Raw genomic sequence first — 72,089 nt, 5'->3', positions numbered from 1 at the left:
TGCTGAACCACCCGGCCCTTACCATTTCGGCCCGAAAAGTTGTGATAATTCAAATTTTTACAATATTTGCCCCTACGCCCCTTTCAAAGGGATATAGGGTTCAGGATCCATCTAATCGCATGTATGTACATTCATTATGGGGAAACTAGCCTATTCAAAAAATAAATTTTCCTCCAAAATGCTGAACCACCCCGGCCCTTACAACTTCGGCCCGAAAGTTGTGATAATTCAAATTTTTACAATATTTGCCCCTACGCCCCTTTCAAAGGGATATAGGGTTCAGGATCCATCTAATCGCATGTATGTACATTCATTTTGGGGAAACTAGCCAATTAAAAAAAAATAATATTTTCCTCCAAAATGCTGAACCACCCCGGCCCTTACCATTTCGGCCCGAAAGTTGTGATAATTCAAATTTTTACAATATTTGCCACTACGCCCCTTTCAAAGGGATATGGGGTCAGGATCCATCTAATGGCATGTATGTACATTCATTATGGGGAAACTAGCCTATTCAAAAAATAAAATATTTTCCTCCAAAATGCTGAACCACCCCGGCCCTTACAACTTCGGCCCGAAAAGTTGTGATAATTCAAATTTTTACAATATTTGCCCCTACGCCCCTTTCAAAGGGATATAGGGTTCAGGATCCATCTAATCGCATGTATGTACATTCATTATGGGGAAACTAGCCAATTAAAAAAATATAAATTTTTCCTCCAAAATGCTGAACCACCCCGGCCCTTACCATTTCGGTCCGAAAGTTGTGATAATTCAAATTTTTCAATATTTGCCACTACGCCCCTTTCAAAGGGATATGGGGGTCAGGATCCATCTAATTGCATGTATGTACATTCATTGTGGGGAAACTAGCTTATTCAAAAAATATAATTTTTCCTCCAAAATGCTGAACCACCCCGGCCCTTACAACTTCGGCCCGAAAGTTGTGATAATTCAAATTTTTACAATATTTGCCCCTACGCCCCTTTCAAAGGGATATAGGGTTCAGGATCCATCTAATCGCATGTATGTTCATTCATTATGGGGAAACTAGCCAATTAAAAAAATATAAATTTTTCCTCCAAAATGCTGAACCACCCCGGCCCTTACAATTTCGGTCCGAAAGTTGTGATAATTCAAATTTTTCAATATTTGCCACTACGCCCCTTTCAAAGGGATATAGGGTTCAGGATCCATCTAATCGCATGTATGTACATTCATTTTGGGGAAACTAGCCAATTAAAAAAAAAATAATATTTTCCTCCAAAATGCTGAACCACCCCGGCCCTTACCATTTCGGCCCGAAAGGTGTGATAATTCAAATTTTTACAATATTTGCCACTACGCCCCATTCAAAGGGATATGGGGGTCAGGATCCATCTAATGGCATGTATGTACATTCATTATGGGGAAACTAGCCTATTCAAAAAATATATTTTCCTCCAAAATGCTGAACCACCCCGGCCCTTACAACTTCGGCCCGAAAAGTTGTGATAATTCAAATTTTTACAATATTTGCCCCTACGCCCCTTTCAAAGGGATATAGGGTTCAGGATCCATCTAATCGCATGTATGTACATTCATTATGGGGAAACTAGCCAATTAAAAAAATATAAATTTTTCCTCCAAAATGCTGAACCACCCCGGCCCTTACAATTTCGGTCCGAAAGTTGTGATAATTCAAATTTTTCAATATTTGCCACTACGCCCCTTTCAAAGGGATATGGGGGTCAGGATCCATCTAATTGCATGTATATACATTCATTGTGGGGAAACTAGCCTATTCAAAAAATATAATTTTTTCCTCCAAAATGCTGAACCACCCCGGCCCTTACAACTTCGGCCCGAAAAGTTGTGATAATTCAAATTTTTACAATATTTGCCCCTACCCCCCTTTCAAAGGGATATAGGGTTCAGGATCCATCTAATCGCATGTATGTACATTCATTATGGGGAAACTAGCCTATTCAAAAAATAAAATATTTTCCTCCAAAATGCTGAACCACCCCGGCCCTACAACTTCGGCCCGAAAAGTTGTGATAATTCAAATTTTTACAATATTTGCCCCTACGCCCCTTTCAAAGGGATATAGGGTTCAGGATCCATCTAATCGCATGTATGTTATTCATTATGGGGAAACTAGCCAATAAAAAAATATAAATTTTTCCTCCAAAATGCTGAACCACCCCGGCCCTTACAATTTCGGTCCGAAAGTTGTGATAATTCAAATTTTTCAATATTTGCCACTACGCCCCTTTCAAAGGGAAATGGGGGTCAGGATCCATCTAATTGCATGTATGTACATTCATTGTGGGGAAACTAGCCAATTAAAAAAATATAATTTTTCCTCCAAAATGCTGAACCACCCCGGCCCTTACAATTTCGGCCCGAAAGTTGTGATAATTCAAATTTTTACAATATTTGCCCCTACGCCCCTTTCAAAGGGATATAGGGTTCAGGATCCATCTAATCGCATGTATGTACATTCATTATGGGGAAACTAGCCTATTCAAAAAATATATTTTCCTCCAAAATGCTGAACCACCCCGGCCCTTACAACTTCGGCCCGAAAAGTTGTGATAATTCAAATTTTTACAATATTTGCCCCTACGCCCCTTTCAAAGGGATATAGGGTTCAGGATCCATCTAATCGCATGTATGTACATTCATTATGGGGAAACTAGCCAATTAAAAAAATATAAATTTTTCCTCCAAAATGCTGAACCACCCCGGCCCTTACAATTTCGGTCCGAAAGTTGTGATAATTCAAATTTTTCAATATTTGCCACTACGCCCCTAACAAAGGGAAATGGGGGTCAGGATCCATCTAATTGCATGTATATACATTCATTGTGGGGAAACTAGCCTATTCAAAAAATATAATTTTTTCCTCCAAAATGCTGAACCACCCCGGCCCTTACAACTTCGGCCCGAAAAGTTGTGATAATTCAAATTTTTACAATATTTGCCCCTACCCCCCTTTCAAAGGGATATAGGGTTCAGGATCCATCTAATCGCATGTATGTACATTCATTATGGGGAAACTAGCCTATTCAAAAAATAAAATATTTTCCTCCAAAATGCTGAACCACCCCGGCCCTTACAACTTCGGCCCGAAAAGTTGTGATAATTCAAATTTTTACAATATTTGCCCCTACGCCCCTTTCAAAGGGATATAGGGTTCAGGATCCATCTAATCGCATGTATGTACATTCATTATGGGGAAACTAGCCAATTAAAAAAATATAAATTTTTCCTCCAAAATGCTGAACCACCCCGGCCCTTACAATTTCGGTCCGAAAGTTGTGATAATTCAAATTTTTCAATATTTGCCACTACGCCCCTTTCAAAGGGATATGGGGGTCAGGATCCATCTAATTGCATGTATGTACATTCATTGTGGGGAAACTAGCCTATTCAAAAAATATAATTTTTCCTCCAAAATGCTGAACCACCCCGGCCCTTACAACTTCGGCCCGAAAAGTTGTGATAATTCAAATTTTTACAATATTTGCCCCTACGCCCCTTTCAAAGGGATATAGGGTTCAGGATCCATCTAATGGCATGTATGTACATTCATTGTGGGGAAACTAGCCTATTCAAAAAATATAATATTTTCCTCCAAAATGCTGAACCACCCGGCCCTTACCATTTCGGCCCGAAAGTTGTGATAATTCAAATTTTTACAATATTTGCCACTACGCCCCTTTAAAGGGATATGGGGGTCAGGATCCATCTAATTGCATGTATGTACATTCATTGTGGGGAAACTAGCCTATTCAAAAAATATAATTTTTTCCTCCAAAATGCTGAACCACCCCGGCCCTTACAACTTCGGCCCGAAAGTTGTGATAATTCAAATTTTTACAATATTTGACCCTACCCCCTTTCAAAGGGATATAGGGTTCAGGATCCATCTAATCGCATGTATGTACATTCATTATGGGGAAACTAGCCTATTCAAAAATATAATATTTTCCTCCAAAATGCTGAACCACCCCGGCCCTTACAACTTCGGCCCGAAAAGTTGTGATAATTCAAATTTTTACAATATTTGCCCCTACGCCCCTTTCAAAGGGATATAGGGTTCAGGATCCATCTAATCGCATGTATGTTCATTCATTATGGGGAAACTAGCCAATTAAAAAAATATAAATTTTTCCTCCAAAATGCTGAACCACCCCGGCCCTTACAATTTCGGTCCGAAAGTTGTGATAATTCAAATTTTTCAATATTTGCCACTACGCCCCTTTCAAAGGGATATAGGGTTCAGGATCCATCTAATCGCATGTATGTACATTCATTTTGGGGAAACTAGCCAATTAAAAAAAAATAATATTTTCCTCCAAAATGCTGAACCACCCCGGCCCTTACCATTTCGGCCCGAAAGGTGTGATAATTCAAATTTTTACAATATTTGCCACTACGCCCCATTCAAAGGGATATGGGGGTCAGGATCCATCTAATGGCATGTATGTACATTCATTATGGGGAAACTAGCCTATTCAAAAAATATATTTTCCTCCAAAATGCTGAACCACCCCGGCCCTTACAACTTCGGCCCGAAAAGTTGTGATAATTCAAATTTTTACAATATTTGCCCCTACGCCCCTTTCAAAGGGATATAGGGTTCAGGATCCATCTAATCGCATGTATGTTCATTCATTATGGGGAAACTAGCCAATTAAAAAAATATAAATTTTTCCTCCAAAATGCTGAACCACCCCGGCCCTTACAATTTCGGTCCGAAAGTTGTGATAATTCAAATTTTTCAATATTTGCCACTACGCCCCTTTCAAAGGGATATGGGGGTCAGGATCCATCTAATTGCATGTATATACATTCATTGTGGGGAAACTAGCCTATTCAAAAAATATAATTTTTTCCTCCAAAATGCTGAACCACCCCGGCCCTTACAACTTCCGCCCGAAAAGTTGTGATAATTCAAATTTTTACAATATTTGCCCCTACCCCCTTTCAAAGGGATATAGGGTTCAGGATCCATCTAATCGCATGTATGTACATTCATTATGGGGAAACTAGCCTATTCAAAAAATAAAATATTTTCCTCCAAAATGCTGAACCACCCCGGCCCTTACAACTTCGGCCCGAAAAGTTGTGATAATTCAAATTTTTACAATATTTGCCCCTACGCCCCTTTCAAAGGATATAGGGTTCAGGATCCATCTAATCGCATGTATGTACATTCATTATGGGGAAACTAGCCAATTAAAAAAATATAAATTTTTCCTCCAAAATGCTGAACCACCCCGGCCCTTACAATTTCGGTCCGAAAGTTGTGATAATTCAAATTTTTCAATATTTGCCACTACGCCCCTTTCAAAGGGAAATGGGGGTCAGGATCCATCTAATTGCATGTATGTACATTCATTGTGGGGAAACTAGCCAATTAAAAAAATATAATTTTTTCCTCCAAAATGCTGAACCACCCCGGCCCTTACAATTTCGGCCCGAAAGTTGTGATAATTCAAATTTTTACAATATTTGCCCCTACGCCCCTTTCAAAGGGATATAGGGTTCAGGATCCATCTAATCGCATGTATGTACATTCATTATGGGGAAACTAGCCTATTCAAAAAATATATTTTCCTCCAAAATGCTGAACCACCCCGGCCCTAACAACTTCGGCCCGAAAGTTGTGATAATTCAAATTTTTACAATATTTGCCCCTACGCCCCTTTCAAAGGGATATAGGGTTCAGGATCCATCTAATCGCATGTATGTTCATTCATTATGGGGAAACTAGCCAATTAAAAAAATATAAATTTTTCCTCCAAAATGCTGAACCACCCCGGCCCTTACAATTTCGGTCCGAAAGTTGTGATAATTCAAATTTTTCAATATTTGCCACTACGCCCCTTTCAAAGGGATATGGGGTCAGGATCCATCTAATTGCATGTATGTACATTCATTGTGGGGAAACTAGCCTATTCAAAAAATATAATTTTTTCCTCCAAAATGCTGAACCACCCCGGCCCTTACAACTTCGGCCCGAAAAGTTGTGATAATTCAAATTTTTACAATATTTGCCCCTACCCCCTTTCAAAGGGATATAGGGTTCAGGATCCATCTAATCGCATGTATGTACATTCATTATGGGGAAACTAGCCTATTCAAAAAATAAAATATTTTCCTCCAAAATGCTGAACCACCCCGGCCCTTACAACTTCGGCCCGAAAAGTTGTGATAATTCAAATTTTTACAATATTTGCCCCTACGCCCCTTTCAAAGGGATATAGGGTTCAGGATCCATCTAATCGCATGTATGTACATTCATTATGGGGAAACTAGCCAATTAAAAAAATATAAATTTTTCCTCCAAAATGCTGAACCACCCCGGCCCTTACAATTTCGGTCCGAAAGTTGTGATAATTCAAATTTTTCAATATTTGCCACTACGCCCCTAACAAAGGGATATGGGGGTCAGGATCCATCTAATTGCATGTATATACATTCATTGTGGGGAAACTAGCCTATTCAAAAAATATAATTTTTTCCTCCAAAATGCTGAACCACCCCGGCCCTTACAACTTCGGCCCGAAAGTTGTGATAATTCAAATTTTTACAATATTTGCCCCTACGCCCCTTTCAAAGGGATATAGGGTTCAGGATCCATCTAATCGCATGTATACATTCATTATGGGGAAACTAGCCTATTCAAAAAATAAAATATTTTCCTCCAAAATGCTGAACCACCCCGGCCCTTACAACTTCGGCCCGAAAAGTTGTGATAATTCAAATTTTTACAATATTTGCCCCTACGCCCCTTTCAAAGGGATATAGGGTTCAGGATCCATCTAATCGCATGTATGTACATTCATTATGGGGAAACTAGCCAATTAAAAAAATATAAATTTTTCCTCCAAAATGCTGAACCACCCCGGCCCTTACCATTTCGGTCCGAAAGTTGTGATAATTCAAATTTTTCAATATTTGCCACTACGCCCCTAACAAAGGGATATGGGGGTCAGGATCCATCTAATTGCATGTATGTACATTCATTGTGGGGAAACTAGCCTATTCAAAAAATATAATTTTTTCCTCCAAAATGCTGAACCACCCCGGCCCTTACAACTTCGGCCCGAAAAGTTGTGATAATTCAAAATTTTACAATATTTGCCCCTACGCCCCTTTCAAAGGGATATAGGGTTCAGGATCCATCTAATCGCATGTATGTACATTCATTATGGGGAAACTAGCCAATTAAAAAAAAAAATATTTTCCTCCAAAATGCTGAACCACCCCGGCCCTTACAATTTCGGCCCAAAAGTTGTGATAATTCAAATTTTTACAATATTTGCCCCTACGCCCCTTTCAAAGGGATATGTGGGTCAGGATCCATCTAATCGCATGTATGTACATTCATTGTGGGGAAACTAGCTTAATAAAAAAAAAAATTTTCCTCCAAAATGCTGAACCACCCCGGCCCTTACAATTTCGGCCCGAAAGTTGTGATAATTCAAATTTTTACAATATTTGCCCCTACGCCCCTTTCAAAGGGATATAGGGTTCAGGATCCATCTAATCGCATGTATGTACATTCATTATGGGGAAACTAGCCTATTCAAAAAATATATTTTCCTCCAAAATGCTGAACCACCCCGGCCCTTACAACTTCGGCCCGAAAGTTGTGATAATTCAAATTTTTACAATATTTGCCCCTACGCCCCTTTCAAAGGGATATAGGGTTCAGGATCCATCTAATCGCATGTATTTACATTCATTTTGGGGAAACTAGCCTATTAAAAAAAAAAATATTTTTCTCCAAAATGCTGAACCACCCCGGCCCTTACAATTTCGGTCCGAAAGTTGTGTGATAATTCAAATTTTTACAATATTTGCCCCTACGCCCCTTTCAAAGGGATATGTGGGTCAGGATCCATCTAATCGCATGTATGTACATTCATTGTGGGGAAACTAGCCTAATAAAAAAAATATAATATTTTTCTCCAAAATGCTGAACCACCCCGGCCCTTACAATTTCGGCCCGAAAGTTGTGATAATTCAAATTTTTACAATATTTGCCCCTACGCCCCTTTCAAAGGGATATAGGGTTCAGGATCCATCTAATCGCATGTATGTACATTCATTATGGGGAAACTAGCCTAATCAAAAAATATAATATTTTCCTCCAAAATGCTGAACCACCCCGGCCCTTACAACTTCGGCCCGAAAAGTTGTGATAATTCAAATTTTTACAATATTTGCCCCTACGCCCCTTTCAAAAGGATATAGGGTTCAGGATCCATCTAATCGCATGTATGTACATTCATTTTGGGGAAACTAGCCAATTAAAAAAAAATAATATTTTCCTCCAAAATGCTGAACCACCCCGGCCCTTACCATTTCGGCCCGAAAGTGTGATAATTCAAATTTTTACAATATTTACCACTACGCCCCATTCAAAGGGATATGGGGGTCAGGATCCATCTAATGGCATGTATGTACATTCATTATGGGGAAACTAGCCTATTCAAAAAATAAAATATTTTCCTCCAAAATGCTGAACCACCCCGGCCCTTACAACTTCGGCCCGAAAAGTTGTGATAATTCAAATTTTTACAATATTTGCCCCTACGCCCCTTTCAAAGGGATATAGGGTTCAGGATCCATCTAATCGCATGTATGTACATTCATTATGGGGAAACTAGCCAATTAAAAAAATATAAATTTTTCCTCCAAAATGCTGAACCACCCCGGCCCTTACAATTTCGGTCCGAAAGTTGTGATAATTCAAATTTTTCAATATTTGCCACTACGCCCCTTTCAAAGGGATATGGGGGTCAGGATCCATCTAATTGCATGTATGTACATTCATTGTGGGGAAACTAGCCAATTAAAAAAATATAATTTTTTCCTCCAAAATGCTGAACCACCCCGGCCCTTACAATTTCGGCCCGAAAGTTGTGATAATTCAAATTTTTACAATATTTGCCCCTACGCCCCTTTCAAAGGGATATAGGGTTCAGGATCCATCTAATCGCATGTATGTACATTCATTATGGGGAAACTAGCCTATTCAAAAAATATATTTTCCTCCAAAATGCTGAACCACCCCGGCCCTTACAACTTCGGCCCGAAAAGTTGTGATAATTCAAATTTTTACAATATTTGCCCCTACGCCCCTTTCAAAGGGATATAGGGTTCAGGATCCATCTAATCGCATGTATGTACATTCATTGTGGGGAAACTAGCCAATTAAAAAAATATAAATTTTTCCTCCAAAATGCTGAACCACCCCGGCCCTTACAATTTCGGCCCGAAAGTTGTGATAATTCAAATTTTTCAATATTTGCCACTACGCCCCTTTCAAAGGGATATGGGGGTCAGGATCCATCTAATTGCATGTATATACATTCATTGTGGGGAAACTAGCCTATTCAAAAAATATAATTTTTTCCTCCAAAATGCTGAACCACCCCGGCCCTTACAACTTCCGCCCGAAAAGTTGTGATAATTCAAATTTTTACAATATTTGCCCCTACCCCCCTTTCAAAGGGATATAGGGTTCAGGATCCATCTAATCGCATGTATGTACATTCATTATGGGGAAACTAGCCTATTCAAAAAATAAAATATTTTCCTCCAAAATGCTGAACCACCCCGGCCTTACAACTTCGGCCCGAAAAGTTGTGATAATTCAAATTTTTACAATATTTGCCCCTACGCCCCTTTCAAAGGGATATAGGGTTCAGGATCCATCTAATCGCATGTATGTTATTCATTATGGGGAAACTAGCCAATTAAAAAAATATAAATTTTTCCTCCAAAATGCTGAACCACCCCGGCCCTTACAATTTCGGTCCGAAAGTTGTGATAATTCAAATTTTTCAATATTTGCCACTACGCCCCTAACAAAGGGAAATGGGGGTCAGGATCCATCTAATTGCATGTATATACATTCATTGTGGGGAAACTAGCTTATTCAAAAAATATAATTTTTTCCTCCAAAATGCTGAACCACCCCGGCCCTTACAACTTCGGCCCGAAAAGTTGTGATAATTCAAATTTTTACAATATTTGCCCCTACGCCCCTTTCAAAGGGATATAGGGTTCAGGATCCATCTAATCGCATGTATACATTCATTATGGGGAAACTAGCCTATTCAAAAAATAAAATATTTTCCTCCAAAATGCTGAACCACCCCGGCCCTTACAACTTCGGCCCGAAAGTTGTGATAATTCAAATTTTTACAATATTTGCCCCTACGCCCCTTTCAAAGGGATATAGGGTTCAGGATCCATCTAATCGCATGTATGTACATTCATTATGGGGAAACTAGCCAATTAAAAAAATATAAATTTTTCCTCCAAAATGCTGAACCACCCCGGCCCTTACCATTTCGGTCCGAAAGTTGTGATAATTCAAATTTTTCAATATTTGCCACTACGCCCCTTTCAAAGGGATATGGGGGTCAGGATCCATCTAATTGCATGTATATACATTCATTGTGGGGAAACTAGCCTATTCAAAAAATATAATTTTTTCCTCCAAAATGCTGAACCACCCCGGCCCTTACAACTTCGGCCCGAAAAGTTGTGATAATTCAAATTTTTACAATATTTGCCCCTACGCCCCTTTCAAAGGGATATAGGGTTCAGGATCCATCTAATCGCATGTATGTACATTCATTATGGGGAAACTAGCCAATAAAAAAATATAAATTTTTCCTCCAAAATGCTGAACCACCCCGGCCCTTACAATTTCGGTCCGAAAGTTGTGATAATTCAATATTTTACAATATTGCCCTACGCCCCTTTCAAAGGGATATGTGGGTCAGGATCCATCTAATCGCATGTATGTACATTCATTGTGGGGAAACTAGCCTAATAAAAAAAAAAAATTTTTTCCTCCAAAATGCTGAACCACCCCGGCCCTTACCATTTCGGCCCGAAAGTTGTGATAATTCAAATTTTTCAATATTTGCCACTACGCCCTTTCAAAGGGATATAGGGTTCAGGATCCATCTAATCGCATGTATGTACATTCATTTTGGGGAAACTAGCCAATTAAAAAAAAATAATATTTTCCTCCAAAATGCTGAACCACCCCGGCCCTTACCATTTCGGCCCGAAAGTTGTGATAATTCAAATTTTTACAATATTTGCCACTACGCCCCTTTCAAAGGGATATGGGGGTCAGGATCCATCTAATGGCATGTATGTACATTCATTGTGGGGAAACTAGCCTATTCAAAAAATATATTTTCCTCCAAAATGCTGAACCACCCCGGCCCTTACAATTTCGGCCCGAAAAGTTGTGATAATTCAAATTTTTACAATATTTGCCCCTACGCCCCTTTCAAAGGATATAGGGTTCAGGATCCATCTAATCGCATGTATGTACATTCATTTTGGGGAAACTAGCCAATTAAAAAAAAATAATATTTTCCTCCAAAATGCTGAACCACCCCGGCCCTTACCATTTCGGCCCGAAAGTTGTGATAATTCAAATTTTTACAATATTTGCCACTACGCCCCTTTCAAAGGGATATGGGGGTCAGGATCCATCTAATGGCATGTATGTACATTCATTATGGGGAAACTAGCCTATTCAAAAAATAAAATATTTTCCTCCAAAATGCTGAACCACCCCGGCCCTTACAACTTCGGCCCGAAAAGTTGTGATAATTCAAATTTTTACAATATTTGCCCCTACGCCCCTTTCAAAGGGATATAGGGTTCAGGATCCATCTAATCGCATGTATGTACATTCATTATGGGGAAACTAGCCAATTAAAAAAATATAAATTTTTCCTCCAAAATGCTGAACCACCCCGGCCCTTACCATTTCGGTCCGAAAGTTGTGATAATTCAAATTTTTCAATATTTGCCACTACGCCCCTTTCAAAGGGATATGGGGGTCAGGATCCATCTAATGCATGTATATACATTCATTGTGGGGAAACTAGCCTATTCAAAAAATATAATTTTTTCCTCCAAAATGCTGAACCACCCCGGCCCTTACAACTTCGGCCCGAAAAGTTGTGATAATTCAAATTTTTACAATATTTGCCCCTACGCCCCTTTCAAAGGGATATAGGGTTCAGGATCCATCTAATCGCATGTATGTACATTCATTATGGGGAAACTAGCCAATTAAAAAAATATAAATTTTTCCTCCAAAATGCTGAACCACCCCGGCCCTTACAATTTCGGCCCGAAAGTTGTGATAATTCAATTTTTACAATATTTGCCCTACGCCCCTTTCAAAGGGATATGTGGGTCAGGATCCATCTAATCGCATGTATGTACATTCATTGTGGGGAAACTAGCCTAATAAAAAAAAAAAAATTTTTCCTCCAAAATGCTGAACCACCCCGGCCCTTACCATTTCGGCCCGAAAGTTGTGATAATTCAAATTTTTCAATATTTGCCACTACGCCCTTTCAAAGGGATATAGGGTTCAGGATCCATCTAATCGCATGTATGTACATTCATTTTGGGGAAACTAGCCAATTAAAAAAAAATAATATTTTCCTCCAAAATGCTGAACCACCCCGGCCCTTACCATTTCGGCCCGAAAGGTGTGATAATTCAAATTTTTACAATATTTACCACTACGCCCCATTCAAAGGGATATGGGGGTCAGGATCCATCTAATGGCATGTATGTACATTCATTGTGGGGAAACTAGCCTATTCAAAAAATATAATATTTTCCTCCAAAATGCTGAACCACCCGGCCCTTACCATTTCGGCCCGAAAGGTGTGATAATTCAAATTTTTACAATATTTACCACTACGCCCCATTTAAAGGGATATGGGGGTCAGGATCCATCTAATTGCATGTATATACATTCATTGTGGGGAAACTAGCCTATTCAAAAAATATAATTTTTTCCTCCAAAATGCTGAACCACCCCGGCCCTTACAACTTCCGCCCGAAAAGTTGTGATAATTCAAATTTTTACAATATTTGACCCTACCCCCCTTTCAAAGGGATATAGGGTTCAGGATCCATCTAATCGCATGTATGTACATTCATTATGGGGAAACTAGCCTATTCAAAAAATATAATATTTTCCTCCAAAATGCTGAACCACCCCGGCCCTTACAACTTCGGCCCGAAAAGTTGTGATAATTCAAATTTTTACAATATTTGCCCCTACGCCCCTTTCAAAGGGATATAGGGTTCAGGATCCATCTAATCGCATGTATGTCATTCATTATGGGGAAACTAGCCAATTAAAAAAATATAAATTTTTCCTCCAAAATGCTGAACCACCCCGGCCCTTACAATTTCGGTCCGAAAGTTGTGATAATTCAAATTTTTCAATATTTGCCACTACGCCCCTTTCAAAGGGATATAGGGTTCAGGATCCATCTAATCGCATGTATGTACATTCATTTGGGGAAACTAGCCAATTAAAAAAAAATAATATTTTCCTCCAAAATGCTGAACCACCCCGGCCCTTACCATTTCGGCCCGAAAGGTGTGATAATTCAAATTTTTACAATATTTGCCACTACGCCCCTTTCAAAGGGATATGGGGGTCAGGATCCATCTAATGGCATGTATGTACATTCATTATGGGGAAACTAGCCTATTCAAAAAATATATTTTCCTCCAAAATGCTGAACCACCCCGGCCCTTACAACTTCGGCCCGAAAAGTTGTGATAATTCAAATTTTTACAATATTTGCCCCTACGCCCCTTTCAAAGGGATATAGGGTTCAGGATCCATCTAATCGCATGTATGTACATTCATTATGGGGAAACTAGCCAATTAAAAAAATATAAATTTTTCCTCCAAAATGCTGAACCACCCCGGCCCTTACAATTTCGGTCCGAAAGTTGTGATAATTCAAATTTTTCAATATTTGCCACTACGCCCCTAACAAAGGGAATGGGGGTCAGGATCCATCTAATTGCATGTATATACATTCATTGTGGGGAAACTAGCCTATTCAAAAAATATAATTTTTTCCTCCAAAATGCTGAACCACCCCGGCCCTTACAACTTCCGCCCGAAAAGTTGTGATAATTCAAATTTTTACAATATTTGCCCCTACCCCCCTTTCAAAGGGATATAGGGTTCAGGATCCATCTAATCGCATGTATGTACATTCATTATGGGGAAACTAGCCTATTCAAAAAATAAAATATTTTCCTCCAAAATGCTGAACCACCCCGGCCCTTACAACTTCGGCCCGAAAAGTTGTGATAATTCAAATTTTTACAATATTTGCCCCTACGCCCCTTTCAAAGGGATATAGGGTTCAGGATCCATCTAATCGCATGTATGTTATTCATTATGGGGAAACTAGCCAATTAAAAAAATATAAATTTTTCCTCCAAAATGCTGAACCACCCCGGCCCTTACAATTTCGGTCCGAAAGTTGTGATAATTCAAATTTTTCAATATTTGCCACTACGCCCCTTTCAAAGGGAAATGGGGGTCAGGATCCATCTAATTGCATGTATGTACATTCATTGTGGGGAAACTAGCCAATTAAAAAAATATAATTTTTTCCTCCAAAATGCTGAACCACCCCGGCCCTTACAATTTCGGCCCGAAAGTTGTGATAATTCAAATTTTTACAATATTTGCCCCTACGCCCCTTTCAAAGGGATATAGGGTTCAGGATCCATCTAATCGCATGTATGTACATTCATTATGGGGAAACTAGCCTATTCAAAAAATATATTTTCCTCCAAAATGCTGAACCACCCCGGCCCTAACAACTTCGGCCCGAAAGTTGTGATAATTCAAATTTTTACAATATTTGCCCCTACGCCCCTTTCAAAGGGATATAGGGTTCAGGATCCATCTAATCGCATGTATGTACATTCATTATGGGGAAACTAGCCAATTAAAAAAATATAAATTTTTCCTCCAAAATGCTGAACCACCCCGGCCCTTACAATTTCGGTCCGAAAGTTGTGATAATTCAAATTTTTCAATATTTGCCACTACGCCCCTAACAAAGGGAAATGGGGGTCAGGATCCATCTAATTGCATGTATATACATTCATTGTGGGGAAACTAGCCTATTCAAAAAATATAATTTTTTCCTCCAAAATGCTGAACCACCCCGGCCCTTACAACTTCCGCCCGAAAAGTTGTGATAATTCAAATTTTTACAATATTTGCCCCTACCCCCCTTTCAAAGGGATATAGGGTTCAGGATCCATCTAATCGCATGTATGTACATTCATTATGGGGAAACTAGCCTATTCAAAAAATAAAATATTTTCCTCCAAAATGCTGAACCACCCCGGCCCTAACAACTTCGGCCCGAAAAGTTGTGATAATTCAAATTTTTACAATATTTGCCCCTACGCCCCTTTCAAAGGGATATAGGGTTCAGGATCCATCTAATCGCATGTATGTTTATTCATTATGGGGAAACTAGCCAATTAAAAAAATATAAATTTTTCCTCCAAAATGCTGAACCACCCCGGCCCTTACAATTTCGGTCCGAAAGTTGTGATAATTCAAATTTTTCAATATTTGCCACTACGCCCCTTTCAAAGGGATATGGGGGTCAGGATCCATCTAATTGCATGTATATACATTCATTGTGGGGAAACTAGCCTATTCAAAAAATATAATTTTTTCCTCCAAAATGCTGAACCACCCCGGCCCTTACAACTTCGGCCCGAAAGTTGTGATAATTCAAATTTTTACAATATTTGCCCCTACGCCCCTTTCAAAGGGATATAGGGTTCAGGATCCATCTAATCGCATGTATACATTCATTATGGGGAAACTAGCCTATTCAAAAAATAAAATATTTTCCTCCAAAATGCTGAACCACCCCGGCCCTAACAACTTCGGCCCGAAAAGTTGTGATAATTCAAATTTTTACAATATTTGCCCCTACGCCCCTTTCAAAGGGATATAGGGTTCAGGATCCATCTAATCGCATGTATGTACATTCATTATGGGGAAACTAGCCAATTAAAAAAATATAAATTTTTCCTCCAAAATGCTGAACCACCCCGGCCCTTACCATTTCGGTCCGAAAGTTGTGATAATTCAAATTTTTCAATATTTGCCACTACGCCCCTAACAAAGGGATATGGGGGTCAGGATCCATCTAATTGCATGTATATACATTCATTGTGGGGAAACTAGCCTATTCAAAAAATATAATTTTTTCCTCCAAAATGCTGAACCACCCCGGCCCTTACAACTTCGGCCCGAAAAGTTGTGATAATTCAAATTTTTACAATATTTGCCCCTACGCCCCTTTCAAAGGGATATAGGGTTCAGGATCCATCTAATCGCATGTATACATTCATTATGGGGAAACTAGCCTATTCAAAAAATAAAATATTTTCCTCCAAAATGCTGAACCACCCCGGCCCTTACAACTTCGGCCCGAAAAGTTGTGATAATTCAAATTTTTACAATATTTGCCCCTACGCCCCTTTCAAAGGGATATAGGGTTCAGGATCCATCTAATCGCATGTATGTACATTCATTATGGGGAAACTAGCCAATTAAAAAAATATAAATTTTTCCTCCAAAATGCTGAACCACCCCGGCCCTTACCATTTCGGTCCGAAAGTTGTGATAATTCAAATTTTTCAATATTTGCCACTACGCCCCTTTCAAAGGGATATGGGGGTCAGGATCCATCTAATTGCATGTATGTACATTCATTGTGGGGAAACTAGCCTATTCAAAAAATATAATTTTTTCCTCCAAAATGCTGAACCACCCCGGCCCTTACAACTTCGGCCCGAAAAGTTGTGATAATTCAAATTTTTACAATATTTGCCCCTACCAAAGGGATATAGGGTTCAGGATCCATCTAATCGCATGTATGTTCATTCATTATGGGGAAACTAGCCAATTAAAAAAATATAAATTTTTCCTCCAAAATGCTGAACCACCCCGGCCCTTACAATTTCGGTCCGAAAGTTGTGATAATTCAATATTTTACAATATTGCCCTACGCCCCTTTCAAAGGGATATGTGGGTCAGGATCCATCTAATCGCATGTATGTACATTCATTGTGGGGAAACTAGCCTAATAAAAAAAAATAATTTTTTCCTCCAAAATGCTGAACCACCCCTTACCATTTCGGCCCGAAAGTTGTGATAATTCAAATTTTTCAATATTTGCCACTACGCCCTTTCAAAGGGATATAGGGTTCAGGATCCATCTAATCGCATGTATGTACATTCATTTTGGGGAAACTAGCCAATAAAAAAAAATAATATTTTCCTCCAAAATGCTGAACCACCCCGGCCCTTACCATTTCGGCCCGAAAGGTGTGATAATTCAAATTTTTACAATATTTACCACTACGCCCCATTCAAAGGGATATGGGGGTCAGGATCCATCTAATGGCATGTATGTACATTCATTGTGGGGAAACTAGCCTATTCAAAAAATATAATATTTTCCTCCAAAATGCTGAACCACCCGGCCCTTACCATTTCGGCCCGAAAGGTGTGATAATTCAAATTTTTACAATATTTGCCACTACGCCCCTTTAAAGGGATATGGGGGTCAGGATCATCTAATTGCATGTATGTACATTCATTGTGGGGAAACTAGCCTATTCAAAAAATATAATTTTTTCCTCCAAAATGCTGAACCACCCCGGCCCTTACAACTTCCGCCCGAAAAGTTGTGATAATTCAAATTTTTACAATATTTGCCCTACCCCCTTTCAAAGGGATATAGGGTTCAGGATCCATCTAATCGCATGTATGTACATTCATTATGGGGAAACTAGCCTATTCAAAAAATATAATATTTTCCTCCAAAATGCTGAACCACCCCGGCCCTTACAACTTCGGCCCGAAAAGTTGTGATAATTCAAATTTTTACAATATTTGCCCCTACGCCCCTATCAAAGGGATATAGGGTTCAGGATCCATCTAATCGCATGTATGTACATTCATTATGGGGAAACTAGCCAATTAAAAAAATATAAATTTTTCCTCCAAAATGCTGAACCACCCCGGCCCTTACAATTTCGGTCCGAAAGTTGTGATAATTCAAATTTTTCAATATTTGCCACTACGCCCCTTTCAAAGGGATATAGGGTTCAGGATCCATCTAATCGCATGTATGTACATTCATTTTGGGGAAACTAGCCAATTAAAAAAAAAATATATTTTCCTCCAAAATGCTGAACCACCCCGGCCCTTACCATTTCGGCCCGAAAGGTGTGATAATTCAAATTTTTACAATATTTGCCACTACGCCCCATTCAAAGGGATATGGGGGTCAGGATCCATCTAATGGCATGTATGTACATTCATTATGGGGAAACTAGCCTATTCAAAAAATATATTTTCCTCCAAAATGCTGAACCACCCCGGCCCTTACAACTTCGGCCCGAAAAGTTGTGATAATTCAAATTTTTACAATATTTGCCACTACGCCCCTTTCAAAGGGATATGGGGGTCAGGATCCATCTAATTGCATGTATAACATTCATTGTGGGGAAACTAGCCTATTCAAAAAATATAATTTTTTCCTCCAAAATGCTGAACCACCCCGGCCCTTACAACTTCCGCCCGAAAAGTTGTGATAATTCAAATTTTTACAATATTTGCCCCTACCCCCCTTTCAAAGGGATATAGGGTTCAGGATCCATCTAATCGCATGTATGTACATTCATTATGGGGAAACTAGCCTATTCAAAAAATAAAATATTTTCCTCCAAAATGCTGAACCACCCCGGCCCTTACAACTTCGGCCCGAAAAGTTGTGATAATTCAAATTTTTACAATATTTGCCCCTACGCCCCTTTCAAAGGGATATAGGGTTCAGGATCCATCTAATCGCATGTATGTTTATTCATTATGGGGAAACTAGCCAATTAAAAAAAATAAATTTTTCCTCCAAAATGCTGAACCACCCCGGCCCTTACAACTTCGGCCCGAAAAGTTGTGATAATTCAAATTTTTACAATATTTGCCCCTACCAAAGGGATATAGGGTTCAGGATCCATCTAATCGCATGTATGTACATTCATTATGGGGAAACTAGCCAATTAAAAAAATATAAATTTTTCCTCCAAAATGCTGAACCACCCCGGCCCTTACAATTTCGGTCCGAAAGTTGTGATAATTCAATATTTTACAATATTTGCCCTACGCCCCTTTCAAAGGGATATGTGGGTCAGGATCCATCTAATCGCATGTATGTACATTCATTGTGGGGAAACTAGCCTAATAAAAAAAAAAAATTTTTTCCTCCAAAATGCTGAACCACCCCTTACCATTTCGGCCCGAAAGTTGTGATAATTCAAATTTTTCAATATTTGCCACTACGCCCTTTTCAAAGGGATATAGGGTTCAGGATCCATCTAATCGCATGTATGTACATTCATTTTGGGGAAACTAGCCAATTAAAAAAAAATAATATTTTCCTCCAAAATGCTGAACCACCCCGGCCCTTACCATTTCGGCCCGAAAGTTGTGATAATTCAAATTTTTACAATATTTGCCACTACGCCCCATTCAAAGGGATATGGGGGTCAGGATCCATCTAATGGCATGTATGTACATTCATTGTGGGGAAACTAGCCTATTCAAAAAATATAATATTTTCCTCCAAAATGCTGAACCACCCGGCCCTTACCATTTCGGCCCGAAAGGTGTGATAATTCAAATTTTTACAATATTTACCACTACGCCCCATTTAAAGGGATATGGGGGTCAGGATCATCTAATTGCATGTATATACATTCATTGTGGGGAAACTAGCCTATTCAAAAAATATAATTTTTTCCTCCAAAATGCTGAACCACCCCGGCCCTTACAACTTCCGCCCGAAAAGTTGTGATAATTCAAATTTTTACAATATTTGCCCCTACCCCCCTTTCAAAGGGATATAGGGTTCAGGATCCATCTAATCGCATGTATGTACATTCATTATGGGGAAACTAGCCTATTCAAAAAATATAATATTTTCCTCCAAAATGCTGAACCACCCCGGCCCTTACAACTTCGGCCCGAAAAGTTGTGATAATTCAAATTTTTACAATATTTGCCCCTACGCCCCTATCAAAGGGATATAGGGTTCAGGATCCATCTAATCGCATGTATGTACATTCATTATGGGGAAACTAGCCAATTAAAAAAATATAAATTTTTCCTCCAAAATGCTGAACCACCCCGGCCCTTACAATTTCGGTCCGAAAGTTGTGATAATTCAAATTTTTCAATATTTGCCACTACGCCCCTTTCAAAGGGATATAGGGTTCAGGATCCATCTAATCGCATGTATGTACATTCATTTTGGGGAAACTAGCCTATTAAAAAAAAAAATATATTTTCCTCCAAAATGCTGAACCACCCCGGCCCTTACCATTTCGGCCCGAAAGGTGTGATAATTCAAATTTTTACAATATTTACCACTACGCCCCATTCAAAGGGATATGGGGGTCAGGATCCATCTAATGGCATGTATGTACATTCATTATGGGGAAACTAGCCTATTCAAAAAATATATTTTCCTCCAAAATGCTGAACCACCCCGGCCCTTACAACTTCGGCCCGAAAGTTGTGATAATTCAAATTTTTACAATATTTGCCACTACGCCCCTTTCAAAGGGATATGGGGGTCAGGATCCATCTAATTGCATGTATGTACATTCATTGTGGGGAAACTAGCCTATTCAAAAAATATAATTTTTTCCTCCAAAATGCTGAACCACCCCGGCCCTTACAACTTCCGCCCGAAAAGTTGTGATAATTCAAATTTTTACAATATTTGCCCCTACCCCCCTTTCAAAGGGATATAGGGTTCAGGATCCATCTAATCGCATGTATGTACATTCATTATGGGGAAACTAGCCTATTCAAAAAATAAAATATTTTCCTCCAAAATGCTGAACCACCCCGGCCCTAACAACTTCGGCCCGAAAAGTTGTGATAATTCAAATTTTTACAATATTTGCCCCTACGCCCCTTTCAAAGGGATATAGGGTTCAGGATCCATCTAATCGCATGTATGTACATTCATTATGGGGAAACTAGCCAATTAAAAAAAATAAATTTTTCCTCCAAAATGCTGAACCACCCCGGCCCTTACAACTTCGGCCCGAAAAGTTGTGATAATTCAAATTTTTACAATATTTGCCCCTACGCCCCTTTCAAAGGGATATAGGGTTCAGGATCCATCTAATCGCATGTATACATTCATTATGGGGAAACTAGCCTATTCAAAAAATAAAATATTTTCCTCCAAAATGCTGAACCACCCCGGCCCTTACAATTTCGGCCCGAAAGTTGTGATAATTCAATATTTTACAATATTGGCCCTACGCCCCTTTCAAAGGGATATGTGGGTCAGGATCCATCTAATCGCATGTATGTACATTCATTGTGGGGAAACTAGCCTAATAAAAAAAAAAAAAATTTTCCTCCAAAATGCTGAACCACCCCGGCCCTTACCATTTCGGCCCGAAAGTTGTGATAATTCAAATTTTTCAATATTTGCCACTACGCCCTTTTCAAAGGGATATAGGGTTCAGGATCCATCTAATCGCATGTATGTACATTCATTTGGGGAAACTAGCCAATTAAAAAAAAATAATATTTTCCTCCAAAATGCTGAACCACCCCGGCCCTTACCATTTCGGCCCGAAAGGTGTGATAATTCAAATTTTACAATATTTACCACTACGCCCCATTCAAAGGGATATGGGGGTCAGGATCCATCTAATGGCATGTATGTACATTCATTGTGGGGAAACTAGCCTATTCAAAAAATATAATATTTTCCTCCAAAATGCTGAACCACCCGGCCCTTACCATTTCGGCCCGAAAGGTGTGATAATTCAAATTTTTACAATATTTACCACTACGCCCCTTTAAAGGGATATGGGGGTCAGGATCCATCTAATTGCATGTATATACATTCATTGTGGGGAAACTAGCCTATTCAAAAAATATAATTTTTTCCTCCAAAATGCTGAACCACCCCGGCCCTTACAACTTCGGCCCGAAAAGTTGTGATAATTCAAATTTTTACAATATTTGCCCCTACCCCCCTTTCAAAGGGATATAGGGTTCAGGATCCATCTAATCGCATGTATGTACATTCATTATGGGGAAACTAGCCTATTCAAAAAATAAAATATTTTCCTCCAAAATGCTGAACCACCCCGGCCCTTACAACTTCGGCCCGAAAAGTTGTGATAATTCAAATTTTTACAATATTTGCCCCTACGCCCCTTTCAAAGGGATATAGGGTTCAGGATCCATCTAATCGCATGTATGTACATTCATTATGGGGAAACTAGCCAATTAAAAAAAATAAATTTTTCCTCCAAAATGCTGAACCACCCCGGCCCTTACAATTTCGGCCCGAAAGTTGTGATAATTCAAATTTTTACAATATTTGCCCCTACGCCCCTTTCAAAGGGATATAGGGTTCAGGATCCATCTAATCGCATGTATACATTCATTATGGGGAAACTAGCCTATTCAAAAAATAAAATATTTTCCTCCAAAATGCTGAACCACCCCGGCCCTTACAACTTCGGCCCGAAAAGTTGTGATAATTCAATTTTTACAATATTTGCCCTACGCCCCTTTCAAAGGGATATGTGGGTCAGGATCCATCTAATCGCATGTATGTACATTCATTGTGGGGAAACTAGCCTAATAAAAAAAAATAATATTTTCCTCCAAAATGCTGAACCACCCCGGCCCTTACCATTTCGGCCCGAAAGGTGTGATAATTCAAATTTTTACAATATTTGCCACTACGCCCCATTCAAAGGGATATGGGGGTCAGGATCCATCTAATGGCATGTATGTACATTCATTGTGGGGAAACTAGCCTATTCAAAAAATATAATATTTTCCTCCAAAATGCTGAACCACCCGGCCCTTACCATTTCGGCCCGAAAGTTGTGATAATTCAAATTTTTACAATATTTACCACTACGCCCATTTAAAGGGATATGGGGGTCAGGATCCATCTAATTGCATGTATATACATTCATTGTGGGGAAACTAGCCTATTCAAAAAATATAATTTTTTCCTCCAAAATGCTGAACCACCCCGGCCCTTACAACTTCCGCCCGAAAAGTTGTGATAATTCAAATTTTTACAATATTTGACCCTACCCCCCTTTCAAAGGGATATAGGGTTCAGGATCCATCTAATCGCATGTATGTACATTCATTATGGGGAAACTAGCCTATTCAAAAAATATAATATTTTCCTCCAAAATGCTGAACCACCCCGGCCCTTACAACTTCGGCCCGAAAAGTTGTGATAATTCAAATTTTTACAATATTTGCCCTTACGCCCCTTTCAAAGGGATATAGGGTTCAGGATCCATCTAATCGCATGTATGTACATTCATTATGGGGAAACTAGCCAATTAAAAAAATATAAATTTTTCCTCCAAAATGCTGAACCACCCCGGCCCTTACAATTTCGGTCCGAAAGTTGTGATAACTCAAATTTTTCAATATTTGCCACTACGCCCCTTTCAAAGGGATATAGGGTTCAGGATCCATCTAATCGCATGTATGTACATTCATTTTGGGGAAACTAGCCAATTAAAAAAAAAAAATATTTTCCTCCAAAATGCTGAACCACCCCGGCCCTTACCATTTCGGCCCGAAAGGTGTGATAATTCAAATTTTTACAATATTTGCCCCTACGCCCCTTTCAAAGGGATATAGGGTTCAGGATCCATCTAATCGCATGTATGTACATTCATTTTGGGGAAACTAGCCAATGAAAAAAAATAATATTTTTCTCAAAAATGCTGAACCACCCCGGCCCTTACAATTTCGGCCGAAAGTTGTGATAATTCAAATTTTTCAATATTTGCCACTACGCCCCTTTCAAAGGGATATGGGGGTCAGGATCCATCTAATTGCATGTATATACATTCATTGTGGGGAAACTAGCCTATTCAAAAAATATAATTTTTTCCTCCAAAATGCTGAACCACCCCGGCCCTTACAATTTCGGCCCGAAAGTTGTGATAATTCAAATTTTTACAATATTTACCACTACGCCCCATTTAAAGGGATATGGGGGTCAGGATCCATCTAATCGCATGTATGTACATTCATTATGGGGAAACTAGCCAATTAAAAAAACATAAATTTTTCCTCCAAAATGCTGAACCACCCCGGCCCTTACAACTTCGGCCCGAAAAGTTGTGATAATTCAAATTTTTACAATATTTGCCCCTACGCCCCTTTCAAAGGGATATAGGGTTCAGGATCCATCTAATCGCATGTATGTACATTCATTATGGGGAAACTAGCCAATTAAAAAAACATAAATTTTTCCTCCAAAATGCTGAACCACCCCGGCCCTTACAACTTCGGCCCGAAAAGTTGTGATAATTCAAATTTTTACAATATTTGCCCCTACGCCCCTTTCAAAGGGATATAGGGTTCAGGATCCATCTAATCGCATGTATACATTCATTATGGGGAAACTAGCCTATTCAAAAAATAAAATATTTTCCTCCAAAATGCTGAACCACCCGGCCCTAACAACTTCGGCCCGAAAAGTTGTGATAATTCAATATTTTACAATATTGGCCCTACGCCCCTTTCAAAGGGATATGTGGGTCAGGATCCATCTAATCGCATGTATGTACATTCATTGTGGGGAAACTAGCCTAATAAAAAAAAAAAAAATTTTCCTCCAAAATGCTGAACCACCCCGGCCCTTACCATTTCGGCCCGAAAATTGTGATAACTCAAATTTTTCAATATTTGCCACTACGCCCTTTTCAAAGGGATATAGGGTTCAGGATCCATCTAATCGCATGTATGTACATTCATTTTGGGGAAACTAGCCAATTAAAAAAAAATAATATTTTCCTCCAAAATGCTGAACCACCCCGGCCCTTACCATTTCGGCCCGAAAGGTGTGATAATTCAAATTTTTACAATATTTACCACTACGCCCCATTCAAAGGGATATGGGGGTCAGGATCCATCTAATGGCATGTATGTACATTCATTGTGGGGAAACTAGCCTATTCAAAAAATATAATATTTTCCTCCAAAATGCTGAACCACCCGGCCCTTACCATTTCGGCCCGAAAGGTGTGATAATTCAAATTTTTACAATATTTACCACTACGCCCCATTTAAAGGGATATGGGGGTCAGGATCCATCTAATTGCATGTATATACATTCATTGTGGGGAAACTAGCCTATTCAAAAAATATAATTTTTTCCTCCAAAATGCTGAACCACCCCGGCCCTTACAACTTCCGCCCGAAAAGTTGTGATAATTCAAATTTTTACAATATTTGACCCTACCCCCCTTTCAAAGGGATATAGGGTTCAGGATCCATCTAATCGCATGTATGTACATTCATTATGGGGAAACTAGCCTATTCAAAAAATATAATATTTTCCTCCAAAATGCTGAACCACCCCAGCCCTTACAACTTCGGCCCGAAAAGTTGTGATAATTCAAATTTTTACAATATTTGCCCTTACGCCCCTATCAAAGGGATATAGGGTTCAGGATCCATCTAATCGCATGTATGTCATTCATTATGGGGAAACTAGCCAATTAAAAAAATATAAATTTTTCCTCCAAAATGCTGAACCACCCCGGCCCTTACAATTTCGGTCCGAAAGTTGTGATAACTCAAATTTTTCAATATTTGCCACTACGCCCCTTTCAAAGGGATATAGGGTTCAGGATCCATCTAATTGCATGTATGTACATTCATTTGGGGAAACTAGCCAATTAAAAAAAAAAAATATTTTCCTCCAAAATGCTGAACCACCCCGGCCCTTACCATTTCGGCCCGAAAGGTGTGATAATTCAAATTTTTACAATATTTGCCCCTACGCCCCTTTCAAAGGGATATAGGGTTCAGGATCCATCTAATCGCATGTATGTACATTCATTTTGGGGAAACTAGCCAATTGAAAAAAATAATATTTTTCTCAAAAATGCTGAACCACCCCGGCCCTTACAATTTCGGCCGAAAGTTGTGATAATTCAAATTTTTCAATATTTGCCACTACGCCCCTAACAAAGGGAAATGGGGGTCAGGATCCATCTAATTGCATGTATATACATTCATTGTGGGGAAACTAGCCTATTCAAAAAATATAATTTTTTCCTCCAAAATGCTGAACCACCCCGGCCCTTACAATTTCGGCCCGAAAGTTGTGATAATTCAAATTTTTACAATATTTGCCACTACGCCCCATTTAACGGGATATGGGGGTCAGGATCCATCTAATCGCATGTATGTACATTCATTGTGGGGAAACTAGCCTAATAAAAAAAAAAAAATTTTCCTCCAAAATGCTGAACCACCCCGGCCCTTACCATTTCGGCCCGAAAGGTGTGATAATTCAAATTTTTACAATATTTACCACTACGCCCCATTCAAAGGGATATGGGGGTCAGGATCCATCTAATGGCATGTATGTACATTCATTGTGGGGAAACTAGCCTAATAAAAAAAAAAAAATTTTCCTCCAAAATGCTGAACCACCCCGGCCCTTACAATTTCGGCCCGAAAGGTGTGATAATTCAAATTTTTACAATATTTGCCCCTACGCCCCTTTCAAAGGGATATAGGGTTCAGGATCCATCTAATCGCATGTATGTACATTCATTTGGGGAAACTAGCCAATTGAAAAAAAATAATATTTTTCTCAAAAATGCTGAACCACCCCGGCCCTTACAATTTCGGCCGAAAGTTGTGATAATTCAAATTTTTCAATATTTGCCACTACGCCCCTTCAAAGGGAAATGGGGGTCAGGATCCATCTAATTGCATGTATGTACATTCATTGTGGGGAAACTAGCCTATTCAAAAAATATAATTTTTTCCTCCAAAATGCTGAACCACCCCGGCCCTTACAATTTCGGCCCGAAAGTTGTGATAATTCAAATTTTTACAATATTTACCACTACGCCCCATTTAAAGGGATATGGGGGTCAGGATCCATCTAATCGCATGTATGTACATTCATTTTGGGGAAACTAGCCAATTGAAAAAATATAATTTTTTCCTCCAAAATGCTGAACCACCCCGGCCCTTACAACTTCCGCCCGAAAAGTTGTGATAATTCAAATTTTTACAATATTTGCCCCTACCCCCTTTCAAAGGGATATAGGGTTCAGGATCCATCTAATCGCATGTATGTACATTCATTATGGGGAAACTAGCCTATTCAAAAAATAAAATATTTTCATCCAAAATGCTGAACCACCCCGGCCCTAACAACTTCGGCCCGAAAAGTTGTGATAATTCAAATTTTTACAATATTTGCCCCTACGCCCCTTTCAAAGGGATATAGGGTTCAGGATCCATCTAATCGCATGTATGTTTATTCATTATGGGGAAACTAGCCAATTAAAAAAACATAAATTTTTCCTCCAAAATGCTGATCCACCCCGGCCCTTACAACTTTGGCCCGAAAAGTTGTGATAATTCAAATTTTTACAATATTTGCCCCTACACCCCTTTCAAAGGGATATAGGGTTCAGGATCCATCTAATCGCATGTATACATTCATTATGGGGAAACTAGCCTATTCAAAAAATAAAATATTTTCCTCCAAAATGCTGAACCTTCCCGGCCCTAACAACTTCGGCCCGAAAAGTTGTGATAATTCAATATTTTACAATATTGGCCCTACGCCCCTTTCAAAGGGATATGTGGGTCAGGATCCATCTAATCGCATGTATGTACATTCATTGTGGGGAAACTAGCCTAATAAAAAAAAAAAAATTTTCCTCCAAAATGCTGAACCACCCCGGCCCTTACCATTTCGGCCCGAAAATTGTCATAACTCAAATTTTTCAATATTTGCCACTACGCCCTTTTCAAAGGGATATAGGGTTCAGGATCCATCTAATCGCATGTATGTACATTCATTTTGGGGAAACTAGCCAATTAAAAAAAAATAATATTTTCCTCCAAAATGCTGAACCACCCCGGCCCTTACCATTTCGGCCCGAAAGGTGTGATAATTCAAATTTTTACAATATTTACCACTACGCCCCATTCAAAGGGATATGGGGGTCAGGATCCATCTAATGGCATGTATGTACATTCATTGTGGGGAAACTAGCCTATTCAAAAAATATAATATTTTCCTCCAAAATGCCGAACCACCCGGCCCTTACCATTTCGGCCCGAAAGGTGTGATAATTCAAATTTTTACAATATTTACCACTACGCCCCATTTAAAGGGATATGGGGGTCAGAATCATCTAATTGCATGTATATACATTCATTGTGGGGAAACTAGCCTATTCAAAAAATATAATTTTTTCCTCCAAAATGCTGAACCACCGCGGCCCTTACAACTTCCGCCCGAAAAGTTGTGATAATTCAAATTTTTACAATATTTGACCCTACCCCCCTTTCAAAGGGATATAGGGTTCAGGATCCATCTAATCGCTTGTATGTACATTCATTATGAGGAAACTAGCCTATTCAAAAAATATAATATTTTCCTCCAAAATGCTGAACCACCCCAGCCCTTACAACTTCGGCCCGAAAAGTTGTGATAATTCAAATTTTTACAATATTTGCCCTTACGCCCCTATCAAAGGGATATAGGGTTCAGGATCCATCTAATCGCATGTATGTTCATTCATTATGGGGAAACTAGCCAATTAAAAAAATATAAATTTTTCCTCCAAAATGCTGAACCACCCCGGCCCTTACAATTTCGGTCCGAAAGTTGTGATAACTCAAATTTTTCAATATTTGCCACTACGCCCCTTTCAAAGGGATATAGGGTTCAGGATCCATCTAATCGCATGTATGTACATTCATTTTGGGGAAACTAGCCAATTAAAAAAAAAAAAATATTTTCCTCTAAAATGCTGAACCACCCCAGTCCTTACCATTTCGGCCCGAAAGGTGTGATAATTCAAATTTTTACAATATTTGCCCCTACGCCCCTTTCAAATGGATATAGGGTTCAGGATCCATCTAATCGCATGTATGTACATTCATTTTGGGGAAACTAGCCAATTGAAAAAAAATAATATTTTTCTCAAAAATGCTGAACCACCCCAGTCCTTACAATTTCGGCCGAAAGTTGTGATAATTCAAATTTTTCAATATTTGCCACTACGCCCCTAACAAAGGGAAATGGGGGTCAGGATCCATCTAATTGCATGTATATACATTCATTGTGGGGAAACTAGCCTATTCAAAAAATATAATTTTTTCCTCCAAAATGCTGAACCACCCCGGCCCTTACAATTTCGGCCCGAAAGTTGTGATAATTCAAATTTTTACAATATTTACCACTACGCCCCATTTAACGGGATATGGGGGTCAGGATCCATCTAATCGCATGTATGTACATTCATTGTGGGGAAACTAGCCTAATAAAAAAAAAAAAAATTTTCCTCCAAAATGCTGAACCACCCCGGCCCTTACCATTTCGGCCCGAAAGGTGTGATAATTCAAATTTTTACAATATTTACCACTACGCCCCATTCAAAGGGATATGGGGGTCAGGATCCATCTAATGGCATGTATGTACATTCATTGTGGGGAAACTAGCCTAATAAAAAAAAAAAAAATTTTCCTCCAAAATGCTGAACCACCCCGGCCCTTACCATTTCGGCCCGAAAGGTGTGATAATTCAAATTTTTACAATATTTACCACTACGCCCCATTCAAAGGGATATGGGGGTCAGGATCCATCTAATGGCATGTATGTACATTCATTGTGGGGAAACTAGCCTATTCAAAAAATATAATTTTTTCCTCCAAAATGCGGAACCACCCCGGCCCTTACAATTTCGGCCCGAAAGGTGTGATAATTCAAATTTTTACAATATTTGCCCCTACGCCCCTTTCAAACGGATATAGGGTTCAGGATCCATCTAATCGCATGTATGTACATTCATTTTGGGGAAACTAGCCAATTGAAAAAAAAAATATTTTTCTCAAAAATGCTGAACCACCCCGGCCCTTACAATTTCGGCCGAAAGTTGTGATAATTCAAATTTTTCAATATTTGCCACTACGCCCCTAACAAAGGGAAATGGGGGTCAGGATCCATCTAATTGCATGTATATACATTCATTGTGGGGAAACTAGCCTATTCAAAAAATATAATTTTTTCCTCCAAAATGCTGAACCACCCCGGCCCTTACAATTTCGGCCCGAAAGTTGTGATAATTCAAATTTTTACAATATTTACCACTACGCCCCATTTAACGGGATATGGGGGTCAGGATCCATCTAATCGCATGTATGTACATTCATTTTGGGGAAACTAGCCAATTGAAAAAAAATAATATTTTTCTCAAAAATGCTGAACCACCCCGGCCCTTACAATTTCGGCCGAAAGTTGTGATAATTCAAATTTTTCAATATTTGCCACTACGCCCCTAACAAAGGGAAATGGGGGTCAGGATCCATCTAATTGCATGTATATACATTCATTGTGGGGAAACTAGCCTATTCAAAAAATATAATTTTTTCCTCCAAAATGCTGAACCACCCCGGCCCTTACCATTTCGGCCCGAAAGTTGTGATAATTCAAATTTTTACAATATTTACCACTACGCCCCATTTAACGGGATATGGGGGTCAGGATCCATCTAATCGCATGTATGTACATTCATTGTGGGGAAACTAGCCTAATAAAAAAAAAAAAAATTTTCCTCCAAAATGCTGAACCACCCCGGCCCTTACCATTTCGGCCCGAAAGGTGTGATAATTCAAATTTTTACAATATTTACCACTACGCCCCATTCAAAGGGATATGGGGGTCAGGATCCATCTAATGGCATGTATGTACATTCATTGTGGGGAAACTAGCCTAATAAAAAAAAAAAAAATTTTCCTCCAAAATGCTGAACCACCCCGGCCCTTACCATTTCGGCCCGAAAGGTGTGATAATTCAAATTTTTACAATATTTACCACTACGCCCCATTTAAAGGGATATGGGGGTCAGGATCGTTCTAATTGCATGTATATACATTCATTGTGGGGAAACTAGCCTATTCAAAAAATATAATTTTTTCCTCCAAAATGCTGAACCACCCCGGCCCTTACAACTTCCGCCCGAAAAGTTGTGATAATTCAAATTTTTACAATATTTGACCCTACCCCCCTTTCAAAGGGATATAGGGTTCAGGATCCATCTAATCGCATGTATGTACATTCATTATGGGAAAACTAGCCTATTCAAAAAATATAATATTTTCCTCCAAAATGCTGAACCACCCCAGTCCTTACCATTTCGGCCCGAAAGGTGTGATAATTCAAATTTTTACAATATTTACCACTACGCCCCATTCAGAGGGATATGGGGGTCAGGATCCATCTAATGGCATGTATGTACATTCATTGTGGGGAAACTAGCCTATTCAAAAAATATAATTTTTTCCTCCAAAATGCGGAACCACCCCGGCCCTAACAATTTCGGCCCGAAAGGTGTGATAATTCAAATTTTTACAATATTTGCCCCTACGCCCCTTTCAAATGGATATAGGGTTCAGGATCCATCTAATCGCATGTATGTACATTCATTTTGGGGAAACTAGCCATTGAAAAAAAAAAATATTTTTCTCAAAAATGCTGAACCACCCCGGCCCTTACAATTTCGGCCGAAAGTTGTGATAATTCAAATTTTTCAATATTTGCCACTACGCCCCTGTCAAAGGGATATAGGCGTTAGAATCCTTCTAATTGCATGTATATACATTCATTATGGGGAAACTAGCCTATTCAAAATATATAATATTTTCCTCCAAAATGCTGAACCACCCCGGCCCTTACCATTTCGGCCCGAAAGGTGTGATAATTCTAATTTTTACAATATTTACCACTACGCCCCATTTAAAGGGATATGGGGGTCAGGATCCATCTAATGGCATGTATGTACATTCATTGTGGGGAAACTAGCCTTTTCAAAAAATATAATTTTTTCCTCCAAAATGCTGAACCACCCCCGCCCTTACAAATTTGGCCCGAAAAGTTGTGATAATTAAAATTTTTACAATATTTGCCCCTACCCCCCTTTCAAAGGGATATAGGGTTCAGGATCCATCTAATCGCATGTATGTACATTCATTATGGGGAAACTAGCCAATTAAAAAAAATATATATTTTCCTCCAAAATGCTGAACCACCCCGGCCCTTACAATTTCGGTCCGAAAGTTGTGATAATTCAAATTTTTACAATATTTGCCCCTACGCCACTTTCAAAGGGATATGTGGGTCAGGATCCATCTAATCGCATGTATGTACATTCATTGTGGGGAAACTAGCCTAATAAAAAAAATTAATTTTTTCCTCCAAAATGCTGAACCACCCCGGCCCTTACAATTTCGGCCCGAAAGTTGTGATAATTCAAATTTTTACAATATTTGCCCCTGCGCCCCTTTCAAAGGGATATAGGGTTCAGGATCCATCTAATCGCATGTCTGTACATTCATTATGGGGAAACTAGCCTATTCAAAAAATGTAATATTTTCCTCCAAAATGCTGAACCACCCCGGCCCTTACAATTTCGGTCCGAAAATTGTGATAACTCAAATTTTTACAATATTTGCCCCTACGCCCCTTTCAAAGGTATATGTGGGTCAGGATCCATCTAATCGCATGTATGTACATTCATTGTGGGGAAACTAGCCAATTAAAAAAAAAAAATATTTTCCTCCAAAATGCTGAACCACCCCGGCCTTTACAACTTCGGCCCGAAAAGTTGTGATAATTCAAATTTTTACAATATTTGCCCCTACCCCCCTTTCAAAGGGATATAGGCGTTAGAATCCATCTAATGGCATGTATATACATTAATTATGGGAAAACTAGCCAATTTAAAAAAAAAAAAATTTCCTCTAAAATGTGAACCATCCCGGCCCTTACTATTTCCGCCCGAAAGTTGTGATAACTCAAATTTTTCAATATTTGCCACTACGCCCCTTTCAAAGGAATATGGGGTTTAGGATCCATCTAATGGCATGTATATATATTCATTGTGGGGAAACTAGCCTATTAAAAAAATATAATATTTTCCTCCAAACTGCTGAACCACCCCGGCCCTTACTATTTCCGCCCGAAAGTTGTGATAACTCAAATTTTTCAATATTTGCCACTACGCCCCTTTCAAAGGGATATGGGGTTAGGATCCATCTAATGGCATGTATATACATTCATTGTGGGGAAACTAGCCTATTAAAAAAATATAATAATTTCCTCCAAAATGCTGAACCACCCCGGCCCTTACAATTTCGGCCCGAAAGTTGTGATAATTCAAATTTTTACAATATTTGCACCTACACTCCTTTCAAAGGGATATAGGGTTCAGGATCCATATAATCACATGTATGTACATTCATTATGGGGAAACTAGCTAATTAAAAAACTAGATGGAATTTTGACTGCGCGCACTCGAAAATGATGCCTCCGCCATAGAGCAATTTAAACAAGTTTGGAGTTTAAATCTCCAGTGGTTCTTGAGATATCATGATAACAATCTCAATGTATGGAATTTCATAAGTTGACCTCTGTGACCCTTGACCTTTGACCTACGTGCTCCAAAATCTAATCAGATTGTCTTCCTATGGTGATACACACTATCATTAAGTTTGAAGTTTAAATCTCCAGTGGTTCTTGAGATATTATGATATGGTGATACATACTATCATTAAGTTTGAAGTGAAAATTCTCCAGTGGTTCTTGAGATATCGCGATAACGATCTCAATGTATGGAATTTCATAAGTTGACCTCTGTGACCCTTGACCTTTGACCTACTTGCTCCAAAATCTAATCAGATTGTCTTCATATGGTGATACACACTATCATTTGGTTTAAAGTTTAAATCTCCAGTGGTTCTTGAGATATTATGATAACAATCTCAATGTATGGAATTTCATAAGTTGACCTCTGTGACCCTTGACCTTTGACCTATGTGCTCCAAAATCTAATCAGATCGTGTTCCTATGGTGATACATACTATCCTTAAGTTTGAAGTTTTTACATCTCCAGTGGTTCTTGAGATATCATGATAACAATCTCAATGTATGGAATTTCATAAGTTGACCTCTATGACCCTTGACCTTTGACCTACGTGCTCCAAAATCTAATCAGATTGTTTTCCTATAGTGATACACACTATCACTAAGTTTGAAGTTTTAATCTCCAGTGGTTCTTGAGATATCATGATAACAATCTCAATGTATGGAATTTCATAAGTTGACCTCTGTGACCCTTGACCTTTGACATACGTGCTCCAAAATCTAATCAGATCGTCTTCCTATGGTGATACATACTATCCTTAAGTTTGAAGTTTAAATCTCAAATGGTTCTTGAGATATCGCGCTAACAAACTCAATACAAGGAATTTCATAAGTTGACCTCTGTGACCTGTGACCTTTGACCTACGTACTCCAAAATTTAATCAGATCGTCTTCCGTTGGTGATAAATACTATTCCCGAGTCTTAAGTTTAAATCTTAAATGGTTCTTGAGATATTGTGATAACAGTCAAACGGGACGGACAACCCGAAAACATGATGCCTCCGGCACCACCTTCGGTGGCGGAGGCATAAAAATCTGTCAACACTTACTGTCTAGAATGGAATGTAGAGCCATTATATTGCTTTGTGACGATTTACATTCACCTAAAATGTAATTAAATTGTCCTTGTCTTGATGCTGAAAAGGCTTTGACAAGTAGCAGAATAGAAGTAGACCTAGAATAATATAGTTGGGAGAAATTAAGGAACCGATCAGATCAGTTTTTTCCCAATTTTTACCATGAATAATGATCCGTTTTCTCTCAAATTTCCAGATTATCTTTAATTGTACATCTAGCATTGAAGTCACTACCTTAACACCACTATCTCTCATCTGAACAATGTTACAAAGTCCCTTTAAGATTTAAATAATTTATTCTCTGTACTTCTATCTCTTAGGCTTAATATGAAGATTGGGATCTATAGTGTGTAAATGAGAGATTTCTTACCTGTGATCAACTGTAAGAATTCTTCACGGGTTCGGAGGTAAACATCATCATACTGAAAAACAGACAGAATTGATATTCATGTATAAACAAACTAAAATACTGAAGTTCCCATTTTCTGTAATTACCATGGGAGCCGTTTAAGGCTAGCTGGTATCAATATCATAAAAACATTACCAGCGAGCCCTTAAGGCTAGGTTCAATTACTTCCATATATGCATGTCTAGAAACCATTATTTGTCAGTGACTATAATGTAAAGTGGCAGGAAAGGCGATGATGAAATTGATTGATGTCTAATTGTCTACACTCTTACTCTTACTCTTACTTAGGGCCATCTACATGTGTTGATATGCATGACTATATGTCCATGTCTACCCAGGTGCTACAGAGGTACTAATATGGCAGAATGATTGCCACAATTCAGGAGAAAAACGGGCTTACATTTATTAACTCTTTGCCCGCTTCGTTCGGCTAGTGGAACATACAGCGGGCTGCCATCTTCGACTCAAGTCACATTTCATTCATTATACACACGGAACGCATTTAATTCTATTGTACGCACACACACACAATAGTAACGCGTGCTTCGCATTGTATACACATCACACTTCATTGCACCGCTTTCGCAGACATTGTTTACATTGACATTTTCCGAGAAAAATTGAGTTTTTGAAACTGCTTTTGCAAATATTCTGATGAGCTAGGATGGCCCCTATTAGGAGGAGACGGGACTTCTTCACTGCTGATCACGTACGAGAACTTGTGATGGACCCTGTTCCAACAGCCGACTCTGATTCAGAGGAGAGCGAGACTGACTCTGACGAGGAAGATGAGCCTGGTCCCACACGTACACTTTTGCGTAATCCCACAGAACATGATAATGGCGTGGACATCAATCACTATCAATCTCTATCTTCTCACTCTCACTTTCTGTATCTGCTTATCTCTTTCTTTCTCTCTCTCTCTTTCTCTCTCTCTATCTCTCCCTGTCTCTTGTTATTTCTCTCCCTATCTGCCCGTCTCTTTCTTCCTCCCCTCTCTCTGCCTCTCTCTATCTTGTTCTCACTCTCATTATCTCAACCTGCCTCTGTCTTTCTCTGTCTGCCTATCTGTCTTTCTCTCTCCGTGTCTCTTCTTATTTATATCCCTATCTGCCTGTCTCTTTCTTCTTCCCCTCCCCCTCTATCTCTATCTTCTCACTCTCATTTTCTGTATCTGCTTATATCTCTTTCTTTCTCTCTCTCTCTCTATCTCTCCCTGTCTCTTCTTATTTCTTTCCCAATCTGCCTGTCTCTTCGTTCTTATTCTCTTTCTTTCTCTCTCCCTCTCTCTGTCTACCTCTTGTTATAATGAACATGTCAATATGAGACTACATATGTAGACGAATATATTTTATTCTTATTTATTATACATCAGCTTTCTACAATTCATAACTTAGTACATGTTTCAAGCATACATTATGTTCATGGCTTGCCTTATTAGTGTAGAAAATCAATAAGTTCTTCTATTCATTTCTTTCAATTTTAATAGCTTGCACAGCCTTGCAAGTAATAATAGAATGTTACACCATCTTACCTACAGACACAATAAAGGTCATCAAAGTACAATCAAGAGACAGGAAGTCTATTCAAAAGTACCCAGGGTCAATTTCAATAGGAGATTATTCATTGTCGGCTTACTCTTTATTCAATCCTAAATTACCAGGCTCATTGTGACCTTCAACACATGAATTTGGTATGTAGTGAAAGCTCATGAATACATCTTTTCAATGAACTAACTCAGGACATAAACCTCCATAACAAAGTAATAGATATAAGAGGTATAGAATACCCTTCTAAACAAAAACTTGGATACAAAATGTATAGTTGATAATCTCAAAATTTATGATAATATACATTACAAAAATGATACCATTGGCAAGACTATTAATTTCTATACAATATTGCTACACAAAGTTTTTCATTACAGCTAGTACACCAATCAAAAGTTATTGCGAGTTGAATAAGCATAGTCCATGCAGAACCCCTCCTAAGGTGGCACCCTAAGAACAATGTGGCACAGGGGGGATTGTGTACGTGGCGGGCAAAGAGTTAAGATCTAGGCAAACTATAATTTAGTTTCTACCATAGAATCTCATATCACATTCATCAGTAAGAATTCATACTTCCACTTTCAAGCCATTAATTTTTCAGCCTTTCTTTCTCTATTTGCATGCTTGTTGTTGCTTTGTTTTTTGTGTGTGGGCTCCTCTTTTTGGGGGGAGGGGGAGGGGCGCCTTTTAAATAATAAACATGATAAAATGCCTTTCTTTTAGTTTTACTAGACTTGTCTTTAGAATCTAGTGTAGTAGATCTAGTAGTACTTCGACATGTAGCAAGTGATCCAACTGTTAGTGTTGGGCCTTAATAAAACCTGATATCAACGTCAAATTCGAATAATAAATACGAGATTCTAAAAGCATTGAGATTGATTGGCTATGACCAACATTAACACACACACACACAAATCGGTACAAGGGTCTGAGGAGAAGGTGACTGATAATGATATGCAGTTAAAACTTTCAGTGCAGTGGGTCATATCAATAAAGTGTTTTAAAAGACCTCATGCAATGTTATTAAGACATGATACTTACTTCAATTTGAGCAGCATTCAAAGCCAAACGAGTGACTTCTGCGTATCCTCTGCCAGCAAAATAGGTAAGGCGGGGCTTCGACATGTTTATTTTTAGTTAGAGCCAACTTTGGCGACTGCTACTTTGGGACCACTAAGAGGTCAACGAACTTAGTGGTCGCGGGGTAAGGGGGAACTTTACCCCCCTCCCTACCTTATACGCAGACAATTTTTTTCTTAGTTATTTACACCAGGGGATAGGGGAGATGGTGCACAAGAACCCTCATATATGTCCAGCTCTGAAACACTCTTCTCAAAATTTGTCAGATTGATTTAAAGTTTGGGATAATTTCAGAATTTGCAGGAACTGGTCGCGGGGTAGCGCCTTGGTGGTTAGCGGTCGCGGGGTAGGGGAACTTCACCCCCCCCCCCCCCTCCCCCTCCCTACCTTATACGCAGACAATCTTTTTTCTTAGTTATTTACACCAGGGGATAGGGGAGATGGTGCACAAGAACCCTCATATATATGTCCAGCTCTGAAACACTCTTCTCAAAATTTGTCAGATTGATTTAAAGTTTGGGATAATTTCAGAATTTTCAGGAAATGATCATCGCCTTGGTGGTTAGTGGTCGCGGGGTAGGGGGAACTTCACCCCCCCCCCCCCCCCCCCCCCCCCCCCCCCCCTCCCTACCTTACGCCGACATTTCTGTTTCTTAGTTATTTACACCAGGAGATAGGGGAGATGGTGCACAAGAACCCCATATATGTCCAGCTCTGAAACACTCTTTTCAAAATTTGTCAGATTGATTTAAAGTTTGGGATAATTTCAGAATTTTCAGGAAATGATCACCACCTTGGTGGTTAGTGGTCGCGGGTAGCGCCTTGGTGGTTAGCGGTCACGGGGTAGGGGAACTTCACCCCCACCCCTCCCTACAATTACGCCGACATTTCTGTTTCTTAGTTATTCTTAGTTATTTACACCAGGAGATAGGGGAGATGGTGCACAAGAACCCCATATATGTCCAGCTCTGGAACACTCTTCTCAAAATTTGTAAGATTGATTTAAAATTTGGGATAATTTCAAAATTTTTAGGAAATGATCACCGCCTTGGTGGTTAGTGGTCGCGGGGTAGGGGGAAATTCACCCCCTCCCTATATTACGCCGACATTTCTGTTTCTTAGTTATTTACACCAGGAGATAGGGGAGATGGTGCACAAGAACCCCATATGTGTCTAGCTCTGGACCACTCTTCTCAAAATTTGTCAGATTGATTTAAAGTTTGGGGTAATTTGCGTCTTCATCAGCCTGCAGTTGCAATAAGTAGGATATTGGTAGAGAAAATATCCTGAGAAATCATGGTCTTGTTTCCAAAATATCCTGCAATTTGGGAAATAGCGGGCTAATTTGTTTATTGGTGCTCCCGATTAATTTCAAAAAGCTCCTACTGCCATACAATGGTAGCTGCGACCATGACAATCTCGGAATATGCAGTCCTGATATATGATATCCAAATAAGAATAGAAATCAGGTCATTTTAGTCAAGAAACATCGTTTTGAAGCTAAAGTAATATCAATCTTTTTAGAGGGAGCTATACAACATAAATAGTTTATAATTTTCAATCTCATCACTTTAGACTCAATTTCAACCATGACAACGATCATTAAATACTGTAGGATCGCATATGCTTCCAATATGTTTATTTGAACCAAATTCATAACCAATACCAAAACTTTGTATTACCTTTTAAATATATAAAGTTAACAACAAAATTATTCATACCCCTTGTAAATTTAAAGTTTTTTGTGTTTTTCATAACTCAAGAATGAAAGATGTTTGAATAAGGGCTTTTGTTGAATAATGTCACATTATCAAGAAACATGAATTAGAACAAATCAATTTTTTACATACTCTAAAAATTACAAAACTTGGTAAGGGTATGAATAATTTAGTGGTTACCTGTATGTGGGCGACAAAAAAGGAGATTTTCTTCCATAAAAACAAAAGACAAAAGATAACCACTAGAAATGCTGGATAAATTGAATAGTTTCTTTGTTTCTTTATTAAAGTCTCATACAGCTGCATGCTTTTGAAGTTACAAACAGATATACGTGTACATGATTTAAGGATTTAAAATGATAACAATTAACAAATACTGTGGAATATGATGATTGATAAGTACTGAAAATTGTGTTTTATCTAGGCAGATGTACTTTTTATGTTTGGAAAACCTATATATATATATGAAAACATGGATTTACTATCATTTCCAATATATGCAAAACAAACTATAGAATGTATACAAAAACAGCCACATTGACCATATGCTTGGACCACTTCCAGAACTATCATAATAGCCTCATTACACCTCAGTGACACTTATAGAGCCTCTTAGGAAAATCCAACCTTAGTAGACAATTATTCTAAAAGAAATCAGAAAGTTATACATTTTGATAGTTGTAATCGCTACATACATGTACATACCTAGGGACACTTCAAACTGGCTGAATCAGTAATGTTACTACAATGTAGTACCGGACAACTTTTTAAAAAAAATTCTTCAAAATGTATTATTCAGGAGGGTTTTCTTCTTTATTTTCTTCTTTTTGGAAAAAAATATATTATATGCTGTCCATATTATATCTTGTGTAGTAGCCAAAGGGAGAAGGCACTTAGAAGAAAAACAGAAACAATTAATATTTTGTGTACTTGACAACAAGGAAGTTATCCATGACTAAGTCATAATCCACTGACCACATTGCCAACTTAAGATTTGGATAGATTTAGTGATCTCATATTTCAAACTTTCATAACTCCTGGTCTGATTTAATTCAAAATGGTTGCCATTCTGTTTCTCTTATTTTTCAGCTTCCATGCAAATTAACTTGCAAGTTAAATTGAGCTTTGACATATAACACTTATAAAACCCTGGACATAGATTGCTTGTTACTGAAAGGCAGTGAATACGAGATGGATCCACTGTGATTGTCAAACTTGCTTAGAACACACATAAATGTAGGCACACACAACAGTGCCAACACACAAAGCACACATGTCTTAGGAACTTGGTGGGTTCAGGACTTTGCGGACACCCCGCACATACTCATCGTTGGGAGGAGGGTGGCGCCTAGGGCTAGCAAGGTACTCTTTAATCCCTGGCTGGCTGGAGAAATGGACAATGAAGGCCTGTGACACAAAAAAGAAGGGGAAAAAAAGACTGATTTAATGACTCATCACCCATGCATCCCCACCTTGAGCACTGATCTTAAAGGTTGTCTGTACTAGTTCGACCAGAAGGGATTAGACCACCCAGCGAGGTTCACTGGCAGGTGGCTATCTCATCAACTCGGCTCTCAATTAACATAAGAAAAAGATCATGGGGGACCAACAGGCACAGATTGGGAAAGTTTTCTATTTAGAGGGAGCAAGTATTTACAAGTAGTACAGTGGTGCTTTAAATGAATGGGCAGTACAGTTATACAGACGATTTTCCGAATATTTTTCATCAATATATAATATGACATAAATTATCCTATTCCTAATATCTCTATCAGACAACAAATGAAATTGTTTACAAGTTTTCTCTGGTACGAATATGGGACCATTACATTAGAGGTGTTGCGGTCTAGTGGATAAGTCACCCGACTGCAGATCACAAGATACAGGGTTCAAATCCCAGTCCGGCACTAACGTCCTTTGGCAAGTCGTAAATCTACATTTGTCACTCTCCCCCCAGGTATTATATGGGTACCAGGTAGGATGCGAAAGTCTAAATCCGATGACCGGGTTGATCATATATCTGTAAAGTGCTTAGAGACATCGTTGATGTATTAAGCGCAAAATAAAAGCGGTATATTATTTTATTATGGGTAAGCCTATGGGAATGCAATAATTTAGTAGTCAAAGGATGAAGTTCTTCAACCTACCTTGCAGTTTGGGAAGTCATCTAGCAATGATTTGATTTTAGGGATCTCGTTCACGTAGCTGAGACCGTCAAAGAACATGAGGTCAGCCATGGTGAGCGAATCTCCGACAAGGAACCCAGACTTATTCTCGCCCAAGACCTGCATGAAAATAAACAACACAGAAATACCATTCAGATAACAATCAAATAGCACTTCTTACAACAGTGATATTGCTGAGCTGTTACGCAAATGAAACTAAGTGGTAGCACATAAATATTGTTGAGGTACCACATAACTATTGTAGAGGTACCAGGTGATACCATACAGATACCACATAGAAATTAAAACTGTTCCACTGAGATACAAGTGAGATATCACTGAGATACCAGTGATATACCAGTGATATACCATTTTTAGATACCAGTGAGATACCACTGAGATACCAGTGAGATATCACTGAGATACCAGTGAGATATCACCGAGATACCATTGAAATACCACTGAGATACCACTGAGATACCACTGAGATACCAGTAAGATACCACTACGATACCACTGAGATACCACTGAGATACCACTGAGATACCACTGAGATATCACTGAGACACCAGTGAGATACCAGTGAGATACCACTGAGATACCACTGAGATACCAGTGAGATACCAGTGAGATACCAGTAAGATACCAGTAAGATACCACTGAGATACCAGTGAGATATCACCGAGATACCAGTGAGATACCACTGAGATACCACTGAGATACCACTGAGATACCAGTAAGATATCACTGAGATACCACTGAGATACCACTGAGATACCACTGAGATACCACTGAGATACCAGTGAGATACCAGTAAGATACCAGTAAGATACCACTGAGATACCAGTGAGATATCACCGAGATACCAGTGAGATACCAGTGAGATACCAGTGAGATACCACTGAGATACCAGTAAGATACCACTGAGATACCACTGAGATACCACTGAGATACCACTGAGATACCACTGAGATACCAGTGAGATATCACTGAGACACCACTGAGATATCACTGAGATACCAATGACATACCACTGAGATATCACTGAGATGCCAGTGAGATACCACTGATATACCAGCGAGATACCAGTGAGATACCACTGAGATACTAGTGAGATACCACTGAGATACCACTGAGATACCAGTGAGATATCACTGAGACACCACTGAGATATCACTGAGATACCAATGACATACCACTGAGATATCACTGAGATGCCAGTGAGATACCACTGATATACCAGCGAGATACCAGTGAGATACCACTGAGATACTAGTGAGATACCACTGAGATACCAGATAATGTTTCAAGTCCAACTGAGAGCTCGACTCGGATCTTTGTGAAACACCCCCCTGGAACTAAGTTTCCTTTACACACTCACCTTTTCAAAGACCGGTAGGTACCTGTCCTTGCACTGCTTGGCTGCGCTCTGCAACATCTCTTCTTCCTTCTCCGGCGTTGCTTGAAACTTAGCGCCACTGAATCCCCCCTTCAGCATGTCCCTGGCTCCCATCGACAGCATCTCAATCCTAAAATGATACAATTTTATAAGGCAATGCTCAATGGGAATTGACTTTTCACAGAAAAATTAGGCTAAGTTGGAAACTTTGAGAAAAATTTGTTGTTCATTCTAGTGCAAAATTCAGAAAATATGAGTACCGGTACACAATAGAGAAATTATTAACCTTTTGTAAATCGTTTGATATTGAAATATAATTTTTTAGTTGGTTTTATTTTGGTTCTCGATCACAAACGTTTTGGTGAAAATATAACTGTACTTGGGAAAACACAAATTGTTTCTTCCTCTTAGGGCAAGGTGGCATTAGATCAATGGGAACTTGGGAAGTATAAGATATTTAGTTCTAACTGCTCCTAAAGATCACATGACTGGATCTTAAATACGACCTATGACAATGAGAGTTCGGAGGTTAATATTTGTGTTACAGCTAGTATTCTCAGACCAATGGGCTGAAGAAACCAATCGGATACAGGACTACTAAAGTAATCCTCTATTTGCTGTAAGTATTCTTTATTACAAGGTTCCTCTGTACGTATATATGTGGGTCAAAATTATAACAATTAACCCACTTCCTACTGCTTACTTGCTTTGGTCGTCATCTGACTTCCCTTGTAGTTTAGCCTTGTTGCAGACATAGCGAAGAACGCACTCACTCCCAATAAGATTCTTGCCATCGATCTCCAGGAGAGGAACTTGCTTGAACATCAGTTTGCCATCTGCATGGTTAAAGGGAAATGCAATAATATAAAATAGCCTTTTGGAGATGAAAATGGAAGGTGGTAAAAGTAGAATTATTTACCTTAAAAAAAACACAGGGATATTGGATATTTGAAGGCATGTAACATTAAATGTTATTATACAACACCTACGTGGATCCTTGTCATTTGATTGGACGATTGTTGGTCACATGATATTCAATAGATGGTATATTGCACGGTCGTGCATTTTTGGTTATATGCGCCGTGCATTTTTGGTTATATGCAGATTGCGTACCTCTCTGCTGCATGTGCGCGTATCCCTGCGTGTATCTGACGCGAAGGCAATCTGCATGTAATCGAGAAGGCTTGACTCGAACTTTAATTTATCTTTATAAGGAGTAAAGCATAATTTGTTGATTAACGTTCTATTAGGTCTTCTTCGATGTTGTATAAAACAAATAATGAATGTTTTTCATTCGTTTAATAGTGCAAATATGTTCATTCGTTGAAAGATTAACGTTAATTCTATTCAACTCGGCTGACGCCTCGTTGAATAGAATGTTAATCTTTCAACTCATGAACATATTCGCACTATTGAACTCATAACCATTCATTATTTGTATACTATTACATGTATTGTATTGTATTCATTAAACTTCATTGATGTACTTCAATATTCTGTTTATAAACATATAAATCAATTAATAAATTTACAATGTAATGCAACAAATAAATATTCTGTTTGGAAACATAAATTATATACCGAATAAATCAAGTTACAATGCAGTGCTTATAGCAAAACAGAAGGAAAATTATATCCAGCAGAAACACTTTTTTTTTTCTTTTTGTAATAACATGACATAATGCATATAGTAATATAATGTACATGTATAAGGCAAGAAGGATGATAGAAATTCATGATTTTGATTGATATGAGATATGGAGATGGAGAGATTTTCAGCAATTTCTTTTTAATTGGCTAATGGCTATCATCTAAATTTCTAATTCAAAGTAAAAAAAGAAAGAGACAAAAATGATGGAAGACACAAAATGGAAGATCATCAATGTTTTCTCACAGCAGCTTAGTTAGAGAGGAAAGTAATGAATGAAGTAAAGAACATAGTGTTACAGTGTACCAATCACCTGAAAAATATGTGTATACTGTAGTACTCTGTAATAATAAACACTACAACAATAAGGTTTATGTTTAAAAGCAAATACTGTCCTGTTTGGGACCTTTCATCAACATCATTTATATTCAAATGGTTGTTGTGAAACTAATCAATTTTCCTTTTTGACATGAAAAGACATCCATCATACAGATTATGAATTAAATATGATTGTTATTAATTATCAGATAAAGTATACAAATGAAGATTGGGTGCACTATTTATTTTAATCGCCGTTTAGCCGGCTGTAAGAAACTTACAACTTACAAGAGGTCCCAGTTTCAACTACCAGACAAGTCCCCAAAACTGTTATGACTAATACTTTTGTTTCCAATATATATTTTTAATATCATATGGAATCCCTAATACGCCTTACAGCTACATCAAGAGCAAAACATGTACTGGTGACTGGTACACTTAAAATGAAAGATTTAAATAATTTATTCTCTGTACCTCTATCTCTTAGGCTTACCTGAATATGTAGATTGGTATCTATAGTGTCTAAATGAGAGATTCCTTACCTGTGATCAACTGTAAGAATTCTTCACGGGTTCGGAGGTAAACATCATCATACTGAAAAACAGACAGAATTGATATTCATGTATAAACAAACTAAAATACAGAAGTTCCCTTTTTATGTAATTACCAGTGGTTCAATTACTTCCATAAATACATGTCAAGAAAAAAGGATTTGTCAGTGACTAATGTAAAGTGGCAGGAAAGGCGAGGATGAAATTGATTGAGGTCTTCACTCTTACTCTTACTAGGGCCATCTACATGTGTTGCTACATGCCTATGACTATGTCCATTTCTAACCGGGCGCTACAGAGGTACTAATATTTCAGAATGATTGCCACAATTCAGGAGAAAAACCGGCTTACATTTATTCAGGCAAACTATAATCTAGTTTCTACCATAAAATCTCAATCACATTCATCAGTAAGAATTCATACTTCCACTTTCAAGCCGTTAATTTTTCAGCCTTTCTTTCTCTATTTGCATGGTTGTTATTGTTGTTGTTTTTATGATTTTTTTTTTCCATTGTTTTGTTTGGGCTCCTCCTTTTTTTTGGGGGGGGGGGAGGGGGCGCATTTCAAATAATAAACATGATAAAGTGTTGTTCTTTTAGTTAATACTAAAATACTAGACTTGTCTTTAGAATGTACCTCGACATGATTTGTAGCAAGTGATCCAACTGTTTGTGTTGGGCCTTGTTTCATAAAACCTGATATCAACGTCAAATTCGAATAATAAATACAAGATTCTAAAAGCATTGAGAATTGATTGGCTATGACCAAAGATGTCAAAGATCTGTGGACTGTGGTACTAGTTCCAAAACAACCAAACTGAGCCCGCACAACATTAACACACATACACACAAATCGGTACAAGGGACTGAGGTGACTGATTTGTAGTTAAAACTTTCAGTGCAGTGGGGCAATAAAATGTTTTTAAAAGACCTCATGCAACGTTACGAAGACATGATACTAACTTCAATTTGAGCAGCATTCAAAGCCAAACGAGTGACTTCTGCGAATCCTCTGCCAGCAAAATAGGTAAGGCGGGGCTTCGACATGTTTTTTTGCTCAACTAGCTTCTTCACAGAGATCAATCAGATACTATGGCGGTGTGCAAGAACCCGACCGGTGTGACCGCGCCGTTTGTCCTACCAGTTTCGTTTGTCCGTCGGACATAATATGCGGGTTTTCTGCTCGCACGGATCGTCCGAGGGACAACCAAGATACTTCTAGTATACACACATGATACAGGCCCGGCCCCAAGTTTTTGGGGCGTTTCGAGGTTTAATGAACGAGTTAAATTGGAAATAAAAGTGATTAAAAATGGGGTTGAAAGTGAGTGGGGGAGGCTAGCTAAGATAAGGTAGAGCGTGGCACAAATTGGCGGATGCTCAGGGGGTAGGGGCATTTAATTACAATCAGATGAGCATATTTTAATACCTTATTCATGACACTAGCAGGTCACTAATTGGCGTATGGTCCAAGGTGCGGAGCCCCCGAAAGCGCAGGGGTTTTAGGAATTAAAATTAAGGTCAGATTAGCATCCAGGGGCCAGCCTTAGGTCCCAAGGTGGGGTCCAGGGGGCAGAGCCCCCGGAAGCTCAGGGGTTTTAGGCATTAAAATTAAGGTCAGATTAGCATCCAGGGGCCAGTCTTAGGTCCCAAGGTGGGGTCCAGGGGGCAGAGCCCCCGGAAGCTCAGGGGTGTGGGCATTAAATTACGGTCACATGAGCCTATTTTTTTTTTCTATTTCTTTCTATTTAATTCTCTTTAATATACTTTTTCAAAAGTGTGTGTGGGGGGGGGGGGGCTTGAGCCCCCAAGCCCGCCGTTCAGCGGGACCTGACATGTAGGCCTCTAAATAGTATATAAGCAAATTTCTTGCCTGACTGTAAATTTTGATATTTGTCATTCTCCAACATACGCATAAAAAGTGTAATTTACTAAAAAGTGAGGAAAAATCGAGCAAAATTAGGCCATTTCAGCAACATCTGTATAAAATCACTGGTATCAAATTAGAACAAAAAAAATATTCACTTTTAAAGTGGGGGACGGGGGTAGCAACTGGCTGAATACTTACACCTATGGTGTCGAGGGGCTCTTTCTTCATTTTTTTGTTCGGTAATAAATAAGGTTAGTTTATGTGGGTGTCACTCGGCGCGGATATACGGGGGGGGGGGGCGACGGACCCGCCCCCCCCCCCTTTGAAAAAAAAAGAAAGGAAAGGACAAAGTAAAGAAAGAAGGGCTACAAACACGAGTAAGAAGTGGACCCATCAGGGCACTCACTTATCCGTATCAGGGGGAAAAATACACGGAGGCTCGGGGTGAAATAGCCCCTGAAATGCCAAAAAGAGCCCCCGAAAGTCATAAAAGTAGCCCCCGAAATTTTTAAAGTATTTTTTTCCCTGATCCTTATATAGGACAAGGCCCTGGGGCAGCTAGCCATACTCCGATATTTGGGTCGTTTTCTGATCAGAACTAGCCCTAACTATCATTCCTGGATTTTGTTTCAGAACCTGTGACAAAGTTACCCAATCCCTTTAATTTTAACAAGTAGACTTATTGACCTGTAGATAGGCTTAGGAACCGGGGGAGGGGTTGGGGACAGCTCCCCCTCCCCCCCCCCCCAAAAAAAAAAAAAAAATATTGGGGGGGGGGGCTCGGATATCATTGAGCCGCCTCCTCCCCAATCATTATATTCTAGGCATGAAACTCTTGTATACCTATAATCTACAGAATTACCATTAAAATATAAACATTTTATAAATATTTATTTGGGAGGAGGGGGGGGGGGGGCGCAGACATGGGATCTCGCATATCATTGACCCAAAAAATACATTTGGTGGATCTTGGATATCATTGAAACCCCCGAATATTTTGGTGGGGCTCAGATATCTTTGAGCCTCCCCCCCCCCCCCCCCCCCATCCTTCTTCTCATTTACCTTACCATCCCGGTTACAACGGCAACTTGCGAGAGAACATTGTCTGTCTTGAAAGGGATCAAAACTTATCTGATAAGTACAATGTGGCTGCAGCGAGGTCGATACTAAATCAAAAGTCTGAACAACGGCTTCTACAGGAATTCATAGCTTTAATTGGAGTAATCATGTCATTCCAATTCATTCCGTGAAAACTGTGGATAAATCACAGATAAAGAATAATAAATATAAGTACATCATAGCATCATCAATATAGCAATAAACACAGTCTCTTTGAGAAAGTCATAAAAGAATGTACATTGTGTCATGATCTTTATAAATTATTAAATAACCCCAGTCACTATTCTAGTCCATATGTATTAAATGGCTTTACATAAATACAAATCACTACAAGTGTCTCAACTAGACTTCACTATATCTTGAATAAACGATGAACTAAACAATTATAAATTCTGAATCTCTACTTAGTGCTTCAGCACTCTCATAATATATCATCAAAGTATTTAACAATATCTTCACTATCATCATTGTTCTTCATATCAAATCAAATGTACATATTAAACCAGCATGGGCTTGCATGTCTTACACTACATACTAACATCAACATCTCTCAGTATGAAGTACAAAATACACACACTAATTTACACTTTATGTTTCAACAATTCATAGAAATAGATTCAATATACAACAAAACTAACCTCTTTGCCTGACATAATGACAAAACTATGACTGAAATCCCCATGATGCGCTGGCAAAAAGGGGATCCTTGGACCTCAACACAACCATGTTCTTGTAGCCTTCTGAGTGTTTGATATCAAGTGGTTATCAATAGATGGCGCTATGCTAGGCACCTTGCCTGAGGAAGTGCTATTACAAATATATGTGTGTTCATGTCATGCATCAGTAGTACAAGAAACAAATGACTTGGGTGATAACTTAATTAAGTGCAACTGTCACAACAACAATGACCCAAAGAAAGCTCAACCAAAGCTTAATATTACTCATATATAAATCTCGTACGACTTGAAAAATATTGCCCAAAACTTTGTTTCCAGGAACACAAGAAGACAAAACTTATTTGGCACAAATTTTGTCTGAGGCTGCATGTGCACCTCAAAAGAAGAAAAGTCTGAAATTTTTCGCCACGATGACATAGACGAGGAACAAAGAATTTATTTCCTGGTGTAAATTAAAGACGAAGGAGGATCTCAGAATTATATTTTTTGGGTGGTGCGCCACATTTTAGTTTTTAAATATGTCCGATTATGGCATGTGTGACAATTTTTTCCCCTTGGAACTGTGACTTTTTATCGGACAAAGAAACATAGAGTCAGTACAATGAATCGTCTTCTTTTTCTAATAATTTAATGAAACGTCGAAGCTCCCGCACTTCGCGCGAGAGGGGGAGAAACTGAATTCAGACAATTAGGGTTAAGAGTAGAGAACGGTATACAACAAATCATCTTCTTTTCATAATAATTTAATGAAACGTCTAAGCCTTTCACCCATGCCCTCCCCCACCTTGGGAGCGCTTTGCGCGCTCTTTAAGTGATTCGCTTGCTCAATACCGCCCCTCCCTGAAATAAGATCCTAGCTACGCGCCTGCATTAAAATATATAGCTATGATGCTTACTAAGTTGACGAAATAATTTGTATATTTATGTCGTCGACGAAAATGACCATTTACACAAAACAATTTAGCCTTCGGCCCCGGGTTTATAAGGTTAAATTTGTAGATATTGGGACATTTAATTTTGTCGGTAATTGGTGGCTTGTTTTGTCGGTAATCGTTGGCCTCTAAACCCCCCCCCCCCCCTACTGAAAAAGGTCTAGCGACGCCCCTGACGACACATCAGGGCCCCGTCTTACAAGGAGTTACGATCGATCCAAATCTATCGTAATTCCTCCTCCTTCTTGCTCCCAGCAAGAAAGTTTCCTTCTACATTTAATTGTGTTGCTGTTATGAGTTTATATTCATATTTTTGTTATCAAACAGGAATAAATAAATGAATATATAGATACATTTGTACAATGATAGTTGTACAATGATGATAGAAGAACCAATGAAAATCGCAACTGATCTTCCCTAATTCCTTTCTTTTCTTCCTCTTCGTTTTCTGTCCCTTTCTCTCCTCTTTCCCTTTCACTTCCCTTTCTTCTCTCTCTCTCTTTCTCTCTCTCTCTCTCTCTCTCTCTCTCTTTGCTGGGGGGGGGGGGGGGGGGAGGGGTACAAATCGGGACAAATTGCAACTGATCTCCCCCTACCTTTCTTTTTCCTCTTTTTCCCCCTTCCCTTTCCTTACTTCTCTCTCTCTCTCTCTCTCTCTCTCTCTCTCATTTAAGGTTGCTGAGGGAGGCGGGGGCCTTTCGCCCCCTCCCCCGATCCACACGATGTCGGTGGGATTAATCGCAACTGATCTCTGCTTCTTTTCACCCTTTTCTTTTTTTCTTCCTCTTTGGTTTTCCATTTTAGCTCTCCTTTTTCCCTTTCCCTTGTCTCTCCCTTTTTTTTGGCGGGGAGGGGGTGGTCGGGGAGGGGAGGGGGGGGGCAGCAGAGGCAAAGGCCTTTCTCCGCGATCCACATCTTGTTTGCAGTAAAATTGCAACTGATATCCCTTCTTTTCTTTTCTTCTTTTGTTTCTTTCCTTTTTCCTTCTTCTCTCTTGTTTTGCGGGGGGGGGGGCAACAGCATGGGCGGCAAGGTCATTTCGGCCCCCCCCCCGATCTCCTTCTTTTCCCATTTTTCTTTTCTTCTTCATTTCCTCTTCTCTCTTTTTCCCTTTCCCTTCTTTTCCTTCCTTCTCTCTCTCTCCCTCTCTTTTTGTTTGCTGAGGGGCCAAGGGGAGGGCAGGCGAAGGCCTTCGCCCCCATCCACAACGCGTTAGTGGGAAAAATCATAATTGATCTCCCGTACCTTTCTTTTCTTCCCTTTCCCTTCTCTTCCTTTCTCTCTCTTTTAAGTTTGCTGTAGAAGGGGGGAGACAAGAGTCATTTGCCCCCCCCCCCCGATCCCGAACTTGTTGGCGGGAAAACTGCAACTGATATCCCCCTTCTTTTCTTTCGTTTTATCTCCACTTTTCCCTTTTTTTTCTTTCCCTTTTCTTCCTTCTCTCTTTCTATTTGCTGGGGGGGGGGCACCAGCCTGGGAGGCAAAGCCCTTTCGGCCGCCCCCCCCCCAATCTCCTTCTTCCCCTTTTTTCCTCTTCCTTTCCCTTTGTCTCTTCTTTCCCTTTCCTTTATTTTTCCTTCCTTCTTTCTCTCTCTCTCTCTCTCTCTCTTGCTGAGGGGGGGGGGGAGGGTGGCGAAGGCGTATTGCCCCCGATCTCCTTCTTTTCCCCCTTTTTTTTCCCTCTTCTTCCTTTTCCTTACTTTCCGCTGTACCTTCTCTCTCTCTCTTCATTTTTTGTTGACGGTTGGGGGGTCAAGGCCCTCTCGCCCAGGCGCGGATCCTGGATTTTTTAGGGGAGGGGGCCCATTTTTTTTTTTTTGCTCCCGAAAATTTGAAAATCGCGCCGGCCGAAAATTCGCTAAGTGGGGGGGGGGGGGGGGGTAGTGAGTACTATTTTTTTTTTAATTTGCACCCCCCAACCCCCCCCCCCAAAGGTAAAAATCACGTGTTTTTACATGATTTTTTTCTCAAAGGGGGGGGGGGGGATGTGCCCAGGCCCCCGCCCCCCCCCCCCCCCACTGGATCCGCCACTGCATGCGGATGACGAGTCCTATCTTTCCATCAAAGAAAAAAGCTAGGACAGGCTCTCGCCCCCCCCCCCCCCCCCCCCCCCCACTCAGTGTTATTTAGGGTACGCATATGCTCGTACCTTCTTTTTGAAAGCACCCCCTATCTAAGGACTGCCAACATTTCCGAACCCCCCTTTCGCGGGCTTTTCGCGGGCTTTTCCTGCCTTGGAGAACCCCCTAAATTAGCAAAAATGCTCAATGTACCCCCCCCCCCCTAAATTCGGAATAATTTCTCAGGAGTCCAAAGAGATGAGGAAAAAAAAGAAGAAAAACACCCTCTTTTTAAAGAAATCTCCGGGTGAAAAGTCAAATACACCTCTTTTTTTACAATTCTCGGGCCGGACTTTGTCGCACGAAAAGTACCCCTTTACCGGACATTTTGGCAACACGCATGCGGTCATTCCGACCTCTGAGTGGGGCGGGGGGGGGGGCGGGGACAGGCCACGCAAGGGGAGACCATACCTCGTGGATCAAGCTGTCCCACATCCACTGGGTAGCGTTCGTCATTCCGACAGCGATCAAACACAGCAGGGTCCCGATGTGATATCGAGTGCACAGTGATGATTCATAATTATATACAGTTCTACCTTCCGCCATATCCGAGATGATTAAAGGGCCGGACGAGCATCTTGATATCCGTCCAAATACTCATTTCAATTTAAAAAAAAGACAAGGTAGGCATCGTAAAAATTAGGGATAATTAACATATGGACACTCAAAAAGAACACTACCAAAACCATGACGAAAAAGATGATCAGTTGGCCGATGAGTTCCATGTTTCTCTCAGCGATAGGATCATGCGAATGTTTGTTGAAACATACTGGCGGCGTCGGTAAATATAGACATAAATACCAGACCAGTGAAAATGCAAGTAATATTTATAGTTACATTAATTGCTGGCTGTTGAAGATTTTAGTGTCGATTCTTCCCGAGGTAACCCAGACATCTTGTCAAGTCCGGACGTCTTCTGTCCAGAGGTGGAGTTGTCGTGGAGCTTCATCGTGTTCATCTGAGTGAGAGCTTCTAAACAGTTACTGCAACGCTTAGGCCAGAGTACAAATCCCTCTTCATGCAAATGCTCTACTCTAAGCGTCATCCAGATAAAGACTACCAGACCATGAGAGCGGTAGCGATGTTACGAACAGTGTAAAAGACGGCGAGAAATGTCTTCGTCGAATGTTTCCCATGCACAAAAAGGATGCACATTACGATTAATCCCACTCCTGTCAGAACGCACATAACGACAAGAGAAGTGTTCGCCTCCGGCCCGAGTCTAGGCATTGGCGCACCAATGGCTACATGGTCGTCCCTGGTATAAGCAGATCCAGGCACAGCCCCTCTGTCAGATCTGACGTCATTACATTCATTTTGGTCCCAGTTAACATGACGGTCCATATCGAATTCTATGGGGCTTTCTATGATCAGTGGTGAGCTGTTTCCATCACGTTGATCTGCCATTTTTTGTCCAGTTCGAGAACAGAATCGATTTGAAAACAGAACTAATCTTCTATTAGGTTGCGGAAGAGGGCGTAAGAGGACACGTACCATTAATTTTTTTAAGTGACTTTTCTTTATAGCGAGAGAGAGAGAGAGAGAGAGAGACGGAGAGAGAGAAAGAGTGAGAGAGGAGGAGGCAGAAAGATGGAGAGAGAGAGAGTGGGAGAGAGGGAGAGAGAGAAAGAGTGAGAGAGGAGGAGGCAGAAAGATGAAGAGATAGAGAGAGAGAGAGAGAGAGAGAGAGAGAGAGGACAATACTAGCGTCTACTCCTAGCCATTACTATTGCTGCAGTTGATGCTGTACTACAGTATAGATAATGAATATGTATGTATGAGAGACAGAGAGAGAGAGGGGGGGGGGTGAGTCAGTATTGTGTAGAACTGTAAAGAGTACTTGGTGAACTAGTGAGGAAATTAGCGAGAAGTAGATAACGTTAATTTTTTTGTCATGATAAATCCTTGTTATTGTTTAAACAAATTATATATTGAAACAGGCATTTTATCAAAAGAGCTCACGCTCTTCCATTAACTGATGAGGAGATATTTTCAAGAATGATTGTTGACGTTATGGGATATTCATTGATTGACAGGACAGCGGCGGATCTAGAATTCTCCTTTGCGGGGGGGGGGGGCACCATACCTCATTCTGACAAGCAGAACAAAATTAGTTGAGTTGAGACGGGGAAAAAATGGGGCAGAATGGGGCACGTGATCACCCCTTCCCCTTATATCTGCCAGTAGAGGGCGGAAGCATATATATATATATATATATATATATATTATATATATCATAAATAAACAGAACCGGACTTTTTGCTCTGATAAGTAATATTTGATGAATTGTTTTCCACCCCTCATACACATAGAACGTTATCAAAATATACTTCCTCTTCGTATTTCATATTTTCATATTGAAAACGGGGGTTAAGAGATGAAGAGAGAAATAAACATGATAGGCATGAACAAGAGATGAACAAGCCAAGTGTCGTACCTTAATTATACAACTCCCAGAATGTTCATTCTCCATTTTAAGGTTTTATTCTTCTCACAGTTCTTTCTAATGATTATTATGCCACTCCCTCTCCCACTGAACTCCTGAGTCAGCCCCAATGTACCACAACTGTACTTTCAACCAATCAGAATCACGTAGGCCTATCCTATAAATGTTTTGTCCCAATCTGGGACTGTCTGTGTGTTTGTGTCCGTCAATTTCACTGTATTTACCTCTTTCTTTCTTTCTTTCTTACTCTCTCTTTCTCTCGCTCGCTCTTTCTCATTTCTCTCCCTCATAACTCTTTCATCTCTCTCGCTCTCTCTCTCTCCCTACTCCTTTTCTGTCCTCCTCTCTGCCCTCCCCTTAGTCTATCTCTCTCTCCCTCTCAGACCTCCACCCATCTCTCCGCCATTATGTTTGCCCCCCCCCCCCTCCCCTCTCTCTCTCTTTCTCTTTCTCTCCCTTGCCCTTTTCTTTCCTTTTTCCATTTTCGACTCCTCCCTTTTCTGCTTGAATTTACATTTCACCTTCTTCAGTAAGATACCAATATTAAATACATAAATATATATATATATATATATATATATATATATATATATATATATATATATATATATATTATAAAAACGTCATAGCGATTCTTCCAAATAAAAAAATCCACGTTAGAGGCATTTTGAAGGTCTATGTAAGGCGCTTTAATAGAGACGTTCGAGATTTATTAAGCGCTATATAAAAGCTGAATATTATTATTATAGCAACATCACTCAACAGCCAATCAAATCAGGGCTTTCATGGAAGTTACCATTAATGGTAACGTTACGATCAATGGTAATTATTATGCAACTGGGCCCTTAAAATTTGAATTAAACCGGGCTAAAATTAGAATACAAACATGATTGTATACATTTATTATTATTATATTTTTATAAGCGTCTGAACTGAGGTTGAAGTTCTTCACATATTAGGTAAGCCAAAAGATTTTATTGTATTTTATAACTGAAATAACTTTTGCCAACGTCTAAGCATGGAGTTAGTATGGACTTTTAGACTGAGTGGACGAGAACACGACGAACGCCAACTGACCATGCGTGTCAACGTACTCAATGTTGACTACAATTAGAAATCTTTTAGATTGCACTCAACGTTATACATGCATGTAGGAAGTAACACTATATGAACATGACAGACAAAGAAAGAGGACAAAATATACAGTTCCTCATTCTACTCTCAACAATAGGCCATTTTCGTAATGTAACCAAATATAATGCATAGGTCTTTGTAAAGTGCCTCAATACAAATTATTTAATTCACCTGATAGGAATAATAGTATTTCAATAGTCAGAATGCAACTGCATATATTAAGTGTTGCTAGGTAGGTCAAGCCATAATATTTGTCCAACCTAGCTGGCAACAACTATAATGTATGCAGTTAGAATTCTGTCTATTGAAATACTATTATTCCTATCAGGTGAATGAAATAGTTTGTATTGAGGCACTTCACAAAGACCTGTGCATTAAATTTGGTTACATTACGAAAATGGCCTATTGTTACGTGGTAGAACATCCCTTCACTGCTATTATGTAAACATGTGTAGAACAGGTGAACATGCATGTGACACCTGTTCTACACATTTTTACATAATAGCAGGGAAGGGATGTTCCTTTGTCTACCTGAGGAACTGTATATTTTATGCGCACGCGGCATAATTATACTAGTACCGTACTAGATTTAGGAAAATCAAGGTTGACGCATTCTCGATCGCCGACTGAGACGACGTGACGCATGCGCAGTGCCTTAAAATAACGTCACACGTTGCAGTCAAGGCTGTCAACGTGCAATTCTAAAAGTCCCTAGTAACTCCATGGTCTAAGCGATGCAAAAATTATAAAAACTGAAATAATATTTATCTTGATTTTTTAAGCCATTAAAATGAAACATTACAGCACAATTCTAGTTTTTCCATTGAATATGACTTGAGCAACATGTAATTTCATATTAAACTATTGGTCATTAAATTGGATATTACTGCCCTTAATCAATAAACGTGTAGGTTAAGGGGGGAGGTCGAATAACGCAAACAAAAATATAAAGAAGAGAGAAAAAACATCGGATGGAGAAGACATCATGATAAATAATGATACAACCCCATTAGACACCCCCTCCCCAATCGCTTGGATAACTTCGCTCCCTACCATTGCATCCTTCTAGTATGTGTTGTGCCCCTTCCCCATAACACCAATGACCCCTATCCCCTCCATTTGATGGTTTGTCAAGAAACAATTCATTTTGACTTAAGTTTGATTATTCATTTTTAAATGAAATAAATTAATAAATGTTGTTTATTCATCTTTATTCAAGAAAGTACATATAACTAGTAAAAAAAGATGTTACATAAGACCCAGGACCGAGATTTGAATTACATTGGATGCATCTTACGCAGGGTTAAACAATTACAATACACACACAAAAAAAAGATAACATCATAACGTCAGTTTTTTTTTAATGAAAACATTAATAATTCCTAACAAAAAACAAAAGAAAATCTTAGTAAGGAACACCTCACTATACATTTATATACCGTGGTCATATTTATCAATCTCTTCTTAATGAGTAATCAACCACGGGAACCTATCTCCATAGAGAGAGAGAGAGAGAGAGTTGAAGAGAGGGAGAGGGAGATCGAGAGAGAGAGAGAGAGAGAGAGGGGGGGATAGAGAGAGAGGGGGATAGAGAGAGAGGGAGAGAGAGAGAGAGGGAGAGAGAGAGAGAGAGAGAGAGAGAAAGAGGTCCCGTTATAACAAGTTATATATACGTCTCCTAATCTAAAGTAATTACACCTCCAAGTGTTGTAGTGATTCCAAGTGAGTTCAGATAGGTTGTAAAAAATAACATAAACCTACACAATATTCTTTTGAAATATTACTTTTCCCAATTACATATACCTCACCTTACATTTAGGTACCGTCATCATATCTATCAATCTATTCTTAGTAGTATGCGTAATACACCAAGATAACCTATCACCATAGAGAGAGAGGGTGAGATAGATAGAGAGAGAGGGGAAGAGAGGGAGAGAGAGCGAGAGAAAGAAAGAAAGAGAGAGAAAGAAAGAGAGAGAAGGGGTGTGTGTGTGAGAGAGAGAGAGAGAGAGAGAGAGAGAGAGAGAGAGAGAGAGAGAAAGAGAGAGGTCTCGCTAATTATGCAAGTCATACAAAATAGGTAAACCAATACACTCCCAAGAAATGTTGTGATTGCCAGGTGCGTTCCGACCGGCTGTAAAAAGACCTATGATGTACGAAACACAATGGTCGCAATCGCCTTTAGGCAGTATTCTTATTGCGACTGAGCTCTGATTTGATCTAATAACACACCGATGACGCAGAATTGTATATTCTAGAATAAGGCATATATTAAATGAGGCACTATTATTGTACTTCAAATGCGGAGGGTTAATAAAATAATTAGTATCTCCGAGATCAATGGAGAATATATCTACAAGGTGGTGGTTTAAATCTGACGAACACCTTTATCTTCTAGAGCTTTCCCGTGAGTAAGCTCTTTGGAGAATTCTTCCTATATTGAACCTTAAACAGGTCTTGATTCAAGTCGTAGTTCCACGACCCTTTTGAAATCATGTTTGCGCCCATACGTCCGATTTCGTCGCTGCTTTTTGCTCCTTTGCCGTTCATACCGATCAGGACGCCGAGGCGAGAGGTCAACATGTCACAGTAGAGCTGACCGGTAGGGGTGACCGAAGAGATGCAGCAGTCCGTTGTCAGAGAAATTGGCCGGATTCCTATTTTCACATAAAAAAAAGGGGGGTGGTTACAAGACATGATCCATTTTCATGATGAAGATAATAAACATGAACCCCATCCACAGCATTCTTCATTATGTTTGATTGTACTTTTTTGTGCTTGTTTTTTTTTTCTTGGGGGGGGGGGGGGCCGTCGATAAAATCCAAGTAGGCCTTGGTTATTTTTCAACATGGTCTTAAGAATATATTACACTTTTTTTTAGTGACTTATTCTTAAATTGTTTAGAACGTCAGATGTATAAATAATTGAATGAAAATAAATTGCTCTTTTATTTCGAGGTTAAAAGAAAAAGGATTCACCCATCGGCTCCCCTCCCCCTCTTTCTCTCTTTTTATCTGTATTCCACCTCCTTCTCCCCCTCTCTGTCCTCTTTGACTCCTGTAGCACACTGCTTCATCATAAGGGACTTTTAGATTGAGTGGACGAGAACACGACGAACGCCGACTGATCATGCGTGTCAACGTACTTTCTCTCTCTCCCCTCTCTCTCTCTCTCTCTCTCTCTCTCTCTCTCTCTCTCTCGATCACTCTCCCTTCGAGCATTCTTACCTGGTATCAGCTCCCGGAGCTTATTGATGGCCTCTGAGGCATCAAAGTTCTTCCCATGACTTCTGAACCACTCCGCCGCTCCTTGTAGATCACTGAATTTATTTTCAAAACTAAACCACAGTCCAAGCTTCACATAGTACTTCCCTGAGAAATCAAAGAAAAGAGTACACAGATACATCTATTATCTCGAGATGGTGATTTGATTGGTAATGGACAACTTTATCGAAGCTTTCTTTGACGATTATTAGAACAAATCCATTTTATCTATATCTTTACGATCATCTTTAAGAAGAGGAAAGCAAAATTCTAAAATTTCACTGATTTGTTTTCATAGTTATGTGCAATTATAAATCTGCGGGGTTTTATATTATCATCTCATTAGAATATTAATGATATGGATCGATATAATCGCAGGAAGAAAAAAAAGAGGATTATTCTTATCTACGGGCGTAATTTTGGTTTTCACAATCGTCATAAGTTTTGATATCATTTTATACTATGATAACAAAATGCCATAATATGAGTGTTTATTTTCTGAATTTTGGTTTGTGTCGTTTTTTTGTCATTAAAATAATGTTTTTTTAAATTTTTTAATATGAATCTTACCATCGGGGTATTTGATTGGCGGTAGCACGTAACAGTTCTTGTTAGTGTTGAAGATACTGGGCATATCTAACATCTTGATAGCATCTTGTTCCGATAACTCGGCCTTCACTACAAAAGACCTACGCAAGTTAAGATCGATCTTCCTATCCCCTGGCAGAATGCTATGGAAATTAGTAAACGCTCCCGTGCAAAGGAGAACACGCTTGGCAAAAATCTCCCTCCCATTCTCAAACAATACTCTGACGACCGTTTCTCCATCTTGTGACGTCACATCAGTGATGCTTGTCACCACTTCATGGATCACGTGACAACCGAGTGATGACGCAATTTTCTGCTGGGCGGCGACGAGCTTTCGAGGACTGATGTGTCCGGCGTTCTTGGCCGTCCATACACATTCGCTGTCGCGGTTCACGCGAAGGTAAGGGAATTTGCCTTGGAAAGACTGAAAGTTGAAGATTTCGTGACGGACACCTAATTTTCCAGCAGTTTCCTTGTACTTCTGCATCTGTTGGTTTCCCTTGGTGTCAATGAGTGCACAGCCCACCTCGTGGTAAAACTTGATTCCTATTTGAATATAGAGGATAATGAGGTATTTTCGTTTTTATTCACAACACACTGGCAGACGCTTGCGCTTTTAGTTTAATCATATACGCCTACACCAATATTCCTAACTACATAATTTATAATGATTACAGATAAATAGTTATATTCAAAATACTATTTGGCAAGTCCAAGGTATCTTAAAAAGTCATTTGAATTCAAAGTGACACACAATAATCAAGCAATCAAGAGAAAAGAGTCTGTGAAGTATTTAGGCATTGAGTTGGCTAGCGCAATTTCATTTTCATCTTTAGTAGAATCAGTTGTAAAAAAAGCAAATTCTCGTCTGAAATTTTTGTACAGATATCAAAGTTGTATGGATTTAAAAGCAAGACGTACACTCTGTTTTGCTCTTATTCAATGTTTATTTGACTATGCTAACCCTGCATGGTATAGTAACATAAACAAGTCAGATCAAAAGAAGTTGAAGATTATACAGAACAAAATGGTGAGATTTATCAACTGTTCTGGTCCAAGAACTCATGTTGGCTACAGCGAACTTTCTAAAGCTGGTTTTCTTGAAGTCGACCAAAGATCAAAACAACTCGTATTGCATCATGTGCATAAAATATATCATACTAGGTTGAATCATTATATTCGATCCAACTTCGATCTTGTTACTGACGTACATGATTATAATACAAGAAATAGACGATTCAACTTTAACTTACCTGAAAGAGTAGGTAGTATTGGAAATTCGTTTTATTACAATGCCATAAAACATTGGAATTCCCTTCCCAATGGTGTAAAAGAAATAGGAAACTATGATCATTTTAAGAGGAAATTAAAGGAATACCTAATACTTGACAGTCAGAGTAGAGAAGTGAATGACATGTTATATGATTGAAATTTTTATTCTTCTGTCGGTTCATACTTTTTCATGTTGTATATACTTATGTTTTCGTACGTTATAGAAATTTTACAAATTCATCATTATTTTCCTCTTCTTCCTTCTCCTCCTTTTCTTCTTCTCCTTCTTCTTTTTCTTCTTGTACTTAATATCATTTCTATCATCAGTTTAATGTTGTTATTTTTATTATCTTTAATAATTAGTTCTTTTAATTTTCTTATCTGTCTGTAAATATTACTATTTTAACTTATTAATTTTATACATGTCTGTAAGGGACCCCGGAAGGGACCCCACTGGAAATAAGCTCTCGAGCTTTCGTGGGTTATCCTGTTCAAGCTTACTTTTTTTGATCTGTTATTATTGTATATTGTTGTATGTTGGAAGCTTGTCGAATAAAAATCAATCAATCAATCAATCTCCCAAACGTTACAAGATGTTATGGAATTCTATTATGGAATTGTGAACGTGACATAAAAAATTTAATTAATTTTATATTTGTCTGATTCTCGTAGGGCTATCAGCTCGACACTTTTCAGATACATGTATATTGAAATCTTAGTCGGCAACGTATGGGACAGAACGGCTCTGACCTGAACTATTTATATATCGATGTCATGTCTTTTTAAAACGAAGTTGAAGTGGTGTTTTTGTATCACATTAAATAATAAGACGGCTAGAAGAAAAAAACACAGACAAACATTCAAGCGTATATATCCCATAAACTATCTCCAAAACCTACCACTTTCTTGCTCGATTTCTCTGTAGCTTTCGATAGACCGTTGCCCTAGCAACACCCATGTATAATCCGCATCCAGCTCTCTTGTCACACGGCCCTCATCGTAATGTGATGCGAAAACTTCCCGCCTCCCGTCTTCCCATTCCTAGATCGTGGTCGTTACAACAACAACAAATTAAATATTAATTTCATGTATACGCCAAATACAAATATAATCTTTCAGTGAAAAGTTTTATTCAATAATTCAAGAACAACAGCACCCGAAAATAGACCCATCGAAAGTGAGAGTGAGAATGAAAGGCAACGACTGTCTGTATTTTAGCGTTGAGGGTGTTTTTATTTTTTATCAGTTATATTTATAGTTAATAATATTCATTAATTCAAATAAAAATGTACTGGTGCCAGTAACTTAATTCATTCACAATTGCTTCCATAATTAACAAGAGGGCGCGGGGGTGGTTAATAATAAACCAAAGAGGGAGAGATATATTGTGCAGTGTTAAATTGACAAATTCTAACTGATTGTAAACTTCTCCAATACCCCATACCCCCCAATGTGGGTGACATGAGAATAAATTGTTATTGTCATTGGTTGCTCGCTGATGTACATGTGTATGTGGGCGCCTAGACTCTAATATCAGCCGCTTCCATTCCATGGTATTTATCACAAAAATGGCCAGGCTAACGTGTTAAAAAAAAATTGGGGCAGTGGACTTCCCAACCGTAGAATCCTATATACTATCGTCTGTCGATGAATAAAGCTCAGAGCAATTGTTGCAGGAGCTAGTGTCGGACCAACAGTATCTCTCTGTGACTATATAATTATTTACAATCTCATTTGAATTTTCCACAAAAAAAAGATAGGAACCTTGTTTGCCCTATAAACATAATGGGTTATATACCACCAGCTTGTTTGTGTCGCTCTAGTAAAAAAATGCATCGGGTGTCCTGTTATTTGTAATCCATTGATATTGAATGGGAATTAACAAAAATGGTAACTCAATTCACCTTTTCGGTTGGTTCTTGAGGCCCAATCAGACAGACTTTGGTTTCTCGTTGCAGTTTACAGAGCCATTTGGCTGCAGCTGACCCCACCATTCCAGCTCCTACAATGCAGACATCATACACCATCTTGGCCTACAGTCGCAAACAGTCGTTCAACAGAAAATAGTTCTGGAAAAGAGTGAATGACAACATCATTTTCAAATTTGGGCTGATGTAAGTCTACAACAATTGTTCTCAAATACTAGTATCAGGCACTGGGACCACCACACATATACAAAAAACCATTTGTGTTCAACCACTACACCCTGAATTATTAACAATATATTGTAGACTTCTTAACAAGACGTGCTAGTCACTGTTCACATAGCATTGTTTGAACATCAAACGTACAAATTAACAAACGCACTTTTCTCAAAGCTGCCAATATAGTCTACTGTGATATGTAAACGAAACCTAGCTTAATTTTACTACTACTTAAAGATACTATGTCCCTTTTGCAGCCAACATCAAATTATGTAGAACTTTGCAGGAATTATGAATATGCATGTATGTCCTATCTGTAAAATTTAAACGTTAGCAGTGTCCTAGTATTCAAATTATGCAAGGAAACCCGTTTAATTTCTAGACTTCCCTGTCAGACACTATTGAGTGACTGACTGACATCATTTTTTCTTTGCTATTAACATACATACAATGAGCTGTAACCAGGGAGATGTGGATTTAAACTCTCCCTGCTGTAACATGTTCATGAGCATTTGTCTACATCAATAACCCACCACTTGAATTGGCCAAAATTAAACTGATGGAAACTTTGTGCAATACATAACGTAAGACCATTCGGTACAGAAAGCCATTCTAAAACCCATTCGTTTTGAGGGAGGTACTAAATAAGTATTGTCTTTCAAATGCTGTTGGAATTTAACATTTTTCATTTTTAACCTGCAAATGGGACATAGTACCTTTAACGTATGATTATGCATGATATTTAACAAATTATTTTTATTCATTTGGCGCTCATCATTCAATTTCTAATATTTATACATATCAATACTCGATATTCGAATTTTATTGTCCAATGATTGGAAATTTGTTTAGTTTGCATGTCAGTACAAGATTACAGATTATAAACATCAATAAGATACAGATGGATACAGAATAGAACATTTTGACATGAACATAGCTAACATATATCTAGTGGCATTAAAATGATAGAACTCTCCAATGATTATAATGATGTTTTGCATTCCCCCCCCCCCCCCTCCCCCACTCAGTGTTCTTTAGGGTACGCATGCTTGTTCCCTCTTTTTGAAAGCACCCCCTATCTGAGGACTGCCAACATTTATGAACCCCCTTTCGCGGGCTTTTCGTGGGCTTTTCGCGGGCTTTTCCTGCCTTGGAGACCCCCCTAAATCATGAAAAATGCTCAATGTACCCCCCTAAATTTGGAATAATTACTCAGGAGTCCAAAGAGATGAGAGGGAAAAAAAGAATAAAAACATCCCCTTTTTAGAGAAATCTCCGGGTAAAAAGTTAATACACCCCTTTTTTTTACAATTCTCGGGCCGGACTTTGTCGCACGAAAAGTACCCCTTTACCGGACATTTTGGTAACACGCATGGGGTCCGTCCGTTCTCGGAGTGTGGGGGGGGGGGGGGGGTTGTATTGCGAGAATAAGAAAAAATAAGAAAAAATAAGGCAAAGCATAGCTTTTGAATATTATACCAATAGGGTTCACATGGATAATGCCATAGTGTTAGATTTAGGATCAGGATTGAGGTAATAGTATACATTATGTACAAAAGTGAAGTCTTGTTTGATTTAGTTTCAACCAACGGAGATTTGGCCAACTTACTTTTGTGTTGGAGCATTCTCTACAGGTAAAATTACTCGAGAAATTATGTCATGTGCGTGCAATATACATGATATTAATCTGATACCTCACAAATAATTCGAGGCAGTGTTTTTTCTTTCTCAAGTTTTAGTGATTAAAGTCAAAGAACAATCACAATATGAACAAGATATGAAAAAGATATTTAAGGCAGGTAGCAATGGAGAATAAAATATGTATTAAAACAAACACAATAAAAATACTATGTCTTCTAAATGGTAATACATCATCTGAGTGAAAGGGGTTTAGCTAATTGACGACAAAATAGTGCACCAGGGGGGTGTTTCACAAAGATCCTAAGTTGAACTTATCTCTAAGTTGGACTTAAAAATTATGGAAAGCCATTAGCATCTTTGAAAATATTTTGTAAAAGTTATTTTGAAAGGCATTAATTGTTTATTCAAATCATTCATATTGTCTATCATCAAGGAGATTTCATGTTCTGGATGTGGAATTCATAAAAAGTCTAAAATACTTGAATTTCTGCTTTTGAATGTATTTCATTTTAAGACTCCAATGGCTGTCCATAATTTTTAAGTCCAACTTAGAGTTAAGTTCTACTTAGGATCTTTGTGAAACACCCCCCAGGAGTCAGAAGTTCTGAAGTTGAGTCTTCACTTTACTGTTTTCTTCCTCGTTAAACAGCCGTAACAATAATAACAAAGTTATTGTTTGAACAAAACATTTAAATCGTGGTGAACTTACATAAACGAAACAATGATATTGATACCAACAAGACAAATATTTATTCATGAACTTGTAATATCATGCAACTAAATCTCAATCATCAACCCATTTATTATACACAATAAATTGCAATGATTGTTTTCTTCTTCTGTCCGATATCATGAACTATAAGAGCGAGTGAGAAAGGAAACATGGTTGACTGCGGAGCATGGCGAAGAAAAAGCTATATTTTGCTACTTTGTTACTCGTATTTATAAAGTAATACTCGACTTAATGAAACTTATATTATTAATTGAACTAATAACTTTACTGTAGGATTCACATAATGCTCCAAAATTTAAAGAAATCAGGCACTTTTCCAATGATTTCAATCTTGAATATTGGCTTATCGCAAGTTACTGTCCTATATATGCTGCTACCCCTCAAACCAATAATGGAATCTCCCATTACGTCATGGCTAGTTGTCGATTTATCAGAGCTTTTCGTCAATTGGTGAAAAATTTGGAAACAACAAGGCAGTGAGGTTATTGGACCAATGCCAATGATTTTGACATCAGCTTTTAGCTTAAGATTTGAAGTCTCCAGATCTGCTCGCCCCAATTCGATACGTTGGCGCATTCAGATATTATAGCCGTTTGAGCATGATCGTGCACACGTATCAACACAAAATTGGGGCATCTGCCATATTCAAATCAATTCAATTCAATTCAATTCAATTTCGCAATAAAAAAAAAAAATCAAAATATACAAAGTTGCGTTAAGTTAACCATGTTTACATAGGTTATATGTGGGGCTTTCCATGAAGGTTACAAAAACCTTTGAAGTTGGATCACCCATTGCAGAATGAAAAACAAAACAAAAAGAAATAAAAATATTATAAGCACACAACAATAGATTAAGTAAAATAAGCAAATTGTAAACACTTCAACTTAAGACAAGAGAAAGTGAAATAGAGAGAAGAAACATTATATAAAGGGAGAAAAGAAAACAAAACAACAATAAAAGGGGGTTTAAATATTTTTTTAAAATCAACAACTGTGTTGATATAGACTTCTGTCTCAGAGAATGAATGCGTAACAACATTCAAGAACGAGAGGTAGAGGGCTTAAAAGGCCCCCAGAAATAATTTCTACTCCACAAAATAGCAGAAATTCTCCGCTTTCAAATGCGACTCGCCCTAATTTATAACGTTAATGGTAACTTAAGATTTATGGTCAGTTTTCATTACGAAGGATGATTTGTTCAATTAAACACAATTATACTGCAACACCTTTATATCATATAACAAAATAATTGACAAAAGTATTTCAAAGAAGTAAGCATCATTGTTCTCAATTACTATGAAAGACGTGATTCGATTGATAACACTCATCAGTAATGCTTGTAGGATACAAGGTATAATTCCAATAATTTAAATGAAATACAATCATAATAAACAAACCAACTTACTTAAAACCCACTTTTCGTCCTATCGTATGCAAACTGCTTGCAGTCCTCATCACACAGCTTATAGAATGGCTTACCTGCCTGTTATATCATTCACCAATGCCAGCACTGACACAAACGAAATGCGCACAGTCATGCAAATATTTCAATACAAATATTCCCAAATGAAAAATAGAGAATTAAATGCACCCATGCAAAGATTTCAATGCGAATCCCAATTGAGTAAAAGAGGTACCCCCTAAAAAGGAGGGAAATAATTTGTCATTGACTGAAGAAGCAAGGGGGGGGGCACCTTTGCTGAATTCTTTTTCTTTGTGATCGAGTAGTTATTGACAGGTTAATATACAGCAAGCAATGATCTGTTTCATGGGTGTCGATCCTTACGTAATACATATTGTTCAGGGGGGATGAAAGAATAGATCATCCCCCGCCCCTGAACAATATATCAATTACAGATCGATACCCATGATCTGTTTCATTCATTTCATTAGGTTTAATGAAGTGCACGCATGCATTGACATTCATTTATAGAATTGGTTACTCCATACTAGATGTTTTAATGATTGTTTTGGTTTCTTTATATAGAGAAAAAGGAAAGAGTTCATTGTGCTGGTCAAACACATAGATGCTCATTGACATTCATTTACAGAAGTGGTTACTGCATACAAAAATGTTTAGGTTTAATGAAGCGCATGCATGTAGCCGGTATTGGAATGATTGTATAAAGAAGGTATTAGAAAGGATAGAAGCTGGGGGGGGGGGGGTGAGGCGGTGGTTGTGAGCGGAGGAGAAATAGGTGCAACTTTATTTGTAGACATGTCTTTTCTACATAGGTTTTATTGTGTGTGTTATATGTTATGTAAATGTTTAATGTATTCTTCTTTTTTTTTCAATGGGGACAGTTTGTGGCAGCCTTTGATCTGGTTAGTTTTATATGGCTTGAATGTGGGCAACAACCTTTCCATCTCTCATCCACCTATATTATCTACTCAACACGCGCATGATGAGTAACACTAACATTTCCGTCTGCAATTTGATATCCTTAAATGTAAAAGGTATTCGGGAGAAAAATAAAAGAAGAAGCATTTTCAAATGGTGCAAAGAAAAAGTTGGGAATATTATTTTTTTACAGGAAACCTTTAGCACACAAGATATAGTTAATACTTGGAATTCGATGTGGGAAGGCGAATGTATATACAGCCACGGTACTAATCATGGTAAAGGGGTTATGATACTATTTGATAGTGGAGTAAATATTAAGATACGACACACAGTTATCGATGAAAATGGCAGATACATTTTTGCAGTTGGTTTTCTGCAGAATAAGGAGGTAATATTCGGAAATGTTTACTTCCCTCTTGGGAGCAAAGAGTTGGAACAATTGGAGTTTCTGGGCAAAGTTAGAAATATTTTGGAAAAAGATGAATTCAAAAATAAACCTCTCATTATTGGAGGGGATTTTAATATGGTTAGAGATGTACATTTAGATTACAGTGGACATAATGTTAATAAAAAACAGTCTAAGCTTAGCTATGAATTTGAAAAGTTTTTAATTGACTATAATGCCACAGACATATGGCGTGTCAAAAATAATTTAAAGAAACAATTTACATATCACCAACAGAATCCTAAAATGCATAGTAGATTGGACTACTGGGTTATTTCGGAGAGCATAGAAGATATGGTATTTAGCTGCAAAATATTAACTTCAATTTCACCGGACCACTCAGCAGTAGAACTGATTATTAAACCACATTCTTCTACTAATCCTGTAATAAAAGCAGGATATTGGAAATTTAATAACAGTTTATGTAACGATGCAGATTATGTGAAAAGTATGAAAGAAGAAATAACACGGTTGAAACTCAATCTATCCAAAGAGATAATAGATAATAGAATATTATGGGAATTAACAAAGAGGCAAATTTCATTTCATGATCTAAAAATAGAATTTATGTTCACAAAAAAAACATTCCAATTTGAATCGGTTTGTTCGAAGAATCTGTACAGGGCATGCATACAAAAAATGCAAGACGTCCCTGTCAGTTTTCAGAATTTACATTCATCATACAATCTGTCGGTTAAAGAAATTGAAAAGGTTTTTGTCCGACCAAGAATTAGTACTTTAGATAATAAACTAAGAGAATTTCAATTCAAATTGCTTTATAAAATTGTTTATGTCAATCGTTATTTATACAGGTTTCAATTCATATTAAGTGATAAATGCTCATTTTGTGGAAAAGAAGAGGAAACATATAGGCACATATTTTTTGAATGCGAAATGGTGAGAAAATTATGGGATCAATGTAGTGATAGTTTGGATATTCCAATCCTTAAAGATATGAGCTGGAAGGAAGTTCACATTGGATTAGACGAAATAACCGAAGATAGGCAAATGATTAATCACGTGGTTTTATTAATTAAATATTTGATATTTATTAGTAGGGAAAAAAAGAAGCCTCCAAGTATTGAAGAAATAAGAGAGAAAATATTCAAAAGTAAACAGGAAGAAAGAAAGAGTGCTACTGAACGAAATACGTTGACGCTCCACTATAAAAAATGGGAACATCTCAAGGTAAACATGGACAATATGCAAGAAAATGCAAGGGATGAGGAAAGGGGGGGGGGGCTGCCCGGTTCACAGCTGTGTGTGATTGACCGGTCTCGACTGCCATAGACTGCCCACGTCTTCTTGTTTTTGTTTTTGTTTTCTTTTTTTTTTCCTGTTTTTTTTTTTTTGTTTGTTGTTGTTGGTTTTGTTTTTAACGGGGGTAGGGGATATAACAAACTTTATTCATTCGATATAACTAAGTTGATTGTAGTCTGTACTTTGTTCCAATATGTTATAAATTATAATATGTAATAGAGATACTAGTACTACAGAACAAAATATAGAGGGGGGGGGGTTATAACAATATTAATTCATTCAAAATAATTGAGATTACTGTATTTTGTACTCTGTAATTGGTTCCAATATGTTATATATTACAATTTGTATGAATTAATATTATTTATTGAGTGAATACAATAAAGAATATTACAAAACAAAAATTCCTGGGGCTTTCTTATGAAGTAAGGCCATCGCTCATACTTTGGATCGTGGACTTCGATCTTGCAGAACCGAACGCAGCAAGTAAAGGTGCAGAACACAATGAGTGAGTCCATTGTTACCAACATCGGGTCTCCTCATCAGGGTGCGTGCTCTCGGCCATCCTGTTCGTGTTGTATACCAACGACTGCCGCTCATCTTCGGAAAATGTCTTAGTCTTGAAATACGCGGACGACACTGTTATTGTTGGGAATATTAGAGGAAGTGAGACTGAATACGAAGATTATCTAAACTGGTTTACTGAGTGGTGCAACGAAAACTTTCTGGACTTCAATACTACGAAAACAAAAGAGATGATAATTGACTTTAGGAAAGTAAGACCCGTAGATCCAAGTAGCTGCCCAATGAAAATAAAAGGAAAAGAAGTAGAGATAGTGAAATCATACAAATACCTTGGCACTGTAATTAATGACAAGCTGAAATTGGATGATAACTGTAGGGAGCTGTACAAGAAAGGGCAGCAACGGTTATATTTCCTTCGTAAACTCAATTCCTTTCACGTATATAGACCGCACAATAATGTACCTTTTCTACAAGTCTGTGATAGAAAGTATAATAGTAAACGACTGCGTTGTGTGGTTCACAGCATGTCGAAAAGTAGATCTCTCTATGCTAAAAAGAATTGTTAAACAAGCGGAAAAAATTGTAGGGAAGAATCTTGACTTCGAAGATATATGTAGAAAAAGAGTACTCGACAAGGCGAAATCAATCTACCATAACAGCCTTCACCCCTTAAATAATAATTATGTGACCCTGAAGTCAGGAAACAGGTTAAGATGTCTAAGGTCCAGGACGAGCAGGTTTCTCAATTCATTTGTGCCTAGCTCAATCAGGCTGATGAACGAGGAGGGTTTAATTTAAGTCTGAATAATAAACTGAATTTAATCTGAATTGTGAATTTAATTTGAACTGTGAACTAAACTTAATCTGAATTAAGACTGAATGTAATCACCCATTTTGAATTATAACTTGTATTTAATCTGAATTGTAAATTTAATTTAATCTAAATTTTGAATTGTTGGTGATCGGAATTTGAGTTGAATTATATTCTGAAATATGAATTGAATTGGTCTGAAGAATAAATTGTATTGAATCTGAATTGTGAATTTAATTTAACACGAAATATGAATTCAATTAAACTACTTAGTCTGAATTATAAATTGAATTTGATCTGACTTGTTAATTTTATATTAATCTGAATTACGAATTGAATGTGATCGGGATTTGAATGGATTTGATCTGAATTTTGAATTGAATTGATCTGAATTATAAATTGTACTTAATCTGAATTGTGAATCTATTTAACCTGAATTGTCAATTTAATTTAATCTGAATTATGAATTGTTCGTGATCGGGATCTGAATTGAATTATTTTTTGAAATATGAATTGAATTTGTCTGAATCATGAATTGTATTGAATCTGAATTGTGAACTTAATTTAACCCGAATTATGAATTTAATCTAATTACTTAGTCTGAATTATAAATTGAATATGATCTGATTTTGTTAATTTTATTTTAATCTGAATTACGAATTGAATGTGATCGGGATTTGAATTGTATTTAATCTGAATTGCGAATTGAATTTAATCCGAACTATGAATTGAATTTGACTACTTAGTCTGAATTATGAATAGAATTTTAGTCTGCATGTTGAACTTTCCGTCGCATTTGTTGTTACCTATGTTCAAGTTAAATGTTCTACTCTGTACCCATCTGTATCTTATTGATGTTTATAATTTGTAATCCTATACTGACATGCAAATGAAACAAATTTCCAATCATTGGACAATAAATTTGAATATGAATACGAATATGATGTAACGCATTCCTCAAAGTCCTTTTTATAATCTTCAGCTATTTTCTTCCTTACAAGGGGTACCCACTTCAGTAGAAATCTGGTATGCGGTAAGACGTATTCAATGTGAGTTTTGTTGCATGCCTTCATCATTTCATATGTAAATTCTCAAATGAGCCTATTCAATGTTAAATTTTCTTGCATGACTTCACCTTTACATATGTAAATTCTCAGTTATTAAGACTACTCTATGTGAAATCGTCTTGCATGCTTTCATCCTTTCTTTTTGTTATAAATTTATATTCTCAATTGAGCCGAAGATACTCGATGTTGAATTCTCTGGCATGCTTTCATCATTTCATATGTAAATTCTCAAATGAACCTATTCAATGTTAAATTTTCTTGCATGACTTCACCTTTACATTTGTAAATTCTCAAATTACAC

The 72,089-nt window shown here is 38.4% G+C and overlaps 2 protein-coding genes across 2 annotated transcripts; both read right to left on the bottom strand.

The window, feature by feature from the left end:
• Window positions 1-39,564: 39,564 nt before the first annotated feature.
• LOC583081 (glutathione S-transferase alpha-4) lies at window positions 39,565-46,534 on the bottom strand. Its single transcript, XM_783008.5, has 6 exons — window positions 46,359-46,534; window positions 45,388-45,439; window positions 43,583-43,715; window positions 42,862-43,009; window positions 41,463-41,600; window positions 39,565-40,722 (listed from the first exon to the last, which is right to left on the bottom strand). Exons 1-6 carry the CDS (start codon window positions 46,440-46,442, stop codon window positions 40,594-40,596), a joined length of 684 nt encoding a protein of 227 aa, XP_788101.1. The 5' UTR covers window positions 46,443-46,534; the 3' UTR covers window positions 39,565-40,593.
• Window positions 46,535-57,721: 11,187 nt separating this feature from the next.
• Window positions 57,722-62,866, bottom strand: LOC592504 (peroxisomal sarcosine oxidase). The gene is made up of 5 exons (XM_030995535.1): window positions 62,721-62,866; window positions 61,716-61,857; window positions 59,527-60,090; window positions 58,921-59,064; window positions 57,722-58,350 (listed from the first exon to the last, which is right to left on the bottom strand). Exons 1-5 carry the CDS (start codon window positions 62,841-62,843, stop codon window positions 58,088-58,090), a joined length of 1,236 nt encoding a protein of 411 aa, XP_030851395.1. The 5' UTR covers window positions 62,844-62,866; the 3' UTR covers window positions 57,722-58,087.
• Between the last annotated feature and the right edge of the window lie 9,223 nt (window positions 62,867-72,089).

Source organism: Strongylocentrotus purpuratus, unplaced genomic scaffold (genome assembly GCF_000002235.5).
Source record: "Strongylocentrotus purpuratus isolate Spur 01 unplaced genomic scaffold, Spur_5.0 spur5_scaffold_21, whole genome shotgun sequence".
Classification (NCBI taxonomy): Eukaryota; Metazoa; Echinodermata; class Echinoidea; order Camarodonta; family Strongylocentrotidae; genus Strongylocentrotus; species Strongylocentrotus purpuratus.
This window is presented reverse-complemented; position numbering and strand designations above follow the sequence as displayed.

Excerpts from the sequence above, each read along its gene's own strand:
- LOC583081 (XM_783008.5), bottom strand. The coding sequence starts at position 46,442 with ATGTCGAAGCCCCGCCTTACCTATTTTGCTGGCAGAGGATTCGCAGAA. Across the intron at positions 41,601-42,861 it reads ACCTACCGGTCTTTGAAAAG|GTCTTGGGCGAGAATAAGTC; the intron begins GTGAGTGTGTAA and ends ATTTTCATGCAG. Across the intron at positions 40,723-41,462 it reads ATGACTTCCCAAACTGCAAG|GCCTTCATTGTCCATTTCTC; the intron begins GTAGGTTGAAGA and ends TTTGTGTCACAG.
- LOC592504 (XM_030995535.1), bottom strand. The coding sequence starts at position 62,843 with ATGGTGTATGATGTCTGCATTGTAGGAGCTGGAATGGTGGGGTCAGCT. Across the intron at positions 59,065-59,526 it reads GCCAATCAAATACCCCGATG|GGAAGTACTATGTGAAGCTT; the intron begins GTAAGATTCATA and ends TTGATTTCTCAG. Across the intron at positions 58,351-58,920 it reads GCTCCGGGAGCTGATACCAG|GAATCCGGCCAATTTCTCTG; the intron begins GTAAGAATGCTC and ends ATGTGAAAATAG.